The 72,089-nt window shown below is 35.9% G+C and overlaps 3 protein-coding genes across 8 annotated transcripts; 1 reads left to right on the forward strand and 2 right to left on the reverse strand.

Annotated features, from left to right (window-relative positions):
* Nucleotides 1-27,901: 27,901 nt before the first annotated feature.
* LOC107954327 (uncharacterized) lies at nucleotides 27,902-29,124 on the reverse strand. Its single transcript, XM_016889860.2, has 2 exons — nucleotides 28,689-29,124; nucleotides 27,902-28,596 (listed from the first exon to the last, which is right to left on the reverse strand). The coding sequence occupies exons 1-2, from the start codon at nucleotides 28,815-28,817 to the stop codon at nucleotides 28,366-28,368; spliced, it is 360 nt and encodes a 119-aa protein (XP_016745349.1). The 5' UTR covers nucleotides 28,818-29,124; the 3' UTR covers nucleotides 27,902-28,365.
* An 8,249-nt stretch (nucleotides 29,125-37,373) lies between these two features.
* Nucleotides 37,374-48,071, forward strand: LOC107956061 (ankyrin repeat-containing protein P16F5.05c). The gene is made up of 6 exons (XM_041097648.1): nucleotides 37,374-37,716; nucleotides 38,056-38,143; nucleotides 44,492-44,556; nucleotides 47,225-47,293; nucleotides 47,383-47,432; nucleotides 47,535-48,071. Exons 1-6 carry the CDS (start codon nucleotides 37,642-37,644, stop codon nucleotides 47,644-47,646), a joined length of 459 nt encoding a protein of 152 aa, XP_040953582.1. The 5' UTR covers nucleotides 37,374-37,641; the 3' UTR covers nucleotides 47,647-48,071.
* A 2,240-nt stretch (nucleotides 48,072-50,311) lies between these two features.
* Nucleotides 50,312-55,104, reverse strand: LOC107954326 (protein LATERAL ROOT PRIMORDIUM 1). 6 transcript variants are annotated; one of them, XR_005916220.1, is made up of 5 exons: nucleotides 53,309-55,104; nucleotides 52,838-53,149; nucleotides 52,302-52,381; nucleotides 51,320-51,373; nucleotides 50,312-51,004 (listed from the first exon to the last, which is right to left on the reverse strand). XR_005916220.1 is itself a non-coding variant. In XM_041097647.1 (4 exons), the coding sequence occupies exons 1-3, from the start codon at nucleotides 54,012-54,014 to the stop codon at nucleotides 52,344-52,346; spliced, it is 1,056 nt and encodes a 351-aa protein (XP_040953581.1). In that variant the 5' UTR covers nucleotides 54,015-55,104; the 3' UTR covers nucleotides 50,312-51,004; nucleotides 52,302-52,343. The 6 variants fall into 6 exon arrangements, 2 of the variants coding, with proteins under 2 accessions (XP_040953581.1, XP_016745348.2); XR_005916221.1 differs by having other exon boundaries at nucleotides 50,312-50,710; nucleotides 50,883-51,004; nucleotides 51,320-52,381; XR_005916218.1 differs by lacking the exons at nucleotides 51,320-51,373; nucleotides 52,302-52,381 and having other exon boundaries at nucleotides 50,312-50,710; nucleotides 50,883-51,004.
* Nucleotides 55,105-72,089: the final 16,985 nt, after the last annotated feature.

Raw genomic sequence — 72,089 nt, forward strand, 5'->3', positions numbered from 1 at the left:
CTCCTAGAACACATAACCACTGAAGCAGACATATATTTGTGTCACGAAATCACAAAATTTGTAACCTCACGCTTAAGACCTGGCCACCAATATAACTCACAAAGGTCTCGGTACATCTTATTTTCGCCAGGATGCATAGCATAAGGGATACTATGTGCCTCTCTCAGTATAAACTATCTTAATTCAGTATCTTTTGGTACACATATTCTCCCACGAAAACAGAGCACTCATTCACTATTCAGTCAAAAATCCTCAGTATTTTCACTCTTAACCTGTCAAAAACGAAGACCCAATGACTCATCCTCTATCTGTTTACTCTTAATCTACTCTATCCATGTTGGTTTAACTTGAAGCTCGGCCAACAAACTACCATCATCAAATAAATTAAGGAGAGCAATTGTCGCCCTTAGGTCAGTCATAGCTCTACGGATCAGTGCATCGGCCACTACATTGGCCTTACAAGGATTATATTCAATAGTACAATCATAGTCTTTAAGCAACTCAATCCATCTACGCTGCCTAAAATTTAGCTCTTTCTGAGTGAGGAGGTACTTGAGGCTCTTGTGATCAGTGTAAATGATACACTTCTCACCATACAAGTAATGCCTCCAGATTTTTAGTGCGAATACCACTGCGGCCAACTCCAAGTCATGCGTCGGATAGTTCACCTCATGAGTCTTAAGCTGACGAGATGCATACGCTGCCACCTTACCCTCTTGCATCAACACACATCCCAAACTGACATGTGATGCATCGCTGTAGACAGTAAACTCTTTTCCAGACTCTAGCTGTATCAAAATAGGGGCCTCAATCAATACAGTTTTGAGCTTCTCAAAGCTCTCTTACTGCACATCAGTCCAGTTAAACGGCACACCCTTACGTAGCAGCTTAGTCAAAGGTGCTGCAATCAGTGAAAATCCCTCTACAAATCATCGATAATACCCTGCCAGTCCTAGAAAATTGCGAATCTCAGATACAGTCTTAGGCTGTTTCCAATCCAACACTGCCACAATCTTTCGAGGATCAACCCTAATCCCCTCAGCAGAAACCACAAGGCCTAAAAATGTTACTTCATGTAACCAGAACTGACATTTACTGAACTTGGCGTACAACTGTTTCTCTCACAAATTCTGTAAAACCATTATGAGGTGTTCATCGTATTCATCCTCAGTTTTTGAATACACCAGTATATCATCAATAAATACCAGTACGAACCGATCCAGATAGGGCTGGAACACTCGGTTCATCATATCCATAAAAGCTATCGGTGCATTTGTCAATCCAAATGACATCACTAGGAACTTGTAGTGACCATATCGAGTCCTAAATGTCGTCTTATGCACGTCAGCCTCTTTAACTCTTAACTAGTGATACCCTGACCGTAGATTAATCTTAGAGAAAACTGAAGCACCTCGGAACTGATCAAACAGATCGTCTATCCTCGGTAGATGGTACTTATTCTTTATGGTCAACTTGTTCAATTACCGGTAATCAATACACATATGCGTGGATCCATCCTTCTTTTTTACAAACAGAATCGGTGCTCCCCACGGAGACACACTAGGGTGGATGAGCCCGCGATCCAGTAGCTCTTGAATCTGAGCCTTAAGCTCTAAAAACTCTTTTGGTGCCATTGTATAAGAAGTGATGGGCACCGGAGCTGTACCAGAAAGGAACTCAATCCCAAACTCTACTTCACGATTCAGAGGTAACCCAAGAAGCTCTTCAAGAAAGACATCCGGAAACTCCTTAACCATCCTAATATTCTTAACTGAAGAATCCCAAAAATCTAAAACACTGATGTAAGCCAGATACGCGTCACATCCCTTGCGAACCAACTTTTCAGCCCTTAATACAGAAATCACATTCAATAAACAGTTTTGACGCTCCTTAATTACGACTACCTCACTGTCTTCCACAATTCTCAGTACAATCTTTTTCGTGGCACAATCTAAGCTCGCTCAGTGTTTAACCAAACAGTCCATTCCTAGTATCAGATCAAATTCCCCAAAAGGTAATTCCACCAGATCAGCTAAAAAGATAGCACCTTGAACCTCTAGAGGAACATCTCTAAACAGTTTGTTAACCCTTATTGACTGCCCCAAATCACTCAGTACAGTGACCTCACTCGTAGTGTTGTCAACCAGTATACCCAAGTTCTCAGATACAGTACAAGCTATATAGGAGCGAGTGGATCCTATATCTATCAGTGCAGTATATGGTACATTATGAATAAAGAATGAACCCGTAATGAAGTCCAGAGTATCTCCATCCTCTCGGTAACGAGTAGTATAAACTAGAGTCGACTGCCTCACCTCAGTATGTCCAATACCTCTGCCTGGTACTCTCTAACCCCAGCCTCACGGTTGCTGATGAACTACTCTTGGTGGCTGCATAGTGTTATTACCCGGAGCTTGCATCTGATCAGACCTCCGTGGACATCTTTAATACGATACTCTAGAGAACCGCACCTCAAACATGCCCCAGTTCCTTTCCAACACTCGCCCTAATGGTGCCTACCACAGTCAGTACATAATGGCTGTCCAGCAGCAGTAATGGTAGCCCCAACTCTGATCGGTCCATCAACTCTGGCCTTTTTCTTAGGCCTTTGAACGGAACTCGAGGGTTCTGAATCCCTCTTATTCCTACCTCTCTCTATCACGGTTCTGGCACTCAGTGCACTTTACCTCCTCGGTGATTTTCGCCTTATCAACCAGTGTAGCAAAGTCTCACTCCCTCTGTAGAGCTATTAGAACCCTCAGATTATCCTTGAGGCTATCCTCGAAGTGAACACATCTCTCATACCGAATCGCCACCATACCACACGCATAGCAGCTCAGTCATAAAAACTTGGCCTCATACTCGGCCACTGATCTAACTCCCTGAACCAAATTCAAGAACTCCCTCCTACGGGCATCCACATAGCTAGCACCCACATACTTTCCCTAGAAAGCAAACTTAAACAACTCCCAGGTTAGTCGATCGGGTTGAGTGCCCTCCTTAACAGTGAGTCACCACTGATAAGCCTCATCTCATAGCAGCGATAAAACACCCTTTAACTTCTGCTCAGGAGTGCAGTCCAGGTCGTCCATAATCCTCTCTATGGCCTCAATCCAGTATTCTGCCACTTTAGGGGCAACTTTAACAATACCCCTGAAAAGCTCAGCTCCGTTAGACCGAAGTCATTCAGTAATCGACCCACGGCCTCTAACTTCCGTATTGGGCCCATCGACCCTCTTTAGAATCCTTAACATGGCTTGGGACAGTGCATCGTCCCCAGCCACTCAATCATGAGACCCAGTCTCAGTCACAGGTGAATTCGGTGTCTCACTAGTTTCCAAATTAGGCAGATTACCAAATAACGAAAACCCAACTCGAGCACCTCTACGGCCTCTACCACAGCCTCTTGTGTGCTCATTGTCTATTTGCATTAATTTGTATTAACAGTTCTATGCATCAGTTTATAGTTTCAGTGCTTATTAACAGATATTTTATGAAAACAGTATCAAAAGTGTATCGTTTGTTTTTGTACGACACAGTGTCTACCAATGTTTATCGGTTTTACTATAGTTTCAATATACACTAACTTGAGTGTTTTCAGTACAATCTATATATAGTAGTCTCAATATATACTATCTATAGCACTTTTAGTTTTTAAACAGATATCAAATAAAAGGACTTATAGGATCGGCGCCGGAGACTCGATGTGTCACACATTCAGTAAAGATGTTTCAAATTATTAAGAAACCAGTACTTTAAAAACCAAGTTTTAAACCAAATTCCACAATCGAGTTTTATAACTTCACTCTAATACCACTAAATATAACACTCCAAACCCATCCCAAACATTATGGTCGAATCTGGCGGTGTAACATGAAAGTATTTTTCTTAAAGTGAGTTGTCATTAAAAACCTTCTTTCTTTATCACTTCTTTACACGCTCTTTTGTTTAATACCATGACGTGTTGATCAATTTCAAACGTGATTCATATTCATAAGTTATTCTATTTCAAAACGTTATAAATTTTCAAAACGTTATTTATCGCGGAAGCTTTTTAAAACAGTTTGCCAATTTGTGCGTATTTTGTTAAAACATTTGTTTCGTTTAGAAAACTCGATTATCTCTACTACTAGCAGTTGTAAGTCAAAATAATAGAAACACCAAATTAAACATAAAAATCCAGAGAGGCCATTATTACAGTAAAATACCCCCAAAATAAAACAAAAATTATAATTAAGTACTAAATCAAATTAAATAGGTCGTGTGGCCACCGTTGAGTCCTCCGTCACACCGATCCGCTTATGTCTAGGGATTACCTGTACAGCCAAATCACACGGGTGATTTTACGAAAACTCTGTGTGTAATCCCATATAAAGAAAACAGACAAAAAGCAATCACGGTCTGGGCCTAGGCTTTTTTCAGTGTCAGAGACAATATCAGTTTGGGCTTTAGCCCATCTCAACACAGAAGCAATCATGTGTTTAGGCCTTGTCCCATTATAGTAACAATAATCAGTACAGTAACAGATTATATAGTATACAGGTCCTACCCACCCAGCCTCTACACTCCATCTCCGTCAAACCCTACACTCCATGTGGGGATATAATCAACCTACCTATCCTTACACTCCAAAATGTACCGAATGCGGCACTAGGCAATAGCTGCAGCTGAGCTGGCAGTAAGTTAGGCTGAGGCCTTTCAGTACACTTTCTCCAATCAATATCAATCCCCAACCCAATGCAATGCATCATACAATCATGTCATGTTATCATGTATAATCAGTACAGTGCGAATAACATGCTCAACATACAGACATACATATCTATCTCATATAGCCATATAATAGTCTTTCAGTCATTTCAGTCAATAAAGGGTCCAGGTAAACTTATTGACCTTACAGTAGATCCACAGTCGACTCGAGCAACCCGTGCAATCTTAGCAGTCAAACAGTGAAAATAGGTCCAGAGGCCCATGTTGTATGCCTATGTGGGCCCACACGCCAATGTGGCCCACACGGCCCAAAATGGCCTTGGCCGTGTGGATCACACGACTTGGCCCAATATTCTCACATGCCTGTTTGGTCCACTCGTGTAAGGCCCACGCGCTCGTGTGGTCCACACGGTCCAATTCGGCCTAGCCCATGTATCGCACATGGCCGGCCTCGTCGATCACACGTCCATGTTCAGTCACACGGCCTACCATACGGGTGACCGCACACCAGTGTGACCTCGATAATCACATTTTTGGCTTTTCATCAATTCCCATTTTCAAATTTTTTACACACCTGAACCGATTTCGATGCGTTTGTATACCTAAACACTCTACTACCTAACCATTGTTCGATAAACACTAGATTAATTCTCTGAAGCGCATTCAAACTGAATAGGAACGAATAACTCATTATAATATGCAACATCCAAACTTACCCACGACTCTCGAATGATCGACTAAAGTTCCCCTCGCGTCCTGTCTCTTTCTCTAAAATTCGCTACTTCCCAAGAAGATAAAGAAATAAAATAAAAAAATAGAACCCTAACCACAACCATTAGCCAAAAACCAGGAACTCACTTACCGAACCCACACGCACAAAACGGAGAAAGATAGAGGCAAGAACCACAATTGCCGTTGGATGGAGAGATAATTTCCAAAGGGGAAAGGATAAAGAACAAAAAAGGAACAACTCGGCACCCACTAAAACAACACAAAACCTCTTCAGGAAGGGGTGTCCTAGCGGGGAAAAAGAAAACCCAAAATTTGGGATGAAGATCAAATACGATTCGGCTAGGGAAGAGAGAATAAGAAGAACATTCAAAACTTTAGCAAGAACCAATGGAATTCGACAGCAATAAACGGGGAAAAATATAAAATCGGTAGAGAGAACCCAAAAGTAAAGAAGGGAGAATGGTCAGAAAATTGAGAGAATGAGGAAGGCCGGCCGAATTTGCCACCACCAATTTCGGTTCTATCCAACCTCCTCCACCCTTATTTTTCTCCCCAAATCACTCCAACACAAATCCCCTCAACCATCGAATTCAAACCCCACTCAAACTCTTTAGAATCTCGGTCAAACCACAACACCCACACGACACAAGCAGTAAAAATAAATCTCATGTTTGCGCAAGTACTCGAACTCTAAACCTCTTGCTCACTTGCCCTACACTTAACCACCAGACCAGCATACTCATTCTAATATATTTTTACCAACTTTTAACTATAAGCCTACTCGAAAAAAGCAAGGCTTTATGAAATTAAAATAAAAAATTTAGCCCAAGACAAGGCTTGAACCCAAGACTTCTCAGACACTCCTAGAACACATAACTACTAAAGTAGACATATATTTGTGTCACAAAATCACGAAAATAAATATAATGGATTTTTAGGGCGTTACAGCCGGGCAAACACTTATGTGGCGTCGACAGACCCCTTTTTTAGATTTCATCGAACTTCGATTTCTCATGTTTCCGTTACACACCTGGTTTGTCTTTGACGCTATCGCAATCTTGAGACCTTCGAAACCTAAAAACACCATTTCAATGATCAATCTAAAATATCAAAACACCAATTTATCAAAACCCCAATTGAGATACTTGAAAGTATTACTCAAATGAAAAGCTCGATCACTTACCAAAACAGTTACAACCACCCTAACACACTACACGATAGACGATGAAATTTGATCCCTTTGATTAACACCTACAACAAGAATTCATAACATTAACACATCCAAAAATGACCTACAACTGCACAAAACTTCAAGAACACTTTCCTATCACCTTCCGAGCAGAGATTACAGAACCAAAAAGCAGTGATTGAACAAAGGTGTAGCGAACAAAAATTAAAGGAAAAAGAAACCAAAAAAGCTTGCAGAGTCAGTCAAGGCAAAAAGAAAAAATGTTTGCAAAAAGAATTTGGAAAAAAAAATTGTCAAATGTGGAGGGGAAATTTTTGGTAAACAAAAAAAAAGATAAAAATAAATTAAAATTTTAAAAAAATCTCCCCCACTCTATCCACTAACCACCTTATCCCCCAAAATCCACCCTACTACCACATCCAACTACCTCAAACTTCTAACTCCACCCAAACTCTCTCTAATAACCGAAGTAAAAATATCATCCACGCTCACACAAGAAATCAAACACATGACCTTAGACAAGCTAACACCTTTCTACTTGACCCAGCAGGCTCATTCTGATATGAGTCTACCAAAAATCTAATATAAGTCTACCCAACAGAGATAAGGCTAAGATCAAAATAACAGAATTTTCCAAAAGTGGGATTTGAACCCAATACCTCAAACACACCTAAAACACTTAGCCACTAAAGCAGATACTCAGTTGTGATAGATTTCACAAAAATAGGATTAAATTAATGGGGGCGTTACAACTCTACCCCTAACAAAAATTTTTGCCTCGATATTTACCTGAACCGAACAGATGAGGATACTGCTGACGCATCGAGTCCTCAGGTTCCCACGTGGCTTCCTCAGTGCTATGATTTTGCCACAGAACCTTCACTAACATAATGGATTTCCTTCTCAGAACCTTTACATCTCGGTCTAAAATCTGAACCGACTCCTCCTCAAACGTCAAATTCGATCCAACCTCAACCTCCTCAACAAAAACAACGTGATATGGATCAGACTGATACCGCCTCAACATCGAGACTTGAACACATCATGGATATGGTCTAACTTCATAGGTACTCTAACTAATAAGCGACCGGTCCTACACGCTTCAGAATCTGATACGGCCCAATGAACTTAGGGCTCAAATTGCCCTTACGATCGAACTGTAGAACTTTCTTCCACGGAGATACCTTAAAAAATACAAAGTCACCCATAGAGTACTCGATATCCCTCTTTTTTAGATCCGCATAAGACTTCTGTCTATCAAAAGCTGTCATAAGATGATCCCGTATCAATCTGACTTTATCTCCAATCTCAAAAACCAACTCAGGACCCAAAACCCGTCTTTCACCCAACTCAATCCAACACAATGGAGTACGACACTTATGACCATACAGAGCCTCGTAAGGTGCCATCTATATGCTAGACTGAAAAATGTTATTGTAGGGAAACTTAGCTAACGGTAGAAAGTCTTCCCAACTACCTCGAAACTCAATCATACAACTTCGAAGCATATCCTCCAGTATCTGAATCACTCTCTCAAATAGACCATCGGTCTAAGGATGGAACATAATACTGAAGTCCAAACTCAAACCCAGTGCTTCATGGAGTTTCTTTCAAAATCGAGAGGTGAAGCGAGGATACCTATCAGAGATTATCGAAATCGAAACCATGTGAAGTCTTACAATCTTAGAAATGAAGAGTTTCGCTAACTTCTACAGTGAATAATCAGTCCAAACTGGGATGAAATGGGCGGACTTGGTTAATCGATCCACGATAACCCAAATAGAATCCTTCTTAGTAAGTGTTAAAGGAAACCAACTAACGAAGTCCATCGTTACACGTTTCTATTTCCATAAGGGAATCTTAAAGAGTTGATGCAAACCTAAGGATAATTGGGGATCAGCCTTAACTTGCTGGCACGTTAAACAATGAGCAACAAAATATGTTACCTCACATTTTAAACCCGGCCACAAGTACAGTTCACGGAGATCCCGATACATCTTATTCCCACCAGGGTGCATATCATAAGGACTACTATGCACTTCCCTCAGAATTGAGTATCTCAAATCGGAGTCGTTTGGTACACAAACCCGTCCTCGAAAACACAGAACCCAATATTTATTAAGCCTAAAATCAGATGGACTGCCGCTCTCAACCTGACGAGATCGCAGAACTATAGAATCATCCCCCAACTACTTTTCTCTAATATGCTCAACCCAAGTCGGCTTAACTTACAACTCGGCTAAAAGACTTCTATCATCGAGCAAACTGAAATGAGCAAACATCGCTTTCAAATCAGGCATCGCTCAACGACTGAGAGCATTGGCCATCACATTGGACTTACCGAGACGATACTCTATCATGCAATCATAGTCCTTAAGTAGCTCAATCTATCTACGCTGCCTAAGATTCAACTCGTTTAGAGTAAAAAGGTACTTAAGGCTTTTGTGATCAGTATAGATAATACACCTCTCACCATACAGATAGTGCATCCAGATCTTTAACGCAAACACCACGGTAGCTAACTTGAGGTTATGTATCAGATATATCCTCTCATGTGACTAAAGCTGTCGGGGCGCATAAGCCACAACCTTACCATCTTGCATCAGTACACATCCCAACCCGACATGCGATGCGTCACTATACATTACAAACTCCTTACCAGATTCAGGCTGTATCAGAACAGGAGCCTGAGTCAAAAAAAAATTGAGCTTCTTGAAGCTTGATTGTTGTACATCAGTCCAGAAAAAAGGAACATTCTTGTGCAGTCAAAGGAGCTACAATCAGTGAGAACCCCTCAACAAATCTCTGATAATAACCCGCAAGAACCAAAAAACTGTGAATCTCAGAGACGTTCTTAGGCAGTTTTCAATTGAACACAACCTCAATCTTTCTAGGATCGACTTAGATCCCCTCAGACAAAACCACATGCCCTAGAAATGTTGCCTCTCACAACCAAAATTCACACTTGCTCAACTTAGTGTACAGCTATTTCTCTCGAAGTATTTGAAGTACTACTTTAATATGCTCATCATACTCATCCTCAGTCTTAGAATACATCAGAATATCGTCAATGAAAACTACGACGAACTGATCTAGATACGGCTGAAAAACCCAGTTCATCAGATTCATGAATGCATTCGGAGCATTCGTTAATCTAAAAGGCAAAACTAGGAACTTATAGTACCCATAACAAATCCTAAAAGTCGTATTATGAATATCAGTTTCCTTAACCCTAAGTTGATGATACCCAAAATGAAGATCTGTTTTTGAGAATACCGCAGCCCCACAAAACTGATCAAATAAGTCCTCAATCCTCGGAAGTGGGTACTTATTCTTCACAATCAATTTATTCAACTGCCGGTAGTCGATGCACATCCTCATGGTACCATCCTTTTTCTTTACAAACAGAACTGATACCCCTCATAGAGACACACTAAGACAGATGAAACCACGATCCAGAAGCTCTTGAAGTTGAGCCTTAAGCTCCATAAGCTCTTTCGGCGTCATACGGTATGGAGCGATAGACATTAGAGCTATACCAAGGTAGAAGTTCAATGCCGAACGTAACTTCTCGATTCGGAGGTAAACCTGGTAACTCATCAGGAAATAGATCCAGATATTCTTTCACTGTTTTGATAACCTTGACAGAAGAGTCCCTAGAAACTGAAACACTGATGTAGGCCAATTATGCCTCACACCTTTTTCGAACCAGTTTTTCAGCCACTAAAGCGAAGATCACATTAGATAAGTAATCTCGACGCTCACCGATCACAACCACCTCCTTAACACCCTCGATCCTCAGAACGACCCTCCTAGTCGTGCAGTCTAAACTAACTCGGTGCTCTACTAACCAATCAATGCCTAGAATCAAGTCAAACTCCCCAAACAGTAGCTCCATCATATTTGGCAAAAACACAACCCCTTGAACTTCCAGTAGCACATTTCTATATAGTCTATTTACCCGAACAGATTGTCCCAACGGACTCAGCACATAGATCTCACTGAAGTATACTCAACAGTAATTACCAACTTTTCAGAAACAGAACTAGCTACGCAGGAATGTGTGATCCTAAGTCTATTAAAGTAGTATATTGAGCATCAAAAATAAAAAAAACATACCCGTGATCACATCAGGGGTGTCTCTATCCTCTCGGTGTCAAGCAGTATAAACTAGTTCAGGCTACCTTACCTCAGTTTGATTAGCACCTTTTCACGGTGCTCTCTATCCTCGGCCCAAACCATTACACCCCTGGCTAATCCGTGGCCCCTAGGCGGCTGCTAAACTGCCCTCTGTGGTTGAACAAAACCCAGACACGTAGCTTGCATCTGATCAGAACGATGTGGACGCTCTCTAATTCAATGCTCCAATGATCCACATCGCAGACAACTCCCTAATTTCCTCCAACACTCGCCCGAATGGCGCCTACCACAATCGCTACACGGCTAAACTCCAGTAGGAGCAACTGAAACTCCCACTCTAGAAGGTCTATCAAGTCTGGCCTATTTCTTAGGCCTCTGAACAGAACTAGAGAGCTCTGAATCCCACTTATTCTTATCTCTCTCATGATTTCGATTCTAGCGCTCAATGCACTTAACCTCTTCGACGATCTTCGCCTTATCCAAGAGAATAACAAACTCTTGCTCCATCTGTGGAGCTATCAATACTCTCAGACTGTCCCTCAACCCATCCTCAAAGCAGACACATTTCTATTACTTAGATGCCACCATGACTCAAGCGTAGCAACTCAGTCTCAGAAATTCAGCCTTATACTCAGCCATAGTCCTATCACCTTACGTGAGATTCATGAACTCACGCCTACGAGTATCTACATAGCTCCCGCCTACATACTTCCTCTAAAAGGCAATCTTGAAATAATCCCAATTTAGATGATCTGGTTAAGTACCCTCATCAACCGATAACGACAACTGATATGCCTTATCGCGAAGCAAAGAAATTGCACCATTTAGTTTCTGCTCAAGAGTGCAGTCGATGTCATTCATTATCCTCTCAGTGGCCTCCAACAAAAACCCGGACATAGTAGCAGAGACTCTAGTGACGCCCCTAAACAGCTCAGCTCTATTAGACTCGAGTCGTTCAGTTACGGACCCACGGCCTCCCGATCCAGAATAGGGTCTAGTGACCCTCTCCAACACTCTTAACATGGCTTGGGACTGTAACACCCCCTAACCCTTATCCGTCGCTAGAATAAGGTTACGGAGTATTACCAAACTTTTCATATCAAATATGAACATTATATAATCATCTAGCATACACATCATTTACATTCACTTCCCAAAATGACAAGCATAAGACATCCTAGGTACATGCCGTCACAAAAAGAAATATACATCACTACGTTTTGAGTTCGGGATCATTGATGGATGCTGAATCGGTAATCTAACTTTAACCTAACCTGAGCACGGAAAACAAACCGTACTTTGAGTATAAACTCAATTGTATTTCTATAATCAGAATTCTTAAAAGTAAAATAATATAACATACAATAACTATAATCATACAATTATTCAATTCATAAATAAGGTACTTATAACACATTCAATTTTTATCATTTGTTATCCCAGATAGCTTTTTACAATATGAACACAAATCATTTGAACAACAATATTGTTCATTTATATTCAATTCATAAATACACAAATCATGTGTCTCTAACCATATTTCAAATCACCACTCAATATCAATCATAACACTATTTTATTCAATAACCCCTATTAACATGACACGAACTGTATGACATTTTTATTGAATTGAATGTATGTGAAATTATTACTTCGGGTAAATTCGATAACGAAATTAGTACCCAGTGTCTCATCGACCCGAAGTCGAAGAAATCCCTGAACTCTTCCAATCCTATGGCATGCCATCTATATCCGACTTAGCCCCATACAGTTAATAGGGTTTCAATTCACTTTTCTAATGCCACAATTATCCAATACTCAATTATCACATAAATCACAATTTCACATGCATTCAATTCAAAATAAAAAATGCTAACTCTTACCTTATTTACTTACCATGAACATTTAAATCAAAATACAACAATTAATAATTAAATTCCAATTATAGAAATACAAACCAAAATTTTCAAGTTACTCATCGTCGACTTTATCTTTTCCTTTCCTAGTCGAAGTTTTCAGTACAGCGTTAGCTACAGAAATTAAAACAATTAAAATTCATCAAAATAATACAACTTCACATTGAATATTTCAATTTTTAATCAACTTTTGTCTAAATTCCAATTTAGTCCCTAAATCGAGACTAACTTTATTTCTTCAAAACTAATTCCATATTTTTATTCGATTTTCACTTTAGACTAAATTCAACTCTTTAATTTCACTCAAATCCCTAAATTTTGATTTTTTTACAATTTAGTCCCTAATACTCAAAACTTATAATTTATTTTACAATTCAATCCCTTTTTCATTTCTAACTTAAAATTATATCAATGTAATCCCAAATACTTAAATTATTCAACGTGAACAACATCTAAAAATTCAATATTTTCTAAAATTTCAACATAGGTTAAGTAGCATTTAATACTAGGATTTTAAAAACATAAAAATTACAAGAAAATGGACTAAATTGACTTACCAATTAAGCTTTGAACTTTGAAACCCTAATTTCTCCCTTCTTTCTTTCCCTCTTTCTTTTCTTTATTTTTCTCCCTATTTCATTTCTATTCTGTTTCTTTCTATTTCTTTTTGTTTCTTTTATTTATTATATTTACTTATTATAATATATATACTTAATAATTAAGATATAATATTATAATATTATAATATATATTTTAACTTTAAGTTTTATAAATATCTATCTTATGCCGCCTCATTTATAATCAATGGCATAATTGCTTATTTAGTCCTTTTAATTTTTCTTTAATCTATAATTCAACTTTTACCTTTTATGCAATTTAGTCATTATACCTAATTTCTCTTAACTCATGCAAATTCACCTAACAAAAACCTAATTAACCACACAACTAGATTCGTAAATATTTTTAATATATATTTACGAGTCTGATTTACTGTAACAAAGTCTCAGAAATGTACTTTCCAACATCCATCACTATCGTCCCAGGGACAGTGTATCGTCCCCAGCCGATCGACTTTGAAACGCAATCTCAGTAGCAGGTGAAACCGATGTCTTGCTCGTATCCAGATTTGGCATACTGCCCAAAGAAGAAGACTCAGCTCAAGTCCCTCTACGGTGCCCGTCGCGCTCACGAATACCACAACCGCGAGTTCCACAAGCACTCATCATAGTTTTAATTTTATCTACATTATAAAATTTTATGCATCAGTTTTAGTGTTTATTAGTATATGATTTATGCTTTAGATATCAGAAGTTTAGAAATATTTTAGAAGTTTTAGTCTTTAACTAATTCAGTATAGTTTCAGAGAGTTCTAACTACAGTATTTCTAAGTCCAAAAGTACTTACAGGGTCAGTGGCGGAGACTCGGTGTACCATATACTTACTCAAAAGGAAACAAATTTATGTTTGCAAACCAAACTTTTTTCAAACCCAATTTTGGAACCCAAAATTCACAACCCAAGTTTTGTAACCTAGCTCTAATACCACTAAATGTAACAACACAAACCTGCCCTAGTCACTATAGCCGAATCTAGAAGTGTCACGATGAAGGGTTTCTGAATCTCCTTTTTTATGTAAAAACGTATCGTATTATTTATAACCAAACAGAGTCTATATTTTTGTAAAAACTTATTTTTATGATCTTATTTAAAACGATTATAAGTTATCCTTTAAAGTGTTTGTAAAATTAGCAGCGGAAGTATGAAAATCATTTTTTTCAAAAACCAAGCTTGTGTTTTCAAAAACCATTTGTTGGCATAAAACTGTTGTGTTTGTCAAACGTCACAGATTAAAAGTCAAAGCGCAACCAAAACCAAAATTAAAATCAATAGTCCCGAGAATCCGAGATTTACAAAACTCTTCAAAAAATCAAGAAACTAAATAAAACCATTAATTGAAACCGTTCAGGAACTAGTGGTCACCGCTAAGCCTCCGTCGTACAAACCTGCCTATGTCTGAAGATTACCTTAACAAAACAGACAAACAGATGTGAGCTTTCGTAAACTCAGTGTGTAACTCAATAGAGATAGTCATATAAATATACACAAAATTCTCATATGCAGAATAGATACAAATACCGACTTATCTCCTTAACAAAAATGGATGTTAGAATCAGATAATCAAAAAAGATATACTAAATCCTACACCTATCCTCTATACACCATCTCTGACCATCCATCACACCACGTAGGGTATAAAACATCCACTCATCGCTACACATCATATAGTCTCTATATGATACATAACAAAATAGTATGCAGCCAAGCTGCCAGAAAATAGGCGAAAGGTCACCGTACAGAACACTTTCTCCACATATATGAATCTCACCCAATATATAGATACAGATATCTAAAAACATATATACATGAATAACATGTCTCTCATGCTCATGTTCAGATATCATACATGCTTATAAAGAATAATCATACAAACATATTAGTTTTTCCAACTCATATTAGTCTATCAAAATAATAGATCATAAGTATTAAGGTTTGGTTAGCCCTTACCAACCCTACCAAAAGCCCACAGTCGGTTGGAACGACTCATGCGACCCTAAGGGAAATTTCAAAATTTTGGGCCTACCTGCTTGTGTGGGCCCACACGCCTAAATTGGCCTTGTCAGTGTGGCTCATACGGCCTGGCTAAAAGCTCACACGCCCGATTCAGCCTTGCCCATATGGCCCACACAGTCACACCCTCGACTGTCACATGGTCGTGTATCGTACACCGCCTGTAACACCCGAAACCCATCCTAGAAGTTAGTCCCAAATCTGGCGTGTCACATTGAAGTGTTTTTTGAAAAACATGTTTTCATTAAAAACCTTTCTTGAAATTTCAAACTTCTTGCCATTTAAAACTTGTATAAAACCTCAGTTTGCGTTTGTTTATTTTTAATTGAGGTTTATTAAAAAGTTATCACCTTCAAAACCTTATTACTGTGAAAGCTTAAGTTAAAGAAAATGACTTACAAAAATGTGATATTTAAAAATTGAGTTGCAGAAACCTAGTGTTAGAAAACAGTTATTATTTTGGAAAACTGCGTTCTACTTCTAGTAGATATAAATCACAATCACATCAAATCCCAAATTTAAAATCCAAAAATTATAGAGGCCTAATTACAACCGAAATCAAAATCAAATGCTTAAGTAAATGAGTAAAACATGATAAAACATGTGCAGTTGTGTAGCCCTCTCCGAGTCCCTCACAGCTTCGAACCGTCTAACGCTGGGAATTAACTGAAAGGTTAAAAACGGGGTTAGTTTACGAAAACTCAGTATGTAACCCCCTTATTAAAGAAACAGAATCAGTCTAGGCCTAAGCCCTTAACAGTAACAGTATCAGTATGGGCCTTAGCCCATAATGGTAACGGTGGTAAATGGCCTTATCCCCCATCAGCCTCGATTGGGCCTGAGCCCATATTAAATGGTACATATCACATGTATCTGGGCTTAAGCCCTTCTCAATATCAGAATCAGAATATGCAATGCATAAATACCCATACCAACCCTGCACTCCATCTCCTCTCTAACCCTACACTCTTGTGGGGATTAAATCGACCCACCCATCCCTACACTCCTTATGTAGCACCGGTTGCGGCACTAACCAATATTGCAACAGAGCTGCCAATCATATAATCGGCTTAAAACCATCGATGGGTCCACAGTCGTCTCATGCGACCCGTGCGACCCTCACATATCAATCACTTCCTCCAACACAAGATCTCAACCCCATGCGGTATGTCGTGTATGCAGTATGCCAAGCTCAGAATCAGTCATATATATATCATAGAACAAGCCGGTCATACACACAATTTAATTCCTAGGGGTATAACAATCATTTTACCCTATGGGGGTATTTTCATAATTTTACCCTTCGAGGGTATTTCGATAATTTTACCCTTTGGGGGTATTTCAGTAATTTTACCCTTCAAAGGTATTTCGATAATTTTACCTTTCGAGGGTATTTCGGTAATTTTACCCTTCAGAGTGTTTCGATAATTTTACCCTTCGAGGGTATTTCGATAATTTTACCCTTCGAGGGTATTTCGGTACTTTTACCCTTCGAGGGTATTCCAATAATTTTACCTTTCGGGGGTATTTCGATAATTTTACCCTTCGAAGGTATTTCAGTAATTTTACGACCCAAGCCCATGAAAACGCCCATGGAGGCCTCAGTAACCCAATGCCTAGTCTCGTGGGCTCAGTTTTCCCGCATGATCAATCGCACTCTCATGTGGCCTCAATTGTCATGGTTTCGGCTTTTTGACTTTTGTCGATTCGTAGTAGAGAAGGTGTGATTACACACCTGATTATGAAGGCGCGTTAAATCCACGAACGCTGAACCTATATTTGGCAATCAAACTTCATTAATCGATTATACAATTATACAGTTACTTAAACTCAAGTTGTTACGATCGCTCGCTTACCCAACTTCGATCAAGCGAAGAAGAACGGTTCGCTTACTCAGGTATTCACCAACCCTTGTCCCTTTATGAGATACCTAGGTAGTAACTGTAATTGATAAGCACTTAAGTTAACTGGTAAAGGGAATCACCATTCTATTACACTTACCAATAACGTACGAGAGAGCAACCAACCAAAAGCAAGACCCACGATTGGCCTCCAAGGGATGGGAGGATTCGGCAATCAGAGAAAATAAAAGAGGAAAAGTTGTATAGAGGAGAAACCATGAAGATGAGGAGGAAACATAAAAGAAGAGGTGGGAAAAGAGTGATGTAGAATTCGGCCGCAGGGATTCGGCCTAAAGAAGAAAGAGTAAAAAGTTTAGAGTTTGGGAAAGAAAGAATGAGAAAGAAAGTAACAGAGTGGAGAGAGGAAAAAGGAATGGAGCTTTCTGCAGAGAAGAGAAGAGAGGGAAAGAGGTTCGGCCAACAAGAAGAAAAGCATTAAAGAGGTTTGGCCAAAAGCAAAAAGAAAAATAGAGAAGAGGAGTAGAACGAACTCGAAACTTACCAAAATCAGTACCAAACGCCAAAAGAAAATAAATCGAAACTAACCAGAATTCCATCTGCGCAAGAGGGAAAACACTCAAATACTGAAAGCCTCATAATGACCAATTCAGCACTAGAAAACCCCCTTAGCCGAAATTTCTAGAGTGCTAGAGTCCTGTTTCGACACAACTCCTCCTCTCCACAATCCCTCGATTTTCTCCACAAATCTTTCCCCTTATCGTTCCACTGAATTCTCCTCAACTCCTTCCATGACCAGTTCAACTTTTTTCTGTAGTATTCCACTCCAACTCTACCACTTACACGGCTCAAGCAGCAAAATAAAAATCCATTGCACAACTCAAGACTTGAACCTCAAACCTCCCAGTTACACCACATGCCACCTTGCCACCTGACCACAAGCCCTTTTTGTGTCATAAAACAGACACTATTATTGATAAAGCCTATAAACCAGCGTCTAGATCATTTTAGGGAAAAACTAAAAAATTTTCCAAGGCCAAAACTTGAACCCAGGCTCCCTTATAACCTTAATGATGCCACAACCACTAGACCACATGCTTCCTTATGACATTTTTTTACACAATAATTTAAAAGGCCTACATCCACTTAAAACTAAATTTTTTTGCTGAAGCCCTGGTTTGAACCCAGGACTTTTCCAACTCCTCTCAGGACCTTTCCAACTCCTCTTAGGACCTTTAACCACGAAAGCAGACATACTTTTATGCACAGTTTCCTAACTGTTCCCTTGCTCAATGCCCAATACTTCTAGGCCCAAATTCTGGGGAGTTACACAGCCAGCCACACGGTCGGGCACATGCCCGTGTAGCATTAAAAGACCTTTTTTTTTCTTTCGTCGAACTTCAATTTATTGTATTTTCGTTACACACTTGGTTCATTTTTTATGCTACCGCAATCCTGAGACCTCTGAAACATAAAAACACCATTCAAACGATCAATTCAAAATACTGAAACACCAATTTATCAAATCCCCAATCGATATACTTAAAAGTATTACTCAAACGAAAGGCTCAATCACTTGCCAAAACAGTTACGATAGCCCTAACACACTACACGATAGACGATCAAATTCAATCCCTTTGATTAACACCTACCACAAGAATTCACAACATTAACACATCCGAAAACGACCTACAGCTATACAAAACTTCAAGAACACTTACCTACCACCTTCTGAGCAGAGATTATAGAACCAAAACGTAGTGATTGAACGAAGGTATAGCGAACGAAAATCAAAGGAAGAAGAAACCAAAAAGCTTGCAGATTCAGACAGGGCAAAAAGAAAAAACATTTGCAAGTAGAATTTGGAAAAGAAAACGTCAAATGTGGAGAGGCAATTCTTGGGAAACAAAAAACATAAAGATAAAAATAAATTAAAATTTTAAAAAAATCTCCCCCACTCTATCCACTAACCACCTTATCCCCCAAAATCCTCCCCACTACCACATCCAACTACCTCAGACTTCTAACTCCACCCAAACTCTCTCAGATAACCGAAGTAAAAATATTATCTATGCTCACACAGAGAATCGAACACGGGACCTTAGACAAGCTAACACCTTACCACTTGACCCAGCAAGCTCATTCTGATATGATTTTACCAAAATTATAATATAAGCCCACCCAACAGATATAAGGCTAGGATCAAAATAACAAAATTTTTCAAAAGTTAGACTTGAGTCCAAGACCTCAAACGCACATCCAAAACACTTAGCCACTGAAGCAGATACTCAGTTATGACAGATTTCATAAAAATAAGATTAAATTAATCAGGGCGTTATATGTATGTGATATATGATGTACTGATTTTAATGCACGCATATGTGGTTGGATATGTGATAACTCAATGAGCATTATTGTAGCACTTAAAGTGTAAATAAATGTGAATCTGATAAGTTTGGAATGTGTCAGAGATTGTGATGTAAATTGATGAATATGAACTGAGATGATGTGTATTAAACCAATAATTAAAAATGTGTAATTGTGGATATTTTGACCTTGTGATCTCTTAAAACCGTTGGATATAGTTGGCATGCCATAGGATTGTGAGTATTCACCTATATGTATTGTGTTTGTAGGCATTGAGGCATTGGGGCAGGTTGGAAAGATAAGGGAATGTGAGTTAAGCTCCATTCAATGGGACATGTTTGGTGTGTTGGAGAGTTTTAGCTTTATGCTTCACTTTTTGGGATATGTTCGACTCTACGAGTCAATTGGTTTGTTGGATATTAGTGTATCCGATGTGTAGTGATAGAGCCCACTTTTATGTTTCATAGCCTCAAGTGTCAAATTATTGCTTAAATGTGATATTATATATTGTGATAATACGGTGTGAGATGAATGCATAAACATGTGAATAATATGCTAAATAAGTTTATTTAAGTTTCATGAAATTGTTAGTATGTTCTCATAGTAAATTGCGTATGTAATTATGGTTTGGGTCGTTATCATTTAACTTGTGAATGCATGTGAATATATAAGCTAGCCTTGTGAGTTATTAAAGCATGTATACATTGTTTAGTCTTGATGAATTATTGTAAAATGAGTTATTTGAATATGAGTTGAGTGTAGCCGTACATAAGGGTATATGCTAGGTTTATGGATTAATGAAACATGAATATGTTATTTTGACTTGGTTAGAATATGGTTGTGAACGTGTTGTAGTATGCTCCTGTTTAAGCTTTGATTTTGTGTATACTTTGTGGTTACTTTGACATTCACTGAGTTAATTTAAGCTCACCCACTCTTTCAAACCTTTGCAGATATTTAACGTTTGCAGTGTGAATGGTGCGGGGATACTAAGGAAGTGATCCAAGTTAGGCTTTAGTATTTGTGTAGGTGGTATTAATATTATTCTTTGAACTGTGGGGGATAAGAAAATGTGGTTGGACTTTGATTGATTATTATTGTGGTCTTCGTGATATATTATGGGTTTAATTTTCTAGCACTTTTGATGGATGTCATAATTATTTCATTGGTATTGTTTTGGTTTGAATATTTGCTATGTTGAAGTGTCATGAATTGTATGTATGGCCAATGGAAATTGAATAATGTGGTAGAACTGTTGCATGATATTGCCATGATGTTTTAGATATTTTGTAGCTTAATTATTCCTAGGAAATATATGTTTAGACCTTGGTATGTTGATTCTTGCTCGGACATGTTTTTGATGTTTTGAACTATTATTTTGGTCTTTTTGACCTTGGTTTAAAGAGGTAAATGATACATGTTGATTATATATTTTTTGGGATTGTAACACCCCCTCACCTGTTTTCGTCATCGGATTAGGGCTACAGGATGCTACAACAGATAATCAATCCAAAACATGCAAGTTTAAAACAATTTTTAATATAACTCACACAAAAATTTAGGGTAAGTATTATTCATTGCATACATACATTTACGAGCCTTAAATTGAGTTTTCAGGACCTTAAAATAGTTTGAAAACAAGTAGGGACTAATTTGAAACAAAATAGGAAAATATGTGAAACTTTGAATTTTTTTGTAAAGAGAGAGCACACGGCCGTGTGACTATTCCACACGCCCGTGCCCATAGTCCTTATAACTCACTGATTTCGTGTATATCAGGGTCATATGACTGTGTCGACAAGCTGTGTAACTCACTGATGCTGTGTGGAAAATCTTACATACAAAATCAAGGTGACACACCATTTCAACCTATTTCCACATGCATATAAACACTTGCAACGACTTAAACCTACCAAGCTTGAAAACATGATCACATATAAACTAATTCTATACATAAGCATCACTCCATTAATCTAACCAATACCACAATCAGAACATATACAAATTTAACCTATTACATGACAAGTTCCGCATAATATTTGAATTTTCATACCAAATCATGAACTATTACATTACTAACCAAGGCATATATTCATCACACAAGTAGAGAGCAAACCACTTTGTAATAACTACTAAAAACATATACAAGATACTCCTATTACATGCCACATATCCCAAAATTAAAAGTTTTCAAAATCTACCCAAAAGAATCTGAATAGTATGATATTCGCGTTCATCCAATCGCCTGATTCCACAAAATGTTATTTACAAGGAAACAGGAAAATGAAACGAGTAAGCTTTTACGGGCTTAGTAAGTTCACGGGTTGAAACATTATAACTTACCATATAATCACAGTTTTATAAATAACAAAAACAATGGCTAACATTAACCTTGTCAATCACAACCATTCAACAGGTGAGTTTCGTAAATGTAACATCCCGAATTTTGGGCCTAGAAGAAATAGGTTTTGAACAACGGAACAGTTAAGAGACTGCACATAAATATTTAGTTGTGTAAGGAAGTGACACTGATTGCTTCTTTTCTTTAATGGCTAAGTGTTTTGGGTGTGTTTGGGAGTGTTTGAGAAGCCTGGGTTCAAGTCTTGGCTTTTACAGAATTTTTTAGTTTTTCCCTTAAATGAATCTGGACACTGGCATATAGGCCTTACAAATAATAGTGTTTGCTTTATGACACAAGAGAGCCTGTGGTCTGGTGGCAAGGTGGCATGTTGTGAAACTATGAGGTTTGAGGTTCAAGTCCTAGGTTGCACAATGGAGTATTTATTTTGCTGCTTGAGTTGGGTAGGTGGTGGAGTTGGACTGGGATACTGCTTAAAGGAGTTTGAACTGGTCATAGAGGGAGTTGAGAAGGATTTGATGGAGAAAATCAAGGAGGGATGAGGGGAGAGATTTGAGGAATTTGAGTAAAAGGGGAAGTGTGTGCTGTTTGGGGTAATTGAAGTCATAGGAATTTGACTAGGGGGAATAGTTGGGCATTTTCGGCTTTTGGAAGAATTCCTTGGGGTAGCTCTGCTGAATTTGGTCTAAAAATACTCGATTTTGGGTTAGTTTTCATGTTCTCCTTTTTGTTTTTGTTGCCGACTTTTGCCAGGTTTTTGGGAAGTACCTCTCAGGTTTGTCCTATTCTGCTTTTTCTTTCCTCTTTCCCCTCTCTTCTTTGTGGAATCCTCCATTCCCTATCTTTTCCTTCTCTTTTTTTCCCTCTTCTTTTCTTTGTTGTTGACCGAATATTGGAGTTCCTCACCTGTCGATAGCATTTTCCTCTTCTTTCTCTTATTGCCAAATTTTCTCTTCTCATCTCTTCTCCTCTCTTTTCATCTTCTCCTCTTCATTCTAGTGCTACTAGAGTTGTTGGCTACCGGTAAGTGCTATGCTCTTCACTCTTTTTTTTCTTTCTCTTTTCATAAAACCAAATATTTTCCTTCGTAATCTTTGATTACCAACTACTGATACTTTTCTCTCGATGTGCTCCTTGTTGCGGTATTACGATTTTCCTCGAGGAGTGGTGCAGTCTAAGCATTGTAAGTCATCGAAATCACACTCTCATCCCTTGATCAAGGTAGGTAGGCTAGTATTCTTATGTAAAGGCCGAATGGCCTTGGTTCTGTATTTGATCATGTGTGGATTTCAACCACATGAATAAGCAATACTGTTTAATGAGTTGTTGTATTGCAGATATCTGTCAGTAAGATTGAAGTCAATCGATATCGGTTGTAGAAGTGGGCTAAGCCAGTTTTGTTAGTCGAGGCAAGTATTAGTTTAGTTTTGATTAAGGATGTAATAGAAGGAGATTAGCCTTCCTGTTTAGCGTCTAATGGAAAACGTGTTTGAATACAGATTTTAGGGTGTTCGCGGATCTTAGTGCAATTTCACAAGCAGGTGTATAATCACACCCTCTCAACTACAAATCGGAAAAAGCCGAAAAGCTAAAAAAGATGACGTTGAGACCATATGAATGTACGAACGCTCGTGTGGTAAACCGAACCCACGAAACATGGTATTGGACTGTAGAGACCTCCATGAGCATTTTCATGGGCTTAAGCCAAAATGGGCCACAATGATCGAAATACCCTTGAAGGGTAAAATGACCAAAATACCTGTAAAGGGTAAAATGACCGAAATACCCAAATGGTAAAATGACCGAAATACCCTCGAAGGGTAAAATAATTGAAATACCCTCAAAAGGTAAAATGACCAAAATTCTCGAAGGGTAAAATGACCGAAATACCCCCGAAGAGTAAAATAACTAAAATACCCCCGAAAGGTAAAATGACCGAAATACCTTCAAAAGGTAAAATGACCAAAATACCCTTGAAGGGTAAAATGACTAAAATACCTACGAAGGGTAAAATGGTCGAAATACCCTTGAAGGGTAAAATTACCAAAATACCCTTAAAAGGTAAAATGACTAAAATACCCTCATAGGGTAAAATAACTGTTATACCCCTATGAGTTGAAATATGTGTATGACTGATCTGCTCTATGATATATATACATGACTGTTACTGAATATGACATACTGCATACACGTATGATTTTTGACACGGCATACTGCATGGGGTTGAGATTCTGATATAGGGGAAGTATACTATACTGGTGGCTTTGCCATATATACTGTTACTGGCAGCTTTGTTGTATTACTGTTACTGGCAGCTGTACTATATCACTATTACTGGCAGCTTTGCTGCGATATTGGTGTATTGGCTAGGTGGGTCGATTTTATCCCCACTTAGTATGTTGGTGGTACGGAGTGGTATGTTGGCTGGATTGGGATGGGTTGCATCACTGCATTGTATTGATTACTCTATTGGGCTAAGGCCCACACTGTACTGATACTATATAGGGCTCAGGCCCAAACTGATTCTGCATGTTACATAGTGTTTGGCTAGTAGGGGATTACCCACTGAGTTTCGTAAACTCACCCTCTCCTTTTAACTGTGCAGATAATCCTCAACCTTAGACGATTCAGGGCTGTGAGGGACTCGGAGGTGGCCACACAACTACTGTCGATGTTTACATTTGCTTTTATTTTACTTTAAATTATAAGATGGGTTTTGTTTTGTAATAAGGCCTTTAATTTGGGTTTTAAATTTTAATTGGGCTTTTGCTTACATATTTTATACTGCTAGTTAGGTGAAAACAAATTTTTAAAATACTCATTATTTTCAAAGACACGAACATTAACGTTAGAGTTTTCAAATGCTTCCGAGATTTAAATCAACTTAATATAATAATAGCAGTTAATAAGGCAAACATTTGGTTAAGTGTTCCGTTAAACATTACTAAAGAGGTTTCCAAACTTAAGAAACGAGTTTTATCAACAAGTCTAAATTTTGAGAGACATTTTAATGTGACACACCAGATACGGCCATAATGTTTAGGCCGGGTTTGGGGTGTTACAGTAAATATGAGTCATTTAATCACATCATTTATATAGTATCAACCATTATCAAGTCACGATATAATATCAGAAATCATGAACACATGCACAGGTCTTTAACAAGAAATTATAAGAAAATAACAGTTACATATCATAATTCAGTCATTTAACCATAAAAATTAAGCCCGATGAACAGTATAAACAGATACGGATACGCAGTTATCCATCCAAAACATGCCAGAAAGCTTATATGAGCTAAACCAACCGAGAACACACCTTGGCACCAAGTGCCTAGCCCATAGGATAACATTCCTCCAGAACACACCTCGGTACCAAGTGCCAAGCTCGAAGGCTTTACATCCACCCCCAGTAACATGCCAGAAAAACTGCAATATATCATGATGGACCGCAACAAATGCTAGACATTCGGTATATTCAGTGAACATGAGTAAATCAAGAATCATTATCTCATCTCAAGTTAAACTCGTACAACGCACAATATAACCTATTGGCATGCCAATTGTATCCTATCCTATGTTCATCCGGGCTCGATACACATTACCGTATGACAATTTATAATTCAGTTCATTTTCTTACCTTGAACCAATTTATTATAATTCAATTACATCTATATATCTATTAACATACCACAACTCAAAAATCAATATAATATTATAAATCATACCTAAGTAAACTATATAAACTTACCAGGGCTAAACTGCAAAGATAGTAAAATTCAGGGAGTATTTAACAACTTTTCCTTTTCCATGATTTTCCATCGATTCTTGATTTATACGATATTTTATTTCAATTATCAGCCCCAATTAATTTAAAAAAGAAATAATTTAAAGCATATAAATTCTTAGATAGCATTTTTACACAATTGCCTTGCACTTTTATATTTATTTAATTTAGTCCCTAATATCAAAACAAACTTATTTTCACAATTAACTCAAAAACCCAAATTGTTGAATTTTTAGCCATCTCTAAACAACCCTCAAATTTTTAACTTTCTTAAGAACACCTACCAATATTTACTTACTTTCAATTTAGTCTTTAAATTTAAAAACTATACAAAATCACTTAACAAAATAGTCTTAAAACATTTCTAAGCTTCCAAATCTTCCATTTAACATCGTGAACATCCAAAAATCATTAATATTTATTTTAACAAACTTTAATAGTTTTGAAAACGGAGATACGGGTTAGCTGGACCTAGTTGCAATGATCTCAAAAACATAAAAATCATTAAAAACGAGTGAGAAAATACATACCACACACACCAAAAAGACTTGGCCAAAAGTTCCCTAAGTTTAGTTATGGAGTTTTCAGTTTCTCCAAAAAGAAATAAAGAAGATGATAGTTGTTTTAATATTTTCTTAGTTTTTTATCTAATTACCAAAATGCCATTATTTCAACATAATTTTAATCTAAAATGCATATATCTACAGTCCACTATCTTGACTATGGCTAAATTGCCATAAGGATCCATTTAATTATACTTTTGCAACTTTTACGATTTAGTCATTTTTACTTAATTAACTATTTAAATGTTAAAATTACCTAACCAAATTTTAATACACCTATATAATCACTCCATAAAAATTTAATAAAAATATTTACAAGCTCGTTTTATAGAAATGAGGTCTCAAAATCTCATTTTCCAAAACCACTTGTCTTTAGAGATTAACCACTTGAACTTAACTAATAATTTCAAATAACAAAAATTATCAAGTCAATATTTATTATAATTTTATATTTGACTCGTAAATATTAAATAATAATATTTGTGGACTTACTCATCAAATTTGTGGTCCCGAAACCACTATTTTTTGACACCATTGAAAAATGAGATGTTACAAGGATGGATTAAATGCTTAGATGTGTTGTATTTTTGTGGTCTGGAGCAGTGGTATCGATATTTAGGTTATAAAAACGATACCTCTGTGGTATTTTTATGTGCAGGAATTTAATATTGTAATTTGATATCGATACCTTACCACGAGTATCGATACTCGGGGTAAAATAATTGATACTTTAATAAAGGTACCGATAAATTTTAGGGTTTGATTTTTAGACGAAAAGTAGAATGTTATTTTGGTATCGATTTTCCAATCGATATCAATACCATATAAAGGAAATATCAATACCCCAGTTCTAGTATCGATGCCTACGTAACTTGTTTTGGAATTTTGCTAAGTGGTTCTAATGCATGTTTAATTGATATTATAAGTTTGTTTGAAGTGTGTTTGGCACGTTTTAATGATGATTATTATATGCTTAACTTTGAAATTTGTAAGAACACTAATAAAGAGGATAATTGCCTATTAATGTGACATTTTATAATGTGTGTGATGCGAGATGGTGGTGTGATATCCTGATATTCAAGCTCGGCAACCGGACCGAGTATAGGGTGTTACATTTTATGGTATTAAAGCTTAGGTTATTTAACACTCAAACCTAAGTTTTTGATGTACTGATTGGGGTTTCGCAACCCATTGATTCAAAAACAAAAAATGTTTAAGTTACTTTGATTGCTTAAATTGTTGAAAATATCTCTGATTGAATTGCATATAGGTTAAGAATGGGAACACACTGCCTTAATCCTAATTTTTTCTTGTAAGAACGTCACTTGGATCATTTGCTTCGTCATTCATATCTTTGGTTTTGTTTGTGTATGTTAGATTAGATTTGATATGTCTCGTAGACATGTTAATGTGAATGTGAATTATTTGTAATATTCATAGAAATATTAATGTTGCCCATTTTAAATAGTTTTACCGTTGTCAACATTTAAAAAACCAATGGGGAGCTAGACGTGTTTTTATACACTTTATCTCTATATATGACATATTTACCTAATTTAGAAAAAAAAGGCTTAAAATACCAATAAAATAAATGGTATATAAGCCTAGTTTAGCCCAAAATCTGTTTATTTAAAATAAATTAAAAGAGAATGCTTCCAAAACTCAATATGCATCAATTTATAATATTAAAATTGAACAAATATTATCATATATAAAATCATTTGAACTTAATTTTTCATGATGACCGATGCTGAAGTTTTGTCTGATGACCAGATTGGTGACGAAATTGGCACCGATATCGTAACACCAAAAAAGTCTAGTTTAAGGAGGTGGGAGGGGATCCATCAGAATTCATGATGGTGGACTCAACCCCAGTGAGTGGAGTTTCTTGGAAAGAGAAGCTTTTGGAAGGGAAAGGTTCTGAATCTTGTAATGGGGTCACCGATGCGGATCTTGAAATTAAAGATGGCAATATTCTTCAATCATCCATCAATGGAATCCTCGTCATTGATTTCTTGGAAAGGTTAAGAAAGTTTTTGGTTAAGGATATGGAAACTACCGTTGTCATCAAATTGTTGGGACGCAACATTAGTTACGGAGTTTTGCATAATCACATTTCAAGCCTTTGGAGGCCCTCTAAACCTTTTCGCCTGATGGATGTCAAGAATGGTTATTACCTTGTTTGATTCCAAAGCAGGAAAGATTATAACTTGGCTCTGACTCAAAGCCCTTGGATAGTGTTTGTACACTATATCACCGTTTAGCCATGGACGGTTGATTTTGACCCGTTGAGACCCTTTCCTAGCGTGGTAATAGCCTGGATCCACTTCCTGGGTTTGCTGGGATTTCTGTATAAAAAATTAGATCTCAAAATCGATAGTGAATCAAGGGGACAGTTTGCAAGAATGGTTGTGTAGATAGATCTGGGAAAACCACTTACCTCGCAAGTCTTGATCAATGGCAGGGTGCAACAAGTGGAGTTTGAAGCCCTACCCACTATATGTTTTTCTTGTGGCAAATATGACCATCCAAAAAGTTCATGTTCTTCTTCTTTGACAGACCAAATCATACACGGTGGCAAGGAGGACTCACCTACAGTGATGAATAATGAAGTTGATCCGACGGCAATGAGAGACGCTTTCGGTCCATGGATGGTCGTCAAGCGCAAATCAAGGTGCAACCAGGCTGGAAAACAGAATCATCAGCCAAAATTTTTGGAAGAAAATCTGGTCGACTTTAGATTTGCAGCGTTAAATTCGCTTGACAAATAATCGATGGATTTGGGGGCTGAAAAATTGGGGTTTCAGGAGATTGGATTTAAGCAGGGATATTTTATCAAGAAAATAAAATCAAAAAGGTTTGGGTCAAGTTCTGGGTTGCCGGTTGAAGGTAATACAAGTAAGGGGATATTGGGTCAAGGTGTAACTATTGGGCCTGCTAAAAAGACCAGTGGACTAGCGTATTCGGGTGTTGAACAAAAATTGTTGGACTTGGGCCATGACCTGGCATGAGACAGGCTTGTTTTGGGGAAAGATACAAGGTCAAAATCAAATGGATTCCAATTAATTCTTGTAGCAAAACAGAATATGGAAATTTTAGGGAGCATAGAGCACACTGTCCAAATGGGTCCCGAAATTGTTTTTTAAAATAAACATTCATCTCTACATTTTAATCCTACATTCGAAGGTTATCTTGAATCGGTGGTGGATGTAAATCCTAAGTTTCTGGACTCCAATCAATATTCAGCTGTAATTTTCAAGGAATATTCAGAGTACAATTCGAAGGCAACTGTGGTAAATGAAGGATTAGGGGCCTTTAATAATTTAAATGTTTTGTTTAGAGGACATGGGTTAGATAACAAAAAAAAAGAGTGGGCGTAATGGAAGAATGTTAAATAAAACAATTCGTAGACGTGGGGGACATTTTAAAATTGTCGGATGTCCGCGGGTTTCGCTTTCAGACACCATGAATTCTATGGCAAAGCTTATAGGTGAACAAGTGGAAACTTTCACCAATAGGGCCACCGCTAATGATGTAACGCCCTGGAATTTACGCCTAGAAGTATTGGGCCTTCAGTAAGGGAACGGTGAGGAATCTGTGCACAAAAGTGTGTCTGCTTTAGTGGTTAAGGGTCCTGAGAAGAGTTGGAAAAGTTCTGGGTTCAAACATGGGCTTTAGCAAAAATTTTGGTTTTAAGAGGATAAAACTCTGGATGTTTAGATGTAGGCCTTTTAAATTATTGTGTTAAAAAAATGTCATAAGAAAGCATGTGGTTTAGTGGTTGTGGCGTCATTAAGGTTGTAAGGGAGCCTGGGTTCAAGTCATGGCTCTTGCAATTTATTTTGGTTTTTCTTTTAAAAGAACCTGGACTTTGGCCTTTAGACCTTTTAATTATTTGAAGATAAAATGTGTCACAAAAGAGCTTGTAGCAAGGAGGCAAATAGTGTGTTAAGCTATTGAGGATGGCTTGGGTTTGAATCTTATTGCAAGTAAAAAGGATAATTATATTGCTAGTATGAGGCGGCAAGAGTTTGAGGTGGTTTCGAACTCTGTAAGGTGAATTTTGAATTGGTCTTGGATGGAATTGTGGAGCAAATCAAGGAGGAGATTAGGGAGAAAATCAAGGAATTCAAATTAGGGAGAGTTGTAGCCGATTGGGGAAGCTTGTGTATGCAAATTTTGGATAGGAGTCTCTTTTGTGTGATTTTTAGCAATTTGAGAGCATTTTTGGGATATTGTTGTTGTGCCAGTTTCGAGTTTTTGGGTGTTGCGTCAACTAGTCTTGGTTTTCCTAAGTACTGAATTTTCCTGTTTTCCCCTCTTTTGTGATTTCGTGTCTAGCTTTGTGATCAAAATTGCTGTTATTTCCTCCATTTCTACATTTTCCAAATAGGTAACTTTCTTTTTGTCTCATTTTTCTTTCTCTGTCGAACACCATATTATGTTTTCTCTACTCTCCTAACAGTGCCACATGAACTTATCTTCTCTCTTCCCTCTATTCTTCTATTTTTTTTCAAAGCCGAACCTACTTACCATCTTCTTCTTCTCTGCTTCCCACTCTCCCCATCCCAACCTATTTCTTCAAGGCTCTTTTGTGTACTTTCAGTTACCATCCTTTCTCTATTGTGCTTGGCCGAATATACCTAAGTTTTTCTAACCGATTTCATCATCATCATTTTCGGGTGTTAAAATCTCGAGAAGAGAAAAGAAGATTCTCTAGTGTGTGTAGGCATTCCAAATCTTCCCTTCACCAACCGTTTGATCGTTGGGGTAAGTTGGTTGGTAGGCCGTGTGATTTTGGTGTTGGATTTTTCTTAAATCATATTCGAGTAACATGTCCATTTGATAAAAATCGCTGCTTGAGTAGATAACCATCAAGAACGTGGAATCGTGCCTTGGCCAATAATCTTAGAAGAGTAGGCCATATTTCTTATAATCATGGTAGATGATGATTGTTTAAGTGTGGTTTAAGTACTTGAAAATATTGGTTATTAAAGGGCTGACCGAATATTCAAATTAATGTAAGTTGGTGTCAATAGGTGTTTCGCTAGCTTTCGTGAAAGGTGTGCAATCACACTGTCTCTTCTGTTAATCGACAAAAGTCGAAAAATCGAAAAATAAAAAATATGACGATTGAGGCCACATGGGCGTGCGAACATTGATGTGGTGAAGCGAGCCCACGAAACATGGTGTTAGAATATAGAGGCCACCACGAGCGTTCTCATGCTCTCAGGCCGTTATGGGCCTCGTTGGGCTTAAATAGGTCGTGTGGGCCCAATAGGCTCATGTGCCCTACATAGATAAAATCCACGTTAAGTGACAAATACTGGACTGAGTTATGTAGTTTGCATAGTCATGACTGAATTTGGGCTAAATGGACCACACGAGCGTGTGGGCCCACTTGGGCCGAATATGGGCCTTGGGCCCATTTACACAATTATGACCATTTAGGTTATCCGTGTCGCATGAGGCGACTGTAGACCTTCAGAAAGGTTGTTAAATGATCGAAATACTCCTATAGGGTAGAATGAATAAAATACCCTCGATGGATAAAATTATCGAAATACCTAATGGGTAAAATTACCGAAATACCCCTGATAAGTAAAATTATAAAAATAACATCGTAAAATTACTGAAATACCCTTGATGGGTAAAATTATCGAAATACCCCTAAAGGGTAAAATAACCAAAATACCATCGATGGGTAAAATTACCAAAATACCCCTATAGGGTAAAATAACCGTTATACCCCTAGGAGATGAAATGACTGTTATGACCTTATGCTATGTTTGACCATTTTACTTTATGATATTTATATGACTGTTACTGAGTATGACATATTGTATACACGTATGATCTATGACATGACATATTGCATACACGACATACTGCATGGGGTTGGGATCTTGTATTGGAGGAAGTGATTAATATGTGAGGGTCATACAGGTCGCATAAGACGACTGTGGACCCACCGATGGCTTTTAGCTAATTATGTGATTGGCAGCTCTACTGCAATATTGGTTAGTGTCGCAACCGGTGCTACATAAGGAGTATAGGGATGGGTAGGTCGATTTAATCCCCACAGGAGTGTAGGGTTAGACAGGAGATGGAGTGCATGGTTGGTATAGGTATTTATGCATTGCATATACTAATTTTGATATTGAGATGGGCTTAGGCCTAGATATATGTGATATGTGCCATTTGATTTGGGCTCAGGCCCAACTGAGGCAGATGGGGGCTAAGGCCAGTTACCACTGTTATCGTATTGGGCTAAGGCCCACACTGATACTGTTACTGTTAAGGGCTCAGGCCTAGACTGATTCTGTTTCTTTAATAAGGGGATTACACACTGAGTTTTCGTAAACTCACCCCGTTTTTAACCTTTCAGGTAATCCCTAGTGTTAGACGGTTCGGAGCTGTGAGGGACTCAGAGAGGGCCACACAACTGCACCTGTTTTATTCTATTTTGCTCATTTACTTAAGCAATTTGATTTTGATTCGGTTGTTATAAGGCCTCTATAATTTCTGGATTTTAAATTTGGGATTTGATGTGATTGTGATTTATATCTGCTAGAAGTAGAACACGGTTTTCCAAAATCATAACTATTTTCTAACATTACTTTTTCGCACCTCAATTTTTAAATATCACATTTTTGTAAATCATTTGCTTTAAATTAAGCTTCCGCAACAATAAGGTTTTGAAGGTAATAACTTTTTAATAAACCTCGATAGAAAATAAACAAATGCAAACTGAGATTTTATACAAATTTTTAAATGCAAGAAGGGTTTTTAATGAAAACATGGTTTTAGAAAAATACTTCAATGTGACACACCAGATTCGACCCTAACTTCTAGGCCAGGTTTGAGGTGTTACAAATGAAGGCGAGTTGAATACTCTGTTACTCTTTGATTGGTTAGTCATTGTACCTTTATTTTTTATATTTATGAATTTATTATTTTTTCTTAGAATTATCAATGTTGTGCTAGTTTGAAGTTCATTTGGGTTTTTTGTGAATATAATCGAGATCATAAGCCAGATTTGACTTGCCTTATTGAAATAAGGGACAGTGGAGGTAAAGCTGATTCGGTTATCGCAAACTTTCATTGTTCTGATCGTGTGAAGGCAGTTGGGTTTTCTAGTGGTTGGTTGGTTGGAGGGGGGTCCATTCGTGTGAGGGTCCTCAAAAATCATTCTCAATTTATGTTAGTCAAAGTTTCTGGTACCTCTTTTAGACAACCCTTTTTGGTAACCTTTGTGTATGGCAGCCCTAATTGTAGTAAAATGAGACATTTATAGAAGAATTTGCATAGTACTATTCCAGCTGATGGTTCTCCATGGATGGCAATTGGTAACTTTAATGTTATTTTGTCATCCACTGAGAAGAGAGGAGGACGGACTCTAGGGAAAATGTGCCCCTTATTTGGTGATTTTATGGAATCAGCTCAATTGCAAGATTTGGGTTTTCAAGGTTCACAATTCACTTGGTAGAGAGGGGGGATCATAGAGCGTTTGGATAGGGCTATTTGCAATAATGCTTGGTGTTAAAAATTTTCAAATTCTATGGTGACACACCTACCGTAGCTTAAATCTGATCATAGGCCTTTAAAAATGTCTTTGATGCTTGAATTTCATTCCTCAAAAGGGCATCCGTTTAGGTTCTTAGCTGGTTGGATTGAACACCTAGGGTTTTTAGATTTCATTAAAGAGAATTGGAGAGTTTCTGCCAATATATTAACAACGTATTTTGAGTTTACTGATCAGGTTAAAAGATGGAATAAAGAGGTGTATGGTCATATTTTTACCCACAAGAAGCTTCTGACTAGGAAACTTCAAAGTATTGAGATTAAGCGTGATAGAAGAAACTCGGGCTATCTTAATCAGGTTGAAACGGAAGTTAGAGGGGAATTGGAAAATATGTTGCATCACGAGGAGTTACTTTAGCGTCAAAAGGCTCGTTGTGACTGGTTAGTTTTAGGGGATTGCAACACTAAATTTTTTTTATACACGCACTTTGAGGAGAAGGAATCAGAATAAAATTATCACTTTAAAGAATGATTTAGGTGAGTGGATTATGGATAAGGAGCAGTTGAAGCTTGAAGCGATAAATTTTTATACGACTTTGTATGGTGAACACCCCGGTCCGATGAGAGGTTTACCCCCGAATGCTTTTCCGCGCCTTACTGATGGGGATTTTAATCTCCTTAATAATACGTGTTTTGATGAGGAAATTAAAGCTACTCTGTTTGACATGGCACCTTTGGAGGCTTTAAGAAGTGATTGTTATCACACCTTTCTTTTATCAGAGTAAATGGGATCATGTAGGTGCCTTTGTTTGCAGATGGGTTAAGGGTATCTTTGCTGGTAATAACATTGATTTGGAGTTGAATAACTCGCTTATTGTTCTTATCCCTAAAATTTAAAATCCAGAAGGTTTCACTCATTTTTGGTCAATCAGTTTATGTTTTGTTCTATATAAACTGGTTATGAAGATCATTGTTAATCGGTTCAAAATAGTCTTTCCAAAAATTATAGCTCCTAAGCAGACTACCTTTTTAGCATGATGGAACATCACTGGCAATATTATCATTGCACAAGAAGTTATTCACTCTATGAGGAGCATGCAGAAAAACATGAGATGGATGTCCATCAATATTGATCTAGAGAAAGCCTACGATTGAATGCGTTGGGATTTCATTGACGCGTCGCTTCAAGCTGTAGGAATTTCTAATTTTTTATGTAATGTTATTATGTCTGTAATTTCTAATTTTACTATGCAGGTTTTGTGGAACAAGATTCTAACTCCAAAATTTCGGCCAGCCAGATGCATTCGACAGAGTTGCCTTTTATCTCCTTATTTGTTTATTTTATACATGGAATGGTTGGGTTACAGTATAGGTGTTGTCATTGATGCTGGCAATTAGAATCCTATTTGTCTAGCTCGCAATGGTCCATCACTTTTCGATCTTTTTTTCGTTGATGATTTGATCCTTTTTTGTCATGCTGATGAGTATCAAGCTTGGGTCATCAAAGGCATTATCGATAAATTTTGTAATTATTCGGGTCACAGGATTAATATGAGAAAGACAAATATTTTTTTCTCCAAAAGTGTTGATGGCAGGTTAAAGAGCCGTATTAACAGTTTTTTTTGTTTCCAGGAAATGAGCAATTTGGGGTCTTATATAGGTGTGCCCTTTTTCCATGAGAAGGTCACCAACAACACGCTACGCTTGGTCGATGATAAGGTGCGCAGCAAGCTGTCTAGTTAAGATGCTAGGCAACTTTCCTTGGCAGGTAAGGTGACTTTAGCTCAATTGGTTCTTCTTTCTATCCCAAGTTATTTTATGCAGACAATGATGGTTCCTAAAGGCTTATGTGATGAGATCGACCTTATTGTACGAAAATTTGTCTGGGGATCTAATAATGGTAATGCTAATGTGGCCTTGGTAAGTTGGAATTCGATGTGCCAACCGAGAGCTCATGAGGGTCTTGGTCTAAGGCACTTGAAGGACCACAACACTTTTTTTTTATAATGAATGTGGGTTTTAATGTTGTCTCTAATGTCAATGCCCTATGGGTTTGGGTCCTTCAAACAAAGTACGGGATTTCCAGTGATTTGCCTGAAAATTTATCAACGCATTGTTCCTTTTTATGGAAATCCATTGTTAAGGTTTTGCCCTTTATCCATGAAAACTTTGTTTGGTCTGTTGAAGATGGTAATAATATTCAATGCTGGTGCGACCCTTGGATTCCAAATTGTGGTCCCTTATTTTCTTAAATTCCATGCTCTTTTAACCTTAATATGGATTTCCTCTTAGCAGTATGATTGCAGGTGATGGTTCGTGGAATTTGGATATTTCCAAATTATGGATTGCAGAAGAGGTTATTAATAAAATTGTTAGGATTTCACCACCTCATCTTTCTTCGGGCTCGGATAAAATAGTATCGAGTACCACCTCGACTGGCTCCTTTTTTCTTAAAAATGCTTATGGAAAGATTCGTGGTGGTGCACTGAATCCAAAATAACGTATTTGGGAGTTACCTTGGATACTTAAAGGCCCTCAATGGATCCGTTTCTTCTTATGGCTTGCCCTTAAGCATCGTTTACTTATGAATGTTGAAAGGGTAAGGAGAGGCATTGTGAATAACAACGTTTGTGGTTTGCAGGATTATGAGGATGTGTTGCATGTATTCAGAGATTGCTTTGCTACTAGAATCATTTGGGATAAACTCATTCTAGAAGAAAGACTTTCCAAGTTTTATAATGGTTCCCTCCATAATTGGATGACGAATAATCTTCAGAATCATTTATCTATTACTTTAGATGGGGTGGATTGGCCGTGTCTCTTTGGGATTATCACTTGGCGTATTTAGAAGAACTGTAACTTACTTTTTAAGGCTTTTCTTGGAGATACGAAAAAGTCCTTAAAATTTCTTATAGTTGCGCAAAGAAATATTCTTTAGTGTCGAAAGTAGTAGTTCACAAGTCACAAAGTTGTCCTCCTACTTCGTATACAACTGACAGTTGGGTAAGATTAAGAATAGATGGTTCGATTAGATTCGACGAAGGCTTTGCAGCAGTTGGAGATTTTGTGGGCGATCAGAATGATGGGTGGATTATAGGGTTCTGTAGATATTTAAGTAATTGTACAGTGTTAGAAGTTGAACTTTGGGGGATTTTGGATGGTTTAAACTTGATTTTGGATAGAAGTTTCGAAAGGGTTTTAATCCAAACTGGTAGTATTGAGACTGTTAACACTATTCAAGAAGGCTCTTCAGGAAATTCTAATTCTGCACTTGTCAGAAGAATTTATCATATTCTAGCACAAATGAAGCAGTGGAAGGTTTACCATATATCTCGAAAAGAGAATTTCATTGTTGATAGCCTGGCTAAGTCTGTTTATTCTAGAAGATTAAGCTTAAGATTGGTCATAAATCCTCCTAGGAGGATCTAATTTATTGATTTTGTAACTCTTTCTTAAAAAAAAAGCTTCCATCAAAACACGATTTTGCCATGTATACCATATTTCCCTAAATTTGAAAAGAAACCCATTTAAATCCCTAATTATTTTAAGAAATCGGCATGTTTGCATGATAACCCTTTTATAATTGATTAGCATGTGTGGGTTTAATAAAATTAATTTAAAATTTTAAATAAAAAATCATCAGTTCTCTCTCCGCCGCCGCACATCCCAAGTCTCCAGCTTTTTTCTAAAGCTCTCTCTCCTTGTCGCTTTGTTACTTTCACTCGTTTAACTGTTCTCCTTTTTTTCTTGTCCTTTTTTTTTCCCTTTAAAACACTTCATTTGTTCTTGATTTTTAGCTGTTTAGTATAATCTATTACCGCATTTGAATTAAAAGAATCCTTTCGGTATATTTGGGCTAAAACAAAGAGATGGTTGCGGCCACAAACGGAGCAGAGCAGATCCCTACAGAAACAATTCGGGATATAGTTGAGGAACTGCTTGAGGTTTTAAAACAAGTTTTTCTTATTATTTCTTCCATTCTGTTTTTGGGTTATTTCCACTATCTTATGAAATTGTATGCTTTTTTTTTTTTTGGTATTGGGAATGATAGAATATTGAAAGGCAAGGAAATTGCATTTTCTTTACTAGTATATTTGGTAGGAACATCTTGTCTGTTTAGTGTTTTGTAGGATTGCAAAGGGAAAGGAAAGGAAAGGAAACTGAAAATCATGTTGATGCTACATATTATTAGTATTATGCTTCGGATCATTACACTATTAGTATTTTCATTCACTTAGAACTTCATACTCAAATTAAGTTCTAGCATATTCTATGATTGACAGGCTGCGCGGTATGATGATCTCGATGATCTTATAAGACTGGCATCTATAGGCGTCTCTCTTGATTCTAAGGATTCACATGGCCGAACAGGTTTCCTATTGATTTTATGGATTCTATGCTCTGTCAAATTACTTTATTTATCGACCAGGTCTCTTGCTCACTTCTTATTAGTTTCATGTTAGACATAATTGTCTTAAATGCAGTTTTCTACCTTTATCATGATAAGGTAAAATGTGGTCTGTCTGGTAGTTTTATTGGGTAAATTTTGTCTCAGCCTGGGACATTTCTTTATTTGTTTGAATTATCATGTTGGGTTTAGTTGAGAAGATTGGAGTCTAATATTTGACTAGGAGCTGTTTTAGACGAGGTGAAAAGGATGCTGTAGCATGTTTTGAGATCTTGAATCCATTTATTGCACAGTCTTTTGATCTAGGTGGTGGTGTAAGGGTCTAACTTAGCTATACAATTGCTTGACCTAATGTTTCTAGAGTTTGATGTTGAAACACAACCCACTAGGTATAGTTAATGAAAAATATTAAATTGAAAAGTACTTGAACCAAAAGCTTTTTGTTTTCTTTTGTACATATCATCTTATGAAAAAGCTTGCAAGAGTTTTGTGAATGCTTCATGGGCCAAACCTGTGCTAGAAAAGGTCATTAGTTTTGATTCTCTAATTAATTCTTAGGTTTTTTTAATTGTGATTTTATTGCAGTTTCTTTCTTTTCTATAATAGGTTTCTTATTTATGTAAGAAGATCGATCAAAGGGAGTGAAACATATGTTAGGAAAGTTTTGATTCTCTAATGAAAGGTGAACTTATGTTAGGAAAGGACAAATGTAGTGATCTTTCCTACTCTATTTATCGCGGCAACCATCTTTTTGGTTTAGCCCAAATATTCTAAAAGGACAAATGTAGTGATAATTATACTAAACAGCTAAAAATCAAGAACAAATAAGGGTCTTTAAAGGGATGGTTAAAAAGATATCAAAATGTGAAGTTAAAATATTAAATGGAGACAATATTATCTAATGCAAAATCAAGTCAAATCATATATATCATACATATATCACTGCATTTGATCTGAAAAAAAATCAAATTCAAAGTTTCCTTTCAATATATTTGGGTTGGGCTAAAACAAAAAGATCGTTGTCACAACAAACAAAGTAGAGTAGATCCCTACAAAAACAATTTAGGTTACCATTGAGGAATTGCATGAGGTTTCACACTCTGTGATTGACCTTATTATATAAATAGGAAACTAATGGTCTTTCCTTCATATAGGTTCGCCTTTAATTTAGGATACCATAGCTTCACCTTTAATTTGTAAGGCGGGCCTATGTTAGGAAAGGCCATTAGTTTTGATTTCTTTCCTTTCTATAATAGGTTTCCTTTTAGTTGTGATTTTATTTTAGTTGATTTTTTAATTCATTGGCGATAGATGAGAAAATCACTCAAGCTTATGAAAAGAAGTGAAACCTTAAGGACTTGTTAGAGAGACTAGATTCCTTTTAGAGTTTTGTTAAAAAATTGAGTTAGGTTTTATTATTCTATTTGCCCTTAAGGATATATTTTATTACATTATTAGGAAACCTATAATTTAAGCTCATCAAAACGAAAATAAATTACCAATGTTGTAGAAAGGAAAGAAATCAATTGAAACAAAATCTCAATCGAGAAACCTAAAGAAAGAAATCTAGTGAAATAAAATTACAATTGAGAAACCTATTAGAAAATCAAAACTAATGTCCTTTCCTAAAGAAAGAAAGAAATCACCACTGCCTTCTCCTGTTTCCACTAGACCAATTGTCTCCACTCAATCTGGCTCATTTGTCCAACTTGCTCATTCATCATCAGGTGGTTTTGTAGCATTCAAAGGATCACAAAATGGTTGAGTCTATCACTTATGGTCGAGAGGAAGCAAAAGGGACTCTATTTCTGGTGTGAAGCCAAATACCACATTGGTCACAAATGTATCAAAAGTCAATTGTATCAGATGTTGTTGGAGTCACCTTGTGAGGAGGAAGTAGAAGAATTTCAAGAATGCTCAAACAAGCTGGATGATCTTTCTGGCAAAGGAGAACAACCACAAACACCTATACTGTCCCTACATGCAATTAAAGGGTCACAAGGCCCTCACATTATAAGATTTGAGGCAAATTAGGGGTCAGCTAAGGCCATTTTCTTAGTGGATTCAAGGAGTACTCATAACTTCCTAGTTACAATACTGGTAACTAGATTGGCTTTACCTGTCTAGCAGCAGATGAGGGTCACTATAGTTGATGGGAGGCAACTCTTTACTAGGGGTATATGCATGGGTGTAGAATGGGAGGTTCAATGGGTGAGTTTTATTGCTGATTTCATGTTTGTACCTCTTAAGGGGTGTGATGTAGTCTTAGGAATACAATCGCTACTTTCCCTAGGATCAATAAATTGGAACTTTGGTTCTATGACCATGCAATTCTCTTTTAAAGGAGTTCCCTGCACTATTCAAGGCATTCTACCAGGCAACATTTAAGTAATGAAAAATGGATAGTCAACCAAATGTTTGTCAATGATTGGTAGGGAGATGGATCCTTGTGTCTTGTTCATGACTCAAGCTAACCAAGTGACCTTGTCAGTAGTCTCCTCCTGAGCCACACCTAAGGAATTACAGTTACTCCTTGATGAATTTGGAGATATTTTCCAAGTTATTACTGGCATACCTCCTCCCAAGCTCCAAGATCACAAAATTCCACTTAAGGATGAAGGGGTAGTTGTCAGAGTCAAACCCTACAGGTACCCCATGATTTAAAAGTCTGAATTGGAAAAATTAATCAGAGAAATGCTTTAAGCTGGCATAATTAGGGACAGTTGTAGCCCTTTTGCGTCTCCAATGGTGATAGTGAAGAAAAAAGATGGCAGCTGGAGGCTCTGTAGATTATAGATAACTCAACCAGTTGACAATCAAATATCGGTTTCCAATTCTAATTATTGAGGAGCTTCTTGATGAATTAGGACAAGCTAGGTTGTTCTCCAAGCTGGATTTGAGATCTGGCTATCACCAGATTAGAATGAATGAAGCTAACATTCCAAAAATGACCTTCAAAGCTCATTAATGTCATTATGAGTTATTGGTGATGCCCTTTGGAGAACAGTTTTGGTTTTCCTTGATGATATACTGGTGTGTTCTACCACTTGGTTTGAGCACTTGACACATCTTAGAGAGGTCTTTATGCTCCTTAGACAACACCAGCTTTTTATTAAGAACAAATGATATTTTGGTAATGATCAAATAGAGTACTTGGGGCACATTATTTCTAAGGGGACTGTTTCCATGGATAGGGCTAAGGTAGAATGTGTGGAAGATTGGCCTCTTCCTACTATGGCATAATGTCCAGGCCTTTAACAAACCTACTTAAGAAAGATGCGTGGAGCTAGTGTGACCAAGCCACTTCTGCCTTTGAGCAACTCAAAGCAGCATTGTGTTCAACACCTGTTTTGGTCCTTCCTAACTTCCAATTGGAATTTTGTGTAGATATTGATGCATCCGATTATGGAGTGGGGGCAATGCTTCAACAACAGGGTAGACCAATGGCCTATTTCAGTAAAGGCTTGGGAATAAGACACTAGGCCTTATTCATTTATGAAAAGGAAATGATGGTTGTGTTATTAGCTGTGAGAAAGTGACACTCCTACTTGGTGGGTAGACATTTCAAAATTATAACTGACCACCAAAGCTTAAGGTTTTTGATTGGTTAGATTGCTATAACCCCTTTTCAACAAAGATGAATTGCAAAAATGCTAGGGTATGATTATGAGATTATCTACAGGAAAGGGTTAGACAATGTTGCAACTGATGCTTCATCAAAGAACCAGTCTTTGAAGGAGGGGCAGTTGCTGCAACTTACTGGCAGCACTATCAATTCTCATTTACTCTCAAAAGTGCAGGCATCTTACCAAGTAGACTCCAAGGTTCAAAAACTGTGCTTAGAGGTCCAGCAGCAAGGTACTAAGCACCTTAAGTATGTCTGGGATGACATTCCTCAAAAGAAAAGGTAAGATTGTGGTGGGGGATGTGAATAGTCTCAAGCACGAGCTGTTTTAGCATTTCCACTCCAGTGCCATAAGGGGACACTCACAGGTTCATGCAACCAAGAATAGGATGGCTAGCTTTTTGTACTGGAGAGGACTATCCAGTGATGTTAAGAGGTGGTAAGGGAATGCTCCATATGTCAAAGGTGTAAATCAAAGAATGTTGCTCTTAGACTGCTGCAACCTCTTCTTATTCCAGAAAGGGCCTAGTCATCCATCTTTATGGATTTTAGAGAGGGACGGGTAAGAATGTTATCTTTGTGGTAGTTGATCGCCTTACTAAGTATGGCCATTTTTTGGCCCTATCACACCCTTATACTATTGTTGTGGCTCAAGAGTTCATGGACCATATCAATAAATTGCATGGCATGCCAAATTCAGTAATATCAAATAGAGACAAGGTGTTCATTAGCAATTTCTGGTAGGATCTATTTAGAAGGGTGGGTACCAAACACCATCTTTCCATTGCCCATCATCTAGAGACAGATGGGCAGACTAAGGTTCTAAATAGGTGCCTTGAGGGGTATCTCAGTTGTATGTCTGGGGAAAGGCCACAAGATTGGAAAAATTGGCTTCCACTAGTTGACTGGTGGTATAATTGTACATGTTATTCAGCCATCTAGCTCACCCCTTATGAAGCACTTTATGGTCAACCTCCCCCTCATCCTATGCCCTATTTAGCTAGAGCTTCACTGGTGGCTATTATTGACAGGAGTTTCCAGCATTGCGAGGCTACAAGGAAATTGCTACAATTCCATTTAAAAAGGGCAAAAGACAAAATGAGACAACAAGTAGATAAGCACAGGGTAGATAGATGGTTTGAAGTAGGGGACTTGGCTTATTTGAAACTCCAGCCATATAGGCAACACTTGGTGAGAAGGGTATTGAATTAGAAGCTTGCACCTAAGTTTTTTGGCTCTTTGTTGGTGGAGGGTAGAGTGGGATAGCTTACAAACTTCCCCAGGATTTCGAGTACATCTTACTTTCCATGTCTCTCAGCTCAAAAAGCATGTGGGAGCAGCACCTGTCTAGGCTGCCTTACCAGTAATGGATGCCCATGGGGCATGGGCTAAAGAACTTGTTAGAATCATGGATAGGCGAATGGTGAAGCAAGGAAACGTTGCTATCACCAAAGTACTGGTGGAATGGGCAAATTCTTTCCTTAAGAATGCTACTTGGGAGTCACTTGAGCAGTTAAAGGATGCCTTTCCCCATCTTGATCCTTGAGGACAAGGATCCATTCGAGAAAGAGGTATTTGTTATGGGACGAAATTGGAATAAGGAACATTTGGCTTGATGGGAAAATGGAGTGTTTAGGAATGGGTTTCAATGAAACGATTTGTAGCATGGTTTAGTGAAACAGAGCGTTTAAAGGCTTTGTTTGTACTGTTAGTTTTACCGTTTGTTTTAACTAACTTTTAAGCAACAGTTCTCTTATTTTTACCTATATATCTGGATGTAATTGAGTAGGGGTGGTTATGAAAGGAAACTGTTAAGAACACAATTTCTCTTCAATCAATTTCTTCTCCTTTTTCTCTTTGTTTTTGTTTTTGCTTTCTTCTTCCTTCCTCTAGTTTCATTCTTATCCGCAGATGGATTAGGAAATTGCTTGTTCAACTTTTTAGGGGTTGTGCCCACCGTTATACCACAGGGAGAGAGAGAGATTGTTTAAGGATCATCCGAAACCCCTTTCCTTTATTGGTTAGCTTTAGAGGTTGATTGTGGTTGGGCAATGAAAAACTGATAAATAAGGCAAGAAGGATTGGGGAGAAATCAAGAGCTGATTTTATGATTAAGTGCTTACATGGCAAAAGGGTACCCTATTTTCAAGATCTCCACAATAATATCATTGCCAGGTTAAGATTACATTAATATTAGTTTTTTAGATGCTATAATATGATTTTTTGAAGAGACACCATATATTTGTTATAACCCTACTTAACAAAGCACAAGTCAATAATTCATGTATTGTAGGATTTCGGGTTGGACTTTTAGGGTGGGTTTGGATGGATGGTGCGTTTACCTGCGGTTAATGTAGAAACAACAGTGGCAGTGAGATTAGATACTGTAGCCTGAGACAAAAAGTAAGCTAAATGCACTGCACCGCCCATCTAAACCCACCCTTAATTCCTATCATTTTGTCAATGTTTAGGAAATTATTGTAGTTAATCCAAAATTTTGGATTTGGAATTCCCTTTTTGTTTTTCCTTTTTTCACTAGTGATCAACATTGTGCTAATTTATAGAAATTTCTTTTGGCATTTTGGTCTTCATTTGTGCTTATTAGTTGTTGTCTTCTCTTTGCTATGCTTTTTGAAAACAAAATTTGTATGTATATTTCACTAAAAACTACGGTTTTCTCTTGCAGCACTTCACATGGCTGCGGCTAATGGACATCTTGATATTGTGGAGTATCTCATTGGTAGAGGAGTGGTGAGAAAACTGTCTTATGAATATTTTCTGTGGTTATTTTAATACATAGCATCACTCTATTTACTGAGTTTTCTGAAAGACCAGCATTATGACTGAATACTTGAATAAAAGAAGAGGCATGTACTATGTTTTTGAGGTTTAAATATAATTTAAAATAAGAGGGAAAAAGGGTATATTATTCAATTAAGTTCAGAAATATAATAAACTATTTTGATGTTTGTAGCAGAGGCAATATCCATGTTGTAAATAAATTTGGATTAAGTAAGAGTCATTTAACTTCCAAACTTGATGGGTGGTTGGATTTGGTGCATAGTGTAAATGAAAGATAAAATAAGTTATTGTCAACTTTGTTCTCTTTACACCAACTTTTAATGGACCCTACTAAGATTAAAAAGGAAAAGATCAATACTTGAAATTATTAGTGAGCAAAGTAGAAATTTACATTTATTTTTGAGGTAAAATACAAAAATAGTACACTATCCGTACCAAGGTATTTTGTCCACAAGTTCCCTGCAGTGCAAGCTACATGGGTGAGAAGGGGACAGGTAGTAAAGCAATTATTTCTTCCGTCTACAAGAAACTAGACAAACATGTTACTCAGTAACCTTGCTAGGACACTTTCAACTTTCATGCATGCCAACCTAGGGCTTTTGGCATTTGAGGTTAAAATTAAGCTGTAATTGATGGCTCACTTGTAGTCTTTTCATGAAGATAGAAGATTTCATTATTAAATTCCTTTGTTAGAAGTCAAGGTTGAGTTGTTTGAAAGGGCTGGGTCATTTTTTGTAGAGACTTGATAAGCTTGAGCTGCACGTTTGATTTTTGACCTCAAGAGGCCCAATTGTAAAATTCCTTTAACTTTTTTCCTTTTGCTTCTTCTTCCCTTCCAGTTTTGACACCTGTCTCCATAATTTCTGATCCAAGCTTTTGATCGTCGTCTTCACACTCTTGATTAAGAAGTCATGTCTCCTTTTTCTCTTGTGTTGGCCAGAGAGCTCTCATTTTTTCTTTCCAAATGATGGATTCTCTTTGATGTTTCCTTCGATCACCCTTGCTCACCCTGCTAGATGGATTATAAAAACACAGCAATTGCAGTTGCTCTTCTTTTTCCCCCTTTTCATTCTAATTGAGTTTGGTTTCAATGTGTTCAGTTCCTTTAGTTACATATAAATAGCCATTCATATATGACGAATATGAACAGATTAGTGTTTATCTAGACATTTTCTGAGATCATGTTGTTACCTTACTCTAGTTCTAGACCTTCCTTACCCATATTGATGCAATGATTTTATATTGATTTTTTATTTTGTTTTGCCTAGACAAATGCTGCCTATAATGTGTCTCTTATTTATATTTGGCGAACGATAAGCATGCACGTAAGAATATTGTTGGGTATAATTTATCTATAAAAAGTAATGAAACTTTCCTGACTATCAACAACGTAAAGCATTTTCCGTGAGTGTATAAACATGGGTTTTATTTACTTTCCTGTTTGGATTACTTTCCCTTATTATGTTGTTCTGTTGGTTGGTGCCATTTTATGTTTTGGTTAGAATAATGGTTTCACTAGTAAAATCTTGAAAAGCAATGATCCAAGAGTGAAGTTGAAAGTTTGCGACTTGAACTGCAATATCAAAACAATTTAAGAAATTTTTGCATATCTTACCCTTGCTCAGATTTCTGGCCAAAAGAAAAACTACAAGTTCAGTTTAAGGAACATTCAGGACTCAAGGTTGTACAAATCAAATTTGGTTATGAATTAAAGTTCAAGCAAGGTTTGTTGAGAAGAATTTATAAGTTAATAATGTAAATTTTATGGGGATATTTAAAGATGTGATTGTTTGGTAATTTTACATTCTCAAAATGCCTTTTTTGGGCTGGTTTAGGTTTCTGATGGTTTATGAACTGGACTAGAGATTGTACTCTTGGATTTGGGCCTTTGGAAACTGGATACAAGAAATAGGCCAATGACCAATTGCCGTATCATATTACAAATCATTCAAATAGGTATTCCTTGCTCAAGAGATTTGTATGTATATCCTATATGTTCGTATATGTACATATCACAATATATCACAGGACTTCTGATAATAGAATAAAATTCTGCTAGGATACTCTTATAAAAATGAGAAGAATAGGATGAATGAGAAACTTAAGGATCTTTATACCACTATCAAAACGGGTAGGATAAAATAAATAGATCGCAAACAGGCTTTTTGGGGTTGTGAATAGATGGCTTTGAACCCTCAATTTTTAAAATCAATGGATTTTCCTCTTACTATGAATTTTGCACTTTATTGGAGAATGTTGGCTTTGGAGCAAGGTGGTACAAATTAATTTAAGGAACTCTGACTTCTCTAGTTGATGATGTTCAGGGGTTGACAGTATTCATCATTCTTGCTAAGAGCTTTGTAGCTAACTAGCTATCTAACCAATAACTCTCTTTAAAATTTCAATATGGAAAGATATCAAAGAAGTTAGAAACCATTTGGTTAATTGGATTTAAGATTGTTCTCCAATTTAAGTAGTTGGCATATGAGTGAAGAAGTGTGGGTGAATATTCAAGGATTAATTTGTATAACAGTTTTTCTTCTTTGTTTTTTTATTTTTTATTTTTTACCTTTTCTGGAGCATCTTGTTTCTCATTTTGAATCTTTTACATGATCAGGATGTTAATGCTTCTAATGTGGAGAACAATACCCCTCTTCATTGGGCTTGTCTCAATGGGCATGTTGAGGTAAGTTATTGCTGCTCCTGTTTGCTATAGTCTTTCATTTTCGCTGTTCTTATGCAAGGTTTGATTTCTGCTATAAATGCTGGTGACAGGTAGTTAAGAAATTAGTTTCAGCAGGAGCAAATGTAAGCCTTCTAAACAGGTGAGTTGTTTGTGATGTCAATATTGAATTTTCTAGTTCTTTGTTTGCTCTTCTTTTTCAACTATTAAGTACATGATTTTTTATGGAACTGGATATGAACAGTCATGAACGGACTCCTATTGATGAAGCTGTCAGTATGGGAAAGGTTGATGTTATCGATGCAATTAATGCCACAATGGCAGAATTGGAGCTTACTGGTGTCAATGTTTCCTGATATCGGGCCTCCTAATGGAAGCATTGGTTTATAACCTGAAAAGTATGTGCCTTTTCTTATACAAACTTACGAGTTAGCTTATCAATATAATTGTCATCCCCTCCTGGTCCCTGATAGTACAATTTTTTGTTGATTGTCATATTGGTCCATCAGTGGGTGCCTTTCAACTATGCCTAAATACTTGATGCTCTTATAGTTCTTTGATATGATAGATGTATGTTTTAACAAGAATTTTCGTCTCACCCTTTGCGGACAGAAGCATCTTATTGATGCTTGCCAAAAGTGAGTGATGCTAATGGAGGAATAAAGGGTTTCTTCCCCTTCCCCTGATAAATTAGCTAAGAATTCAAGATACTTTCCCTTGTTTGCATTTTATGGTGGCATCAAACTCTTGTTTAGTAATTGAAATACAGAATTATGCTGCATGAGGCTTCTCTTTATGATAATATATTTTTTTTCCTTTGTGGGGTGCTTCCAGTAATTTGCTGTTATATGTATATATTTTATAAGATAAAAGTAGTTGTGGAGTTTGTGCTTGAAGGCACTGTTTTCTGTATCTCAAGCAATTAAAAAGCCACTTCTCATTCCTTTTGCCTAAACATTTTAAAGTATCCGTGTCCGACACAATTTTAAATATATGTGTATATATATAAAGCTTTAGAAGAAAAATGAGTATATTTGTGCCGGATACATACACGTATTTGACACTCGACCTTGAATTTGGGTAACATAGCACTTGTCAACGAGCAACAGTTGGGTGTTCTCATTTTCCTGGGAAGCATAGGGAATAATTGTAGTGGAGTTGAGCGACCTATATTTGTTGTTGAAGTGGACATTCTTTTAAGTTGTGGAAAGCATTCATGATTGCATTTACACCCGCAACCCATTAAAAACCCTTAGTTTATAGTATATAATCTGTCCCACCAAAAGAGTGGTCATCTTTATGAAGAAAAAGCGGTTTAGGTTTCTACTATTACTTGAATGAATATGTACTCTTTCGAATCAATTTCTTTTCCGGGGTACATAAATTATTGTTATTTTCCTTTGAAAATCTTGGTGCTATATTGGATGAATAGAAGGAATCTCGTTTATTCCAGCAAGTTGATCTTGCATCAATTTTTTAAGCTGAATGTGTTGATTTTTAAATTTTTTTTTGATTACTTTGTGTTAATTAGGAGTTGATTAAGAAAAATTAAAATCAAAATTATTTTAGTAAATGTAAAGCTAAAGAGCTAAAGATTTTGTATTTTTTTATTCATTTACAGTTAAAAAAGTATTCATCTTTTTTACTTGGAAAAAAATACACATTTTCTACATCATTTACTTGGTAAACAAATTTAACCTACATGCATGAACTTGATAGTGCCTTCGCATGGCAACTTTTTTTTAATTCATATTTGAGATTGGAGTTTTCTTTTGGGAATAGAGATGTTTCTCAATAACATGCTCATCCCTTCTAAACGTTAGACATGCTTTCGGTAAATATAAGTGCAATGAGTACCAAAAATGAAGTACTACATAATTATGTAAATGGTATAAATGCAACTTTTTTCTTATTTTTTTGCCTTTGTTTAAGAGTGTAGTGAAAATAGGTTAATAAATGGAGCATCACAGCATTACCAACCAAAAAGAGACTTTTGAATATGTTGTACCCAAACCCCTTTAATTTAATCGGTATTAATTAATATATAGAGATAGGCAAGCACCCCACCAAACTTTGCCTTCTCATTGCCCACACTTTGATCTAAGTTTTATAATAAAAACAAATATGAAAAAAGGACATGGTACAAACCTAAAGTCAAGAAAATGGAAGCAGATGTTAAATTGATGTTGTTATTTTTGTTTTCTACTTTTATCGCTCCAAAGAAAGGTTTAATTGATTTTGAATGTATTGCACCAATTCGAACAAGCTATAACTACCAAATGAATTCATCCACCTGACTATTATTATTCTTATTCTTATTATTATTATTTCACCCCTATTAACTAATTTCATATTAAAAATTGAAACCAAATCTTCTTACCAAAGTTCCGTCTGCATGTGCATGTTCTTGCTTACTATATAACACAAGCACAATGCATGCCGTACGTGTATAGAAACTCAAAGTTTCCTTCTTGTAGATTCTGCACAATCCTACACTAAGATCTTTAAAACTAGATAAATTAGTAAAATAAATAACTTCAAGTGCCGGAGTAGTTGTTTTTTAACCATCCTCTTGCTCTGGACCAATACTCTTAACCGATCCCTAAACCATGTAAACCCTAACAGAGGGTGCTGCAATAATTTTTGTTTTAGCCGAACGTGAAAGGACGTGCATTGAGGGTTTTGTCGATACCCTTAATATTTTTACACCTGACATGGAAAGGAAAGCGTACAAAAGAATGTAAGAGATGCAACTCAAGATTCATCACATTACACATTTCACGACCATTCCAAAACAAGTCCGGGAGGGTTCTGTACTTGAAACGATGGGAATCGTTTGGAGATTGTTTATTGCATAAAGCTTACTTGTCATACATACGTAATAATATTTAGAAATTATTTATAAGATAATTACCATTCATTGTATAAAGCTTACAACTTGCCATATATGCATTTATTGTATATTGGTAATATTTAGATGGTCAATCATGTGCATTAATTTGAAGGGGGCATGCAACAGTATCCGACAAACCACCCAACTTAGCAATATAATACATATATTACAAGTTACAACGTCAAAGGCACTTAATGGACTTGGAAGACTAGTATTACTTACCAACACAGCAATTACAAGATGGAATCTCTCCCTTCACAGCTGCATTGCGTAATTTCAATCAATAATGTTCCCTACATTCATACTCTACTTAAATAAATAACCACACTAAAATTCATTATATTAATCAAAAGCATAACGGAATCAAACATTTATGAACTTATCACTACTTTTATCAACCGGCACTAAAAACACTGAATGCATGTGATGTGAGGAATTAATTAATTTGAAAATCACCAAACAATTCAATGTCCCACTCTTGTCAATCAACAGGTTGAAATGAAGCAGATGCTTCTACCATGTGCTGTCTGCATTTAGATTTATATAAAACAAGTCATTAAGAATTGCATTCAATCATAATTATGTCAGATGTGGATAACTATCCCTACATGCCAACATAAAGGACAAAACATGTAAAACCAAAAACAGACATAATAGTTGAATACCAATGTATATATATTTTTATTTCTTTTTACTAACTTCTTCATTTCTCTATATACTCCTTTCCGAACAAGTATCAAACACAAGTGCTTCTCTTCGATGCATTTAAAGGTTGACAAAGGTGGGAAGCACTAAATCTTCTAAATTCTCAAAGCACCGACCTGTAAAAGCGTTGAGTTTTTTAAGGCATCTTGTTTACATATGCAGTAATGAGAGGAAAGAAACCAAATGTAAAAGTTCCAGACAAAAAGAAGATTAATTTTGAAAGTTGAAACCCTTCACAATGCTTTCAGACATTGATGGATAAACAGATGAATAGCCAAAACCTTAATAACATAACCATTGCAGTTGCATGCAAACGGATTCCTACGAAAACATGAAATCTAAAGAGGAATATAATTATATAAAAAGGTAAAAGCCTAGGAGAATAATATGATATTTGATGGAAAGTTTCCGGAAATATAGTGCAAACTCACTGCATAAATCATCTAACTTGCAAAATCTTTCATATCTAAAGGAATCTTCATCATCTGACAATAAACAACTTAAGTCGTTAGATATCTTCAATTCGTAATCAATAAGAAATCTGGAATTTCTTTCCCTTCATTGTAAATGTAAAAGGAAATTTGCATATTTCTGGATACTTCAGCTTGAATCATATGTACGGACAATGTAGCAAGGATCAACCATGTCAATGCAAGTTCTCGACAGACACAGAAATAAAAATAGAGAAGTGGATACAGTCATGTGTGGTAGATGTTTAGTTGTCTGATAAAATGAAGTGCTTCAAACAACAATGCGACTGTCTTTTTCGGTGCACACATGGTTTTAAGAGGCGGCATTTTAGATTAGCATAAAACAAAATACAAGTAATATAGAAGGAAATAAGGATAATGGTAATCCACATGATGAAATCCACTTATTACAATAATATATCTAAAAGGGGACAACATGCCAACGGGCCGAAAGTAAGAGCCAAACAAACAATTAAATACAGGGTTTATCTTATTTTAATCCGTATCAGTCAACAATTATACACAAGCCAAAGAGATAGGTTACAAAATCTTGCACAACTCTAGGGAAAAAAAGAAAAAGTATGGCTTGAAGCCAAACAGACAAATCCGTCGCAAGTTATACACTTTTAAGACCAAGAACAAAACCGACATATGCTGATAGAATATTGAGTAAATGTCCAGTTAATTGCAAAAAGTATTAAAAGTACGACACACATAGATTACATTGAGGTCTAAATTTGGGTAAGGAACATTTCTAATACTAGGATAACAAAAGAAGCAAGTACATCAAACATTCATGAATGCATGCAACTGCAGGCTTGTCCACATTGCAAAAATGCTATAGCGATGAATTGGACCGACATCCGACTAATCATGAATTCCACATTTGCTTCTGTTTCATTACTAATCATAAAACTAAACTAGTAGGATTAAAGAAATTTACCACTCAAGCATTGCACCAGCAAATTAAGTAGTGTGTGGATATTCATGGCACTGTCTTTTGATGATGGAAAGCACTTTGTACTGTAGATTTCACTTTTGTCAAACACAACTCTAATGATAAAACGGGAATAAGAAAAAAGCAAACAGGTTTTATCAACACAAAATATTCAAGAACTACAATTGTGTAGAAATGCAGGATCTCTAGATCTCATCTTTATTTTATATGATCTGTAAATTCGCTACAAAACATGTTTTAATAGGGTAAGTAAATGTAAACTCATTGACAAGATGATGAGTATGACCCACTTGAGTGCAATTTTAAAGACAAATAAACAGAAAAAATCGAAGGCCAAAGACACAGTTGAAACCCAGAAAAGGAAAAAAATATATTTAATATGGATATTGAATCTACAAAGTGAGAATTTACCAAACCATATGAATAATTAGTATGCAGCAGAAAAAGGAAGGATTTTAGAGGAGAATGAAACCCCATATCAATCAATCCACTATTGTTTACTCCTCAGTTTATTGGATTACCATAAGTTGAACCACCAAGCAAGCCACCTCCAGTGGCGGCATAAACCTGAGAAGGATCAAGAACAGGTGAGGATGATGAACCCCCATTTATCCCACTGCCGCCGCCAAGATGCAATTCAGATATATTTGGAAACCCATCTCTTTCTTCAACTCCTTGGTCATAAAGGAACCCTTTGAACACATGTCCACCAATCTTAACAACTGCTTGATATGCATACTCATCTTCACCATCCTCTACTGCTGTCACTCTTACACACTTGAATACCGCCGGTGCACGTACTTGCCCCGGCAATGTCTCTTTAAAGCCTGCATCTGCATAGTAAAAAGAAAAAAGAAAAATTCAGTCAAAACCCTACTCAAATTTCAGCCTCCTGAAACAACCCTAAAAATTAAAGAATAAACCAATCTTGCTAAATAAATAAAGCCATGAACTAGAAAACCAAGCAACAAAAGAGAAGGCAAAAAGCAAACCTTGGTGACTTGAGCTAGTGTCTAAGCTTCTTGGAGTAGTGTTTGAAGTTGATGTATGAGGAGTGGTTGTAGTCTGTGAAGTCACAAGTCTCGGCTTCTTAGCCCCAGAAGTAGACCCTGACGAGCCAGCACAGGCAGTAGTAGGGGCGGCCGTCATCAGCTGGCGCTCTCTTCTCCTAGCAGCAGGCACCCACGTGCTCCTCACGTGAGTAGGGCAATCAAATCCCCGACTTTTACAGCATGTTCTACATCTCCTATGACTACAATCTTTCTTGGCCTGGTTCCCACAATCTTGACATGTAGTCCCTGAGCTAGTACCTGAGCCACCACTCCCACCTCCCATCCCACCGCCACCACTGGTTTGTATCAAATTCATGGAAGAATTGTTATTGTCAAGGATTGAAGATTGTTTTTTAAGATAATTAGGAGAGGTTTGGTTCTGCCATAACTGCATCCCACTGAGTTTGTTACGACCACTGTTATTCACTAAATCAGAATCTTCCATATTTTGAGGAGCTAAGCATGGAGATGCTGTAAGGAGTGGGAAAACACCAACGCCAACACCAAGTGCCGTGGCAGCATTTTGACCGCTGATTTGATCATTTCCGATGATGGGATCTTGAGCATGGTGGTGATGGTGATGGTGATGATGGTTAAAAGACGCAGGAGCAACAACAACGAAATCGCGGAGACCAACCATCCCCATTTCAGAGGGAAGCCCGTAGTTGAGTGGACGAGCTGAGGGTGGCCATTGAGCGCTGGTGGATCCAGGTGGAGCAGCCACCGCGGCAGCCGCGTTTGCGTTGAAGCCAAGGGACAGGTCATCGGGGCCAGCTCGGATTGCTGCGGACGATGACGTCGCCCAATCTGCAAAGGCTCCTGAGTCTGAAGGTAGCTGCCTTCTTGTGGTAGCCACAATGACAACGATAATAACGAAATTATATAGATAAAGACGTCTCCTTCAATTGCTGAAAACTCAATCTTTACAAACATAAAACATACACATAATCAAGAGTAAAAGTCAAGTTTCAATATGAAAAAGGAAAACAAGGGAAAAACCAAAAAAGAAAAGATGGAGAGAAGTGGAGAAAGAAGATATCTCTCTATTTAGGTGTTATATGAGTTAGAGAGAAGGGGGAAAGGGTGGGGTCGAATCTCTGAAATTGTAACAGAAGAAGATAAAAAGAAAGAGAAAGAGAAAGAGATCTTCTTTGTTGGGTGGCTTTCCAATTAGTGAACAGCACAGCAAGCAGAATTGTTTATTTCTTCTTTGTTTTTTGGCTCTCCTTTGCCTTCTGCCATTAATCTGCTAGCTATACTGAGAGAGATTGCGAGTTTTCTGTTAGCTTAGCTGCGGCTACTGCTACTGTCACTTTGACTCAGTTCCCTTCTGGGTTAACTAAAACATATAATAGGAAGGAGGAAAAAGAATTGAAAGGAAATCAAATGAAATCCCCAAGCCAAGCTGAAACTACTGGTCTTCTGAAACTACTGCAGTCTTGTAGTAATATAAGATAACAAAAAAACAGATATGTATTAGGATGAAGTAACGAAACGAGCCTTTTCTTCTGTTGTCTTTCTATATTTCTTATATATATGTATGTTTCTTCTTCAGTCGTTGTTTGTTGCCGACCTTTCTCTTCCAGTCCACATCTTTTCCTTCATCAGCTACATGTTCTTTGTTTATTTTTAATTTGGTTTGTTCCTTTTATTTACTAGAAAGCAATACTGAGGTGGGTTCCTCTCTACCTCTCACTCCCTTTTGCTTTGCTTTCTCTCTCCCTCTCTCTCCAATAATCACACGCTAACTATAGAATGAATGATGAGAAAAGAGGGTATAAAGACTTTTGTTCTTTAGTTGTTGTAATTTTATGCGCCCTCTTTAAACTCACCTCACTATCCACCTTTCCATGGAATGCTGGGTTTCATAAATTCGACCCGGATTACACTAAATGCTTAAGTTAGAACATAATTTTTCAAGGGTGTCTCATTTTTTAAAATAAGATGTCTAACAATTGAAAAGAAAATTAAAGAATAAAAACATACATGCTTTACAATAGTCAAGAAACTCTTATTTAAGCAGTTTTAAAAAGTTTAGTCTTGGTTTAACTTTTATTTAAGCATTTTTGTAGATGATCATTTTAAAATATTTGGATCATATGTGAATAATCCCAACCTAAATTTAAATAAAAATTATTTTATAGTTTAATTTGATTTCATTAATAAATTTTTATCTATATTTTAAATGATAATACAAGATTTGAAAAGTGACACTGGCCTTGTTTTGTCCTAGTGCAAACACAAGTTCAAATTCTAGCGACCACACATTTGACTTAATAAGAGTAGTTTCAGGTTCAAGTCAAGGTATAAAAAATGAATCTATCTAATTTATAAACTCTAAATTTGAATATCATACTAATAATTAGATAAATTAGTTCTTTTTTGTTAAATGAATGAGCAAAATAATCTCTCCATTAAATTTTTATTTCAAATGTTTATTTTTGTTGTTTTATATATAAAACATAATAGCAAATTGAACCTTCAATATTTATAAATTTATTCAATTTGACACTTACCTCAAATTCATTACTAATGTGACACTATTTTGTACTATTTGCCACCTCAAAAAATAAATTTAAAGTAAAAAATAAAATTTCAAAAATAATAAATAAAAGCTATAATTCTAAAAAATGAAAAAGCTCCTTAAAATAAAAAAACATAAAAATATTTTTTAAATTTATAATAAAAATGAAAATAATTTTAAAAATTAAAAAAAATCCAAGATTTATGAAAAAGTTTCTTCAAAGGTATTTTAATTCGATCTTCAATAAAACATTTCGAAATTTAAAATTAATTGAATAGTCCTTAATAGATTTAAGGACGATTTAGCTCGTCTCCAACAGTTATTCTTTAAAATTTTATCTGGGACGAATATGAAAAATGGACAAATTTCGTCCCTAAAACATTATGGACGAATATCCCCAAATTCATAAAAACATATCAAAATAATTAGGGACAAATATCAACCTTAATTCTTTGGAGATGGATATCATCCCAAAAAATTAATTAAAAGAATACAAAAAAAAAGTTTAAGGAGGTTATTTCTCTAAAAAAAAAAATTCTTTATAACACATTCTCAAAATATTAATTTTTATTTAATAATTAAATATTGTAATTTTAAATCTAGTAGGACGAATTCTTAAGAAAAAAAAGGTAATTATCTACATTTAAAATAAAAATACGTAAAATAAAAATAAATAAAATCCACAATATTAAATTCTATTGAAAATTTAAATATAGTGTTTATAAAAGATCTAATAATATGTTTGTGTGAGTATACTAGAAAAGCGCAGTAGCTTGAGAAGATTGATGTTGAAGTTGCGAATGCCTATTGCCTATTGCCTATTGCCTGTGCCGGACTTAATTCATTATTGAAACAGGACACACTCATTATAATTTTGAAGAATTAACTGTAGCTTTACCTAAGAACACAGTGTAATGCAATATCCAGTCTATCATCCATCTTATACAGAAAACCCAATTTATGGATGCAAAAATATTCTTATTTAACAAAGAAGCAAATTAAGTTGAAACATTCATTTGAAAGCTTCAACCAATTCACACAAGTTCAGGGTATTGAGTGATGAAGACAACTACGAGTCTAAAAGGATAGCAAAACCAATATCAAGGTGGAGCAAGTTAAAGAGTTCTCAACGTCAAATATGACGGATCTCATACAACTAACACGCATAGCAGTTACCACTATTCACAAGCATCCCAATAATAAAAACACATACAATATAAATATATAATAACAAAACATTTATTTAATTTTAAAATTTTCTTAAAATCGAACTATTGTGATATTTATAACAATAAACTTAAACCAGATTTATACTTGTGCATTCTGTGAGGTGGGTTCAAGTTGATCCTGACTTTCAATCGAATAACATTCTCGAGCAACACAAATTACATTATAGAATAAAAATAAATTGCTTACTTTCAATAAGATTATAAGTTATCTCTATAAACTGGTAATTATTCGTAATTCCCAAAAAGTATAATTTATTCTTTGTAAGGAAGGCACATAAATAGTTCTATCGGTGCTCTCTATTTATAGAGAAAAATACAAGAGTTATTGTTGAATAAGTTTGGAATAAATCATATTATTTTAATAAAAAATACACTCTACTCTAATTAGATTAGAGGGGGAGGCGACACCCTTGTATTTTTACTAGGGTTGCTACCTCTCATGCTATATGAGAGCTAGATCTGGATCTCTTATTTATTGCATCTAATTATATGTGTTTCTTTAAACTTTTGATCCATCACTTGTAATTTTGTTTAACCTAATATATATTTTATATTACCTAAAATAATTATTATTTAATCAATTAATTTAATAAATTACATCAACTAAATTGATTTCTCAATTAAATATCTTTCCAGTTCAATTCTAATTCTGTTAAAGTCATAATAACTTTTCCGTAATAAAATTTATGAGGAAATAATTTTAATTTCCTAATTTAATAAATCCATAATGACTAATTAATTTAATTCCATATTCAAACTTCAATTATTTAATTAAATAAATAATAATTCAAAGAACCTTAAATTAATTCTCAAGTCATTTTTGTTCTTAACAAGAAAACACATTCATTGTAGATAATAATACATGCAGTCCATTTCTCTTACTTCATCATTTTCATTCATTTATATTCATTGGTTCTACATGCAATTAGTTTTTGACTATCTCGAGCTAACGGAGAGATCAATTGGACATATATAATTAGGGCTCAATTATTTTATAATTAAGTTCCGACTTTTCACCTATTATATAACATTATTTAATCACAAAGTCATTCCACTAAAGTATCGTAACTGAACTCTCCCTTATTATATACCATTATGAAAACAACTTAATAAATGCTCGTCCAATGACCTTATCATAAGTGTGTTACCCTCATAGGATATCCTTAATATTTTTGGGATAAATCTATTCTTCCAATATGGTCCTATTTTATATTATGGTAACCATTACATCTTCTTTCATAAAAAGTCAATTACTATCAATTATTAATTAAATCATTTATCACAAAGAAAAATGACATGTGGTCACGTTTACTTTTCATCTATCATGTAATGTCGATGAGAGAATATCATTTACCTTTCATTAGGCTATGAATTCCACTATTGTGAATGATGCTATTTATTGCAGAAGTTATATACCCAATGTAGCAGCTTTCAGTTCCTTATCTATTTAAACTCAGGCTTTCATTTACATCAAAGTATACGAGTCACACATACACAGTCTATCATTCACTCAGGATTAAAGTATGCTATGCTATGAACGTCACAAGTGAATAAATTCATAAATGAATTTAATATCTAATCTACTTGGGTCCTGTCCGATGTATTGCCAATTTAGTCAATCACATCTATGTTTATTTTTTTAGAGGATTCCTTCGCTCCAATACCTAAGACAAGGTATCTCCCCAATGAGACTTGATAGACAAAATATTAGTCTTTCAATATGTTTGCTCGTTTTTTATTAGAGTAACGACATATTTAGGTTATCTACTAATATAATTTGTCTTTCCATATTACGATCCGGACACATAATACCACTTAGTATTATTTAATCGTTAGATGATCAATGTGTCAATATTTACTTCAATTTTGCTTTGTGTGCAAAAAAATCATTAAGGACAGTATACAAAGGATATTTATGTGATTTATGGATATTTTATTAAACCAATTTCTTCGAAAAATCAAGAGGAAAAATACTAAAAATCACAAGAAATCAATCTTACACAAAGAAACTAACTCCTAGAGTTGAAATTTTATTAACGAATGAAAATAATTGTGTATCTAATGAACAAATAAAGGGGTCTTTATATAGGCTAGCTAAGTACATCCAAATAAAACTTTCGAGTATACTGAAACTCTAGTTAATTTAAACAAGAAATAGTTTTAAACTAAACTTTTGTGTTGACTAAGAAAAATAAAACTCCTAAATAACTTAAAATACTTAAAAAAGACAAAATTCGGAATGAATAAATAAATAATAAAATAATAAAACCTAAAAAATACAATATTAGACTCATATATAATAAAAATTAAGCCTAAAAATCGAACTAAATATATTTTAAACTCGAATTAAAATCCTAAAACTCGTAATTTTTATAATAATTCCGTCCAAAAATTCTGCTCACGCAGTCTTCACTAAAATGATCATAACTTGAGCTCCTAAACTCGAAATTGAGTGATTAAAAGTGAGTTTTGAAGCTAAGAGATAGATCTTAAACGCTATGAGACATCTCAGCCCAGAAATGTACAGATGCCATCCAAAAAGTCATTACAAGTCGACTAATTTTCTAAACTTGAAAATTGATAGCTTCGGTGAATGAAATTTAATAAATTTATCCCATTCGTAGATATATCACTCAAGAATTAAATTTAAATTGTATAAAATGTTTTGGGAACTTTACATATTGTTTATGTTTTTTTTTTCAATCACTTTTGATTATGAATAGGAGCTGTCATTGCCATAATTTTCCATGCAAATGAATTTATAGTTGTCATAATTTTCTTCAATCAACCTTTTTCATTTGAGATTTGAGTTCATTTTAAGTTTAATTGTTTAAAATATAGATGCTTATGAGTTTGATTAATTTAAATACAAGTAGTTGACTTTTTTTTATTTGATTCATTCCAAATTTAAAGAATTATGAGTTGGTTACATTTATTTTGAATTACATTTAGCATTTACTTATTAATATTTTATTTTTTATTGATTCAAACGAAATTAAAGTAAATCTAAAATTGATTTAGACAAAATTTCTAGTTCAATTACGTATAAAATATTTTATTATTTACTTTATTGAATCAAGAAAAAATATTATACATATATGCATATCTATAATTTTAATAATTTTTCTTTTTCTTTTCGAATTTTCATTTTTTTTATGTTTTTAAAAAGAAAAGTATATTTTTTAAGTTCCAGAAAGGTTTTATAATTTCCTTAACTTTTCCTGATTTTTACAATTTTTAGAGATTTTTTTTCCTTTGTTGCTACATTTCTAAAATTTTCCTCTTTTTTTTTTGCATTTATTTTAGAAAAACAAAAACGTAACAATAGTATTGATTAGGGTAATGTGTTTGAAGTTTTGTAATTTCATGTATCAAATTGATAAAAAAATTCTTTAAATAACGAAATAATAATTGAGTGCAACTTTAAGGATAAATAGTACATTAACCATATTAATTATGATATTTTTGTTCAAATATTATTAATGACATTAGAAAATGTGTTTAAGTAAATGCGTTTAAAAAAATTGAAAGGTAAATTACACCAACAGTCACCCAACTTTGCGGTAGCTGACAAAACAATCACCTAGGTTTCATTTCAGTCACTCAACTTTTGAAAAGTTACAAAATAGTCCTTTTTGCCGTTTTTCATCACAGACATCATGGCAAAGTGCCATGGCAGGTGACAGCATCGTTGGTGTCAAAAAACTGTCCAACTGGCCGATTACTCTCACTTTAACAACCCTACCAGCGACATTTTAGGGTTAGAGAAAAAGTAAAAGAAGAAGAAGATGAGGAGAAGGAGAAGAAGAAGAAGAAGAAAAAGGAGAAGAGGAAAAATAGAGATGCCTGAAGTGATTCTGGTGTGCCATTGTGGAAACCCAGCCAAATTAAACATGTCTTGGTCCAATGACAACCCAGGTAGGAGGTTTTTTGGGTGTAAGAAATTTGGCAGTGGATTTCGAAAACCATGTCGGTTTTCCATTCACGAATGATGTTGTTGGGTCTTCTAAGAAAAGTGAGGACATTGGAGGATGTAAGGATGAGAGAGAGAAGAACATGGTTTTTGGTGCTTGTGTTTGTAACTGTTTTGTTGTTTTTTAAACCTTAAAAATCAACTTATGTTGTTGTTGTTAGCATTGAAAACCGGCTTATGTTTTGTAATATTGTTGCTGGTATATTGTTGCTTATGTTGGTATACATGGTTGCTAGTATATTGTTGCTTATGTTGTTATACATGGCTGCTGGTATAAATGGCTAACCAGCTCATGTTGTTGTTTACAAGGACTTGAAATGAGATATTTTTGTTGATTACAAATTGTTTTGTAATATTTTTGTTGCTTACAATAGTTAGAAAGAACGTTTGATCTTCATTTCATTTGTCTTTCTCAATACTCATATATCAGAAAAAGATAACAGATGAAAAAAAAAACTTTTGTATTTCTCAATTCTCACACATTTGTTTTTTCAATACTCATATGTTAGAAGAGAAGAGATAACACAAATAGCATGGATCAATGCTCATATATTAAGGCCAAAATTCCAAATTGTTTACAAAAGGAATGAGGGGCAAAATATTGCCAAATTTTCCTACAATTAAACACAATTGAACAGATGTGAATTGTAGGGAAATTTACAAAAAATTTCAGTGACTATATGCCTAAGTTTATTGATGGTCACTAAACTAACTATAAATCCGACTAAGGCAAGCGCACCTATCGAACAATAGTATAGTTATGGTGAGTAGAGAATATCGTGCCCACGAGGACTAAAAGTACTAGTAATTACCGTTTTTATATTATTTAGCCTATAAATTGAAGTGATTATTTTCATTCTAAAATAACTAAACTAATTTAACTAAGAACGCAATATGGAATAAAATAGGAAATAATCGAAGGTACCAATGAGAGAGACAATACCCAGGAAAGAATCCACCTAGACTCCGCTTATTATTATGAATCTAAATTAAACGATTTATTCACTTGTGCCTTGATCCGTAAAAATCCCTAAATTATGCTAATATCTCTTTCGAGAGTAAGAACAACAGACTCTAGGTTGATTAATTGAAATCTCTTTCTAATTAAAACCCTTATTGTTGCATTAACTCGATCTATCGATTCCCCTATTATATTTGACTCTAATCCAGTAGATTCATGTCATCCTATTTCTAGAATGTCATGCAACTCCACTCAATTATACTAGATTTACTCTTAAACAGGGACTTTTGCTCCACTGATTAAGCACATTAAGCATGAATTAATATCTTGAAAATACTAAAACATGAAATAAGAATACATAATTGAAAACAAGAATCAAGTATTTATCATGTAACTCAGAAACCAAATAATAAGATTCATCATAGGTTTCATCTTCCCTAGGTATCTAGGGAATTTAGTTTATAATTTGGAATAAAACCATATCAAAGTTAGGATAACAATAAGACATAAAGAAACTCAATAAAACTTCTAAGGAAATTGAATGGAGATCTTCAATCTTGAAGGAGATCCACTCCTAAGTTGAATCAGGTGGCTTTCTTCGAGTCTTTTCTTCGTTCTTCTCTGCGTGCTACCTTAGGTCCTTTTCTAATATGTATTTATAAACTTTAGAATGCTCAGAAACCCTAAAAATTGAGTTTTTCCACGTAAAAGAGAAACAAGGTGCAAAATCGACACAAGCTGGCACATGGGCGTGTGGCCAGCCGTGTAAAAATGCTCAGGCCATGTGGATGCTGAAAACAACTCTTTTTGCTCGATTTTGGCTTGTTTTTCGCTCTTTTCGCTCCACTATGCTCACTAAGTATAGAAACATGAATTTAAAGGACTAGGAGCATCAAATTCACTAATTCACATAATAAATCGTCCAAAAACGTATCAAGAATGGGATTAAAAACATGTTACTTTTATGGCTTATCAAATATCCCCACACTTAAGCGTTTGCTTGTCCTCAAGCAAAATCCTCAACTCACAATTAAAATTAATATTTCTTAACTCATAATTCTCATCAATGATGTTTCGTCATAATTCACAAATAATCATACATTAATAATGCAACTAAAAGAGCACTAAATATTCAAATAATCCAAGTCAATCATTCTTAAAGTATGAAAACATAGGTATTTCCCCTTATCTAAGTCATTACCTTTAATTCAAAATCGAAAAGAATCAACATCCTCATTAAAGATTCAATCAAATCACTCAAAGTGTTTAAGGTCCAAAAATAAACACTCAATAGTAAAAAATGAAAAGTCATTACCATAAGCTTGCATGAAAAATCAAATCTCCACCACTATAAAATGAGATGATACACAAATAAAAAAGTTTTTAAAAGGTTACAATGAGGCTTAGCTTAAGGGTGTGGATAAAGGCTAAAAAAGTTAGTTAAAATCAAGATCAAATTGATAAATTATCGAACTACAAAAATAAACTAATGCTAAATTTAAAACAATTACATCGATCAAAAACTAATCAAGAATGTAACACCCCTTACTCGTATTCCGGCTCGGAACAGAGTATGAGGTATTACTAAGTTTTTTTAAAAAAAATTTCGACAGCATTTCTGCTTAATTTTGCTAAACCTCCTGCAAATTTAAATCACAATCCAATATATATATATATCAACCAAACTCATTTATAATAATACTCACAATTTAACTATTAATGAACACCACATTTTAAATCAAACCATAACATATATTTACATGATGATTCCATATTTCATAGGTCGTCTATACATGCCATAATTTTCCGGAACGATAGTAGCAAAATACCCCAAGTGTGAAGGATAGTGTGGATGATTGTCTGACTTCGTTCCAAATTTCCGAGTTGTCGGAAGTCACTATAATCAAGGGAAAAATAAAATCGAGCAAGCATATAGCTTAGTAAGTAAACACATGATAAATAAGTAATTACTCACATAACTACACCAAAATATAAACTTATTCATGAATAACTTCATTGTTTAGGCAATTTCCAGCAAACTGTTTTTCTGCGTCATAGTCGCTAATTTATTTTTATCCGGAGCTACAGGGCTCCAAATTGAGTTTCGTAAATTTTCCCTGAAACTAGACTCATATACCATTTCACCATAAAAATTTCAGAATTTTTTACCCAGCCAATTAGTACAGTTTATTCATTAAAACTTCCCCTGTTTCACTGCCCAACGGTTCTGACCCTTCCTCAAAAAAATTCACTTAACTCTCTGTACAAAATTTTAAAAATGGTTTTGCTTGTTTATATTAAAAATAGAGTCAATAAGGAATCCAGGAATATAAATTTCACACCATAATTATTTTTGTACAATTTTTGGTGATTTTCCAAAGTTAGAACAGGGGATCCCGAAATCAATCCAGCCCTGTTTCAGTAAAATTCAGATATCTCCAAAAATACAACTCTTTTGCTTATTCTATTTATTTCATATGAAAATAGACACATTCAGCTTCAATTTCATATATTATTCAGCTTCCCATTCATTTTCCTCCATTTATGGTGATTTTTCAAAGTTACCCATCTGCTGTTGTTCAACACAGTTTATAACTAAATCGTTCCTTTTTTCGTTTTTGATATTTTCTCCCATCTCATACATGGATCGATTTAGTATCCAACTCAATATTTGCCCCATAAAAATTTCCACCATATGGAAATATTCACCTTCCACACTTTTTCGTTGAGCACTCGGAATGTTAACCGTTATTGGTGGATCTCGCACTTAGCACCACCACTTAATCGGGGAATCAGCACTTAGCAACCCCTTGGGGGAATCAGCACATAGCAACCCCCTTTTTATTTCAGAGATACGGTGGATATCGCACTTAGCACCACCAATGAACTGGGGAATCAGCACTTAGCAACCCCTCTGGGGAATCAGCACATAGCAACCCCCTTTCACATTTCAAAGATACGGTGGATATCGCACATAGCACCACCAATGAATCGGGGAATCAGCACACAGCAACCCCTTTATGTACAACATACTTCGGCTTATTCCGAGTGTTCAACCCATAAATCATATATTGCAACCCTTTACCACCTTTCCCGATTTAACAACATTTTTAGGATATGGCCAAACATTTATTTTAATTCCAAATAAATCTCAACATATATCAATTAATGTCAAAATAATACATCAAGTCACGTGTTTACTTACCTCGGTGCAAAATATCGTAATATTGCACTTCACTCCACTATCTTTTCTTTTCCTCGTTTGAGATAATCTTCACGTCTTTCTTGATCTATAATAGCAAATTTAACTCATTTAATGTTCACATTCATTAAAATAATCCACCACCCAACTTTTTGAAAAATTACAATTTTGCCCCCAAACTTTTGCATAATTACACTTTTGTCCCCAAGCTCGGAAATTAAACTTCATCACTTATTCTTAGGTTTTATGACATGCTGAACATTTTTCCCTTCTATGGCAACATCAAATTCTCACTCTAACATACACTTATGAACAATAATTATTTTTACCGATTATGCCTATTTACCCGTTTTCGCTTAAAATCGCTTAGCAAAAGTTGTTTAACATAATTTATAGCTTCATATTCCACCATAAAACAGCAAAATAAACACATTTCACCTATGGGTATTTTTCCAAATATGAGCCCTAACACGAATTATTGCTAGAATAAGCTAAACCGAGTTACGAGGATTCCAAAAATGCGAAGAACATTAAAAACGGGGCTAGGATGCACTTACTATGAGCTTGAGAAAGCAAAGAAACCTTAGCTATGGCTTCCTTCAAATTTCGGCAGCAACTAATGAGGAAGATGATGATTTTTGTCATCTTTTTCCCATTTTATTTTTTTTTATTACCAAATGACTAATATGCCCCCACTTAAAAAAAATCTATTTCTCTCATTTCTTATGTCTATTTTTGTCCATCAACTAACTAATGGTATAATTACCACATAAAGACCTCCAATTTAAAATTTCATATCAATTAGATACTTCTACATATAGAACTCAACTTTTGCACTATTTACAATTTAGTCCTTTTGACTAAATTGAGTGCCCAAACGTCAAAATTTTCGAACGAAATTTTTACGAAAATTTTTCGTGAAATTATAGACCATAAAAATATAATAATAACCATATTTTCCCTCGTCGGATTTGTGGTCCCGAAACCACTATTCCGACTAGGCCCAAAATCGGGCTGTTACAAAGAATACAAACGAGCTTATTCTCATAATATTAATTTAACTGTTCAAACTCAAACATAGAACTAAATAATAATTAATATATATATTCTTTCAATTTTCTACTTTTTTATTTTTTTTATTTTTTACAATAATAACTAATTCAGCAAATCAAATAAAAGAGCATAATTAGGCAATTAACCAAATCAAATCTCGAAAAAAAGGGAGTCAATAAAACAAGAAAAATTCTCAATTAAAGAAAAAAAATGAGTTATGGGTTACCATTAATGAGTAAATCAAGAAACGGTGTGTTAGGCTCAAAGAGGTTCATTAAGGGTTAATTATGTAGGTAGGCTTTTTATGGGATAAGTAGGTTAAAACCTAAGTGCCTTTATCATATCAGTATATCAAACCAAAGGTGTAGTCTCGACATGCATAATCGAAGCAAGTTTTAGAATAACAAATCAATATTGACACACTCATAACCAATAATAAAAATGAGCAAGAAAAAAGTATGCTCTAAAGGTTCAAAATCTCGCAAAAAAATTATGGTTTTTGATGTCAATCTTGCAAATATCAAACTTCAAGGTAATACCTCAATTCAGGGAAACAACCTAAAAAAATTTAATTTTGAAAATAGACTTATCTTGCTTGACTCTCTCATGTCTTAAAGTTTAAAGCAACCAATGCACAAATACCTATGAATTTAATCTAAAACATATCAATAAAATCACAAATCGATAAAAATTCATTCTAATAGTAGTATGAGACAATTACTTAAACACAAGACATAATTTAGGGATTTTCTAATAATTATATAAACAACCTCCCCACACTTAAGATGTACATTGTCCTTAATGTACAAACATAGATAATCATAGTATAAACAAAATATCATAATAGAGGGAGAAAACTGAAACTGCCTTGAATATTGGATGAAATCCCTAGAATAGTGAAAAGGCGGAATTGTAGACAAATCTAAATGTAGAGCACGATTTGGAGCAAACTAATAAGAAGATAAACATAAATAGTGAAGAAGATTAAGGGAGTATACTCTATTAGAAACAATCATAAAAATAAAAATATAGTTCAAAAGATAAAAATGAAACAAGACTAAGAAAATAACAATAAAAATAAAAATAAAAATAAAAATAAAACAAATGGACTCAATGACCCTCATCATCAGACGCATCGGTGTCGTGAGTCGTCGGCATCGAGAAGAAGATATGGAGATACTGACAGATCTATTGTAAAGTCGCATCAATACTATCGAACCTCTGAAAACAATATTGCTCAAAGCGAGTGAAATGCTTAGAGAGGTCTGTCAAATTGGCAGTAGAAGAAATATCACGGTGACTCGAAGGTGGAGGATGATGTAGATCCTCGTGATGTAGTGGGACATCATCAGTGAAGTCCTCTGGGTCATTCTGAGAGTCAAAATGAAGTAAACGATATTGAGGAGGATCAATTCCACAAGGCCGTTCTATCATCCTCATATAGATCATGGTCGAGATTCCCTATGGGGACAGCTGGCCGACGAGTGTAAGTGTAGAGGACTACTCTGGTGTATCGAAGAGATCGAAGTGTCGAGCAAGTTGAGTCACATAAGGGCCTAAACAGATGAGACCCTTCCTGTGGCGGTCAGTCTGATGGCAGAAGGCTAAGGTGATGAAGTATGCCAAATCAAATATATGCCCGGTGGCTATGCTCCATAGAAGATAAGCATCAATAGTACTGACGACTCTGGTGCTCTCTCTCCTACCGGTTAAAGTGTGAGCTAACAGGTCATAAAGATACCGCAAGGCTAGAGAGAGAAGTCGCCTTCAAGCGACTTGCCTCATAGGGGGTCATACTCACCGTAAGATCTGTCCAATAACTAGCTGGCGAGTAGTGAATGTACATATAGACGGAGGAAGTTCTTGGCACTCATAAAATCCTCAATATATAGACCTAAAGTAGCACCGAACTTAGGGACACTCATATGGCGCACCAAACCACCAAGTCAGAAAGTGATGGTGCCTGGCTCGTCATGAGTCGTCATCGCGTTCTGGAGAGTAAATGTCGAGCAAAACTCCAATTTTAGCTCCATCTATGTGGGCTCGATGATTAAGAAGAAATGATCTCATGGTGCTGTAGTAATAAAGGCGCGCACGTAATTAGCTAGGTAGACCTGCTCCAACGCGACCCAATCAATACATCGGCCTAAGCCGAGTGGTCGTACTCGAAAGAGCTAAAATAAATCCTCCTAGGGGCCCGCTGAAAACTGGAGATAAGGGTGGCGGGCCTCGGCGGAAGCACTCGAGGAGGAGGTCGCGCTAAGTGTCTTCCACTTTTTCGAAGCAGGGACGAAAACCTTAGACTTGCCACGAGTACTTGTCATGGTGTGCCTAAAAAAGTAAACGAATTCATCAATAATAAAGCATCACCAAATGCCAAGTAGGTAAAATCCAAGTAGTCCTAAATAGGAAATTATTCCTAAAGCAGTATGTATGAATACCCAAGCATGCAAAAACCAGAAAGTGAAACCATCATGAATCAAAGTGGTGAAAACAATAAGGAATAATAAATCAAATAATGAATTCGTAACTAAAAGACAAATCATGACATTCTAAAAGCAAGAATAAGGAAAAGCAGAAATAAATAAATAAATAAACAATTCTAATACTAAGAACAAAGAACAATAGTAATAAAAACAACGAGCAAGGAAGTCATAATAATAAACTAATGATGAATCATAATAATGACTATACAAATAAACTAAAATAGTAGCATTAAGAATAAAAAATAAATGATAAACACGGTGAATTAAAAATAAAAATAAGGGCAGTAAACAAATATGACTAGAAAAATAAAAGAATAGAACTAAGAATAAAAAAATAGATAATAAACAATAAATAAAGAGAATAAAATAGCTAATAATAATACTAAACAAGAAAAAAATAAAGAAATAAAGCAATAATGTACACAGTGTGTGGTGACTGGAGTAAACGGTGGTGGTAGCGATGGGGAAATAACGGTGGCACGGCGGTAGGTCGGGTGGGGTCGAGCGTTGGGTGTGTGTTGTGCGACGGGGAAAGGGAGAAGGGGCGAAGGGGATGTTGGGATGGTTAGTCGTGGGGTGTGGGCACTTTTGGTGGGTGGTTCGAATGAGGGGCAAGGGAATAGGGGAAACGGGTGGGTATGGGGCTGTGTCGTGAGAAGGGAGAGGGAGAGGAGATGATAGAGGCTGAAGGAGGGTAGTGTCTCGAAAGGGTGAGGAAGGAGGACGGAACGACGGCCGGAAAGGAGCGGCAGCTAGGGTTTGTGGGTGGAATTTGGAGATGAGGAAGACAAACTTAGAAAACTAAAATTGGGGTTAGGGATTTTTAAGAGTGACACGGTCGTGGAAAGGCCCGTGTTGGGCCACACGACCATGTCACACGCCCATTGGCTCTCCGCAGACCGTGTACATTTAAAATACCAATTTAGTCTTCACACGGCCTCAGACACGCCCGTGTGTCTAGGTCGTGTGGCACACACAGCCGTGTTATATTGTCGAGTACAACCTCCTTCACTTCTCCCATGCCCGTGTGACAGCCCACACGCCTGTGTGCCTCGGCCGTATCTCGCGCACGGTTGTAGGCCTTGCCCGTGTAACTTTCTAACTTGATTTAAAAATGAAAAAGTTAGTTCTATGTTTCACACGGCCTAGGACACGCCCGTGTGTCCAGGCTATGTGGTCTAAACGGCTGTGTCACAAGCCCATGTAGTATATTTTAGGCCGTGTCTCTGTCGATTTTTGGAAAAATTAAGTCTCAAGATGCACGCGGCCAAGGGCACGCTCGTGTGTCCAGATCGTGTAACTCTCTGTTGATTTTCTTAAATTTTAAAACTAAGTCTTAGGATCCACACAGCTAAGGACATACCCATGTGTCCAGGCCGTGTGGGTCACACGACCATGTCGCCTGGCCGTGTAACTCATTGTTGAACCCCTTTTAGTGCACACGACCTGGGACACGCCAAAAAATCCTTATTTAACATGAAATAAAATAAAAATAAATGAATTATCAGTGTTAATACTCGGGTTGCCTCCCGAGAAATGTTTATTTAAAGCCTAAGCTTGACTTACCTTTCATTTGCATTGTTACGGTGGTTCACAGGGTCGTAACTCCTCTTTCTCGCTGTCAATTCTATTATCAAAATAAGGTTTTAGTCGGGGAATATTTACCTTAAAAGTGCCAAATTCATAATGAGTTACCTTGACTGTACCATAAGGGAAGGCATTCAATACCATAAAATAAGTTGTTCCGTTTGCATTAAGATCTAAAGTGGCAATTCGAGGGTCCATTTTATCCAACATTACCTGGTCCCCAACCTTAAATTGGTTCATTCCATCCTTATGCTCGTCATGGCGTCGCTTTGGTTATGCATCGTGTATTCTCAATTTCTCCTTGACATGTGTCTGCCATTCGTCTAGTTCATTGATCTGTAGCATTCATTCTTCATGAGTCGTTCTGTTTTTGTCGCATGGACTGGAATATGGCTCCATCACGTTTTTCCTAGGGATTTCCTGCAAAGTTTGAGCCACAATGTTATTCATATTAATAGAACTCGTATAATCATCTTGATCACTAGATATCTTAGCAGAATCATGAGCTTGGAGAGTAATCGTGTCATCACTTACACGAAGTATTAGTTCATCTGTACCAACATCAATAATAGTTCTGGCAGTTGCTAAAAAGGGTCGTTTTAAAATTAAAGGTACGTTATAATTTTTAGACTTAGTTATAATTTTTAGACTTTATGAATAAATTGCTATGTAAGAATTCAGTCCAAGAGGCCCTTTAAAGGCCTTGGACGAAATTCCCTTGAAAGGCAACAATTAGGGTTTTTTTTTTTAGTTTTCCTAGTAGGGCTAGGAAAGTAGTTAGGAGGCCTATATATATGGCTTGGCCGGCCACCCTTATACAGTAGATTGAAATTCAGATTTTTTTTGTGGAGTGAAAACTCTCTTTGAGTTTCTCCAAGAATTCTCTCTTGAGTTTTCTTTAGAAATAGTTTTAACAATCTTTTTGATTGTGGGAGCCATCTTCAACCTTCTTTTTCCCGTGTTTTTACATTGGAGGGAAGATTAGAGCCGTTTGAAGGGAGTTGTGAAATCTTTCTTGATTTCAAGGCTTCTTAGGATTTTATCCATCTTTCTTGCTGTTTGTTCTTCTTTAATTGTTTTTGTTTGTGTCGAATTGTTGATTAACTTATTTTAATTGTTCTTATTGCGTTTCCAGCCATTCCAAGCTTCAAGGATCTGTTTTGCAACCTTCTTTGGCATCAAGAAACGTTCTTTATTCATCCTTTCTTGCCGCCCAAGTATCATTCTATTTCAATTTGGTTTTCTTGGTCTTTTGAGTTTAATTTTTCTGTTTTCTATTTTCGTTTCAGATCCAAGTGTCTATAGTTTTCGTAGGACTTTTCTCGTGACTTGACAACTCGATCTTGGTCCGCACGCAACCCTCTATCATTTGGTATCAGATTTTGGGCGTTTTGGGTGTTCTTGGTTGATTTCTAAACTGATTTCCTTTTAAAAAATAGCATATAGCAGTTTTGACCCAGAAAAATTTTTGGAAAAAAAATTATTGGAGTGGGTAAACGTTTTCCGATTGATCTGAAATTTTATATGCATATTTGTGGTACTGAGATAGAATATTAAAAAATATTTCCCGCAAAAAAATTAGTAGAAAAATTTAAAAAAATAGAGAGACGAAATCAAATAAAAATTTTAAAAAATATACAACAGGTTGAGTTTAGTGCCGAAAATTTTCAGATCAAATATACAATGTTTAAGGACATTCCAGTTGA

This window comes from Gossypium hirsutum, chromosome D07, assembly GCF_007990345.1.
Source record: "Gossypium hirsutum isolate 1008001.06 chromosome D07, Gossypium_hirsutum_v2.1, whole genome shotgun sequence".
NCBI lineage: Eukaryota > Viridiplantae > Streptophyta > Magnoliopsida > Malvales > Malvaceae > Gossypium > Gossypium hirsutum.

What these genes read in the sequence shown, in the direction of transcription:
- LOC107954326 (XM_016889859.2), bottom strand. Translation starts at nt 54,014, where the DNA reads ATGGGGATGGTTGGTCTCCGCGATTTCGTTGTTGTTGCTCCTGCGTCT. An exon ending in CACTAGCTCAAGTCACCAAG is followed by an intron (nt 53,150 to 53,308) that starts GTTTGCTTTTTG and finishes TTTACTATGCAG; the next exon opens with ATGCAGGCTTTAAAGAGACA. An exon ending in GCTTGGTGGTTCAACTTATG is followed by an intron (nt 51,005 to 52,837) that starts GTAATCCAATAA and finishes ACGCTTTTACAG; the next exon opens with GTCGGTGCTTTGAGAATTTA.
- LOC107956061 (XM_041097648.1), top strand. Translation starts at nt 37,642, where the DNA reads ATGGTTGCGGCCACAAACGGAGCAGAGCAGATCCCTACAGAAACAATT. An exon ending in GTCTCAATGGGCATGTTGAG is followed by an intron (nt 47,294 to 47,382) that starts GTAAGTTATTGC and finishes TGCTGGTGACAG; the next exon opens with GTAGTTAAGAAATTAGTTTC. An exon ending in AATGTAAGCCTTCTAAACAG is followed by an intron (nt 47,433 to 47,534) that starts GTGAGTTGTTTG and finishes GGATATGAACAG; the next exon opens with TCATGAACGGACTCCTATTG.
- LOC107954327 (XM_016889860.2), bottom strand. Translation starts at nt 28,817, where the DNA reads ATGATTTGGTCTGTCAAAGAAGAAGAACATGAACTTTTTGGATGGTCA. An exon ending in CATTGATCAAGACTTGCGAG is followed by an intron (nt 28,597 to 28,688) that starts GTAAGTGGTTTT and finishes TTTTTTATACAG; the next exon opens with AAATCCCAGCAAACCCAGGA.